This window comes from Solanum lycopersicum, chromosome 5 (genome assembly GCF_036512215.1).
Source record: "Solanum lycopersicum chromosome 5, SLM_r2.1".
Lineage (NCBI taxonomy): Eukaryota > Viridiplantae > Streptophyta > Magnoliopsida > Solanales > Solanaceae > Solanum > Solanum lycopersicum.
The window spans coordinates 24,236,853-24,308,941 of record NC_090804.1 but is presented as its reverse complement, the minus strand read 5'-3'; the positions used below and the strand labels follow the sequence as shown (position 1 = coordinate 24,308,941).

Genomic DNA, 72,089 nt, shown 5'->3' with positions numbered 1-72,089 from the left:
ACTTAGTTAACATGTTATTAAGCTTTTTAGGCACAAGTAAGGCTCTATAAACCTAAACTCATCTTAGGGGTCTTGATAGATTTGGTGAAGGATGTCCAAGATAAGGTGAAGAGTATTCAAGCTAAGCTTCTAGCATCCCAGAGCAGACAAAATAAGTGTGTGGATCATAAGGTAAAACACATGGCATTTCAAACCGATGAGAATGTTATTCTTAAGGTGTCACCTAAGAGAGGGGTCATGAGATTTATCAAGAAAGTTAAGTTAAGTCCCCGATACATCGATCCTCTTGAGGTTATTGATTATGTAAGTTCAATGACATATAGATTGTATTTACCTCCTAATCTATCGGGTGTTCATCTGCTATTTCATGTATCCATGTTGAAGAGGTATCATGGTGATGGAGATTATGTCATTAAGTGAGACTCAATTGTATTAGACAAAGACCTCCAATATGAGGAAGAACCGATTGCAATTCATCATCGTGATGTGCATATGTTGAGGAACAAGTTATTAAGTCAGTGAAAGTCTAATTGAAGAATCCTCTAGTTGTGAAAGATCTTTGTGTGTCGTTGGTTAGAGTTGTGTTGTGAAATGAGGGTCTTAGAATTATTAAAATAGCTCACAATTTCAAGCAAACCGTTTTACCTCTGGGTTTTGTCATTTCAGTGGGATCGTTGTAGCGAGATGAGGGCCGATATGGCAGACCAGCCGCAACTTAAAGTCGTAAATAAACCCCTAAATGACTTTATTATGCGCCTTTTGATTTTTAGAGATAAATAACAAACCCCATGTGACTCTTGATAGTTTTTCACCATTCATGAGGCTAAAGGTAAGTTTTTAAATCCCCGAATCCGTTTTTCAATTGGTAGAACGTAATAGATTGGATAATTATAAATGGGGGAGGGTTTTGAATTGGAACCATGGTGGGAAAAGACCTAATTTGGATAATTGGGATCATGGGTTTGATTTAAGGTTTATAAAATTGTTAGTAATCCAGGTAATTATTGATTTTATTTCCCATATTATATTGATTGTTTGTAGACCAAGAACAAGCAGAACGAATTCGAAAAGGAAAGTATCAATTTTCTTAGGGGTTCAATCTTGTTGCGAGGTAGGTGATGGTTGTGATTATATGATTGTGTGATGTATGTTTGTTCTTGCCTCATTATGATACATGTATGTATATGAATATTTCACTATTGATCAAAATTGTTGTATATGATATAAATGAATGATGAATGTCATGAATCATGACTTAACTTTATAAACTTGAGAAAAATACTTGTGGTTGTGATTATGGTGTGTTGAATAGATCGGTTTCCACGTTCCATCATAACCAATTGGCATCGATTGCCACCTTTCAGCATGAATATAGGATCGATTGACATGTCCCGGCGTAAATATTGGATCGAATACCACGTTTCGGTATGCTAAAAGTTTGGGTTTGGGTTCCATGACAGGACCAATGATGTAATATAATTGTGTATCTTGAGAAATGTGAAATTGTACCTTGACTATAAATATTATTAATATTGTATATGTTCGATATATACATGTGGTTACATTATGATATTGTCTTAAGTATATTGCACTTAGTTGGATAGCCGCGTGATCTTACCACTACATTGTGGATGTGTACTGATACTGCACTTGCTTTTATTTTGTTGAGTTCAACGCATCTTCAGGAGGCTTTTGGTAAACCTCATCTAGAGGATTAATGATCTTGTTTGAATTTGAGGGTGAGATTTTTATTCTTGACTGCCATGAGTCTCCTTTCGTCTATGTTTACATTTCATACTTAGACTTTTCTAGTAGTTAATTAGTTCAGTAGTTTGGTGTTGCATCCATTTATGTTTATACTTGTTGAACTTTAGATATTTTGGTACATTGTCTTTCAGGTTCTAGGTGAATTGTTAGTTTACTTGTTAGACTTCTGTTGGAGTATATGGGAACTTAATTTCTTTCCTTCACATTTAACTTGATTTTGTAACTTAAATGCCTTAGTATTTTGATTTGAGTTGGTTAGCTAATTAGTATTAACAATTTTCCATTGGAGGGTTAGTGTAGGTGTCAATCACGATAGTCTGGGTCATGACACGAACGAAATTAGAATTGCAATATGTGAACTTTTAGCATCTCATTTGTGACTAGCGGTTGTCGAATGAGTCCCTTATGATGAACATTAAACTGTAGCTAGAAAATGTGGAGAATTGTTTGATATTGGTACAATGTCTTGTGTGATGAGATTACTTTGAAGATTGTGTGTGATGGCACCTAGAATTTTCCTTGTTGGTCTAGTTGATTGAATGATGCAAACACTTGAAATGATATAAGCAAGAAATTTGACGAGGTAGTTGTAACTACCGGGTTCCCTCATTATTGAAAAGCCAACAGGAAAAGAATTGGGGCTAGAAAACTTTTTGGTAGTAACTTGGAATTCCTTGCCTAGTCCAGATTTAGACGAAATCTCAGTTAGTGAGGTCTAGGGAAATCTAGTAAGGACTGATAAATCTAAATATGAATTTTATTACATGAATGGATAGCTAAGACGATAAGGAAACTGTACAACTTTATGAAATTGAATTTGGGCGAGTAGAACTCCAAAAATGATCTTTCCGTAAATGAGTAACATTTTGTCTCTGTGCAAGCCGCCAGAGCAAGATTGGGTCTGCTGTAGCGGGACAGACGCGACTTAAAGTCATAAATAAACCCCCAAAACCTTATTATTCTCTACTTTTTGACTTTTAGAGCTAAGGAACGAACCTAGGGGTTTTCTTGATGGTTTTCCACCATTCTTGAAGCTAAAAGTAAGATTTTAACTCCCCGAATCCATTTTTCAATCCGTAGAGCCTATAATTTTTTTGGTTTATTATCGATGGAGAAAGGTTTTGATTTAAAAATTATGGTGAAAAAAGCCCTAATCTGGGTATAAGGGACCAAAGGTTTGGTCTAGGGTTATTGAGTTTGTTATAATCAGGATAATTCGACATTAGTTTGTTGATTCTTGCGTATATTAATTTTTTGTAGACCTTGAACAAGCAGAAAGAATCCGGAAAGGGGAGATTCAAGGGCCTTCGGTGATTCAAGTTTGGGTTAAAGGTAGGTGATTGTTGTGATTTCATATATGTGATATATGTTTGTTTTGCTTCATTATGATGCATGTATGTATGTGAATGTTGCATTATTGATCACAATAATTGTAAATGAGCATGAACGAATAAATATATGTCATGAATCACTTCTTTTTATATGATTGTGAATATACAATGTTATTGTGATTGTGATTGTGATGTGTTGAATGGATCGCATTGCTACGTTCCAACATAAATAACTTGGATTGAATTGTCATGCTTCGACATAAATATTGGATAAAATTTCCATGTTTCGGTATAAACATGGGATCGGGTACCATGTTTCGGTGCACTAGCAGTTTGGGTTTGGGTTCCACGAGAGGACCATTGAATTGCGTTCCATGAGAGGACCATTGACTTGTTATATATTGACTTATTGTTATGAACATGAACATGGACTATGACTTATGACTTCTTAAAGAGTTTTACTTATTGTGAGTGAGGTATGTGACTTCATTCATGTATTGCACAAGTGGACTTTAAGAGTGGTTGTGGTGTAGTTCTCTTATGATATTGTATATGTTCAATGTATGCATGTTTATAATGTTGCTTTGAATTCTATATGCTTCACTTAATGGATAGTCACACAAGCCTACTAGTATATGATGGTTGTGTACTGATATTGCACTTGCTCTTATTTTTGTTGAGTACAGGGATAGACCTTAGTTATGTGATTAGTGAGCATGACTAGATTGAAAGGTGATCCAGTTCTTTCAATATTCCAGGGATCTCTCTTGTTTGAATCCACTCGCTTCGGACTTAAATTATTTGTTTAAGGTAGTTGTTTAGTTTCGGGGTTGTATCCCTTGTTCTTAGACTTTCCATTAGTAGAGTTTTGGTACATTGACTTTCAAGTTCTAGGGGTATTTCCGCATTTTTTATTAGTTTTTAGATTTTTGTCAAACCATTAGAGTTTATGGGGACTCTATATTTATTATATTATCATTTAAACCTATTTCTGAATCTGTAAGTGCCTAGTTTTTTGTTAAATTACTTAGTTGGGCTGTAATAATGGTTCTCCCACCGGAGGATTAGTGTAGGTGTTACTCACACGGTCTGTTCATGACATGAACCAACTTGAAAATATACCTTTTTTGTGGCCAACCTTGTGAGATGTGTGAACCTTGGTTGGCACATTTTGAGCCTTACCCTTTTCTTAGAAGAAATTTGAGAAATTGTGACCTCTCTTTGTCCATTCACCCATAACTTTCATGAAGTATTGTTTGTTTGAAGAGTCAACTTAGGCCAAAAGCCTATGTTGCAGGTGTGGTGAAAAGAGAAAGGAAAGTCAAGAAGTGTGAGAAATCCTCATTTGTGTGATTGATTTGAAAAGATGGAACCCATCCATATAAAAAATTGAAAAAAAAAGAAATGAAAAGACCGAAAAAGTTAATGAAATAAAGTCACGAAAATTGCAAAAGAAACGGGGTATCCGGTGGTTCATATGAAATTAAATAATGGGGTGGATTATGAGCATGTTTGAAATGATTAAGAAAAAGGAGTAAAGTGATGTTCAAACCATACTTCGTGAAGGTCGAAGCCACTAATCCTAAATGACCATAACTTTACACTCACCCCCGTTACAAGACGTAAAAGACATTTGTGATCTTGAGTGAGCTAAAACGAATGTTGATAGAAAAATAAGGGCAAACCTATGGATGAAGTCATGCATGTTTTCATCGTGAGTGTAGGAGTTGTATGTGATTCAAGGCTTTAAATTGTTTAGCTTTTTTGTGTGAATATAGAATCATCTTTGTTGTGAGGGCCTTTGAGTACCTTTGTTGAGCTTGAACTTGCATTTAAAGAAAGTATTGTGAAGTTGAGTATCTTTGATAATGGTGAGTCACAATTTGAATCTTTGAGTGCACAATTGCTCATTGTTTAAGTAATTTGAACCTTGTTTTGTGAATTTATGTCGTGTGTTATACAACACTATTTGTATACATCCTCATTGAACTATTGATCTTGAATTTTAGTTGAGGACAAGCAAAAGTTTAAGTTGGGGTTGTTGATAAGTCTGAGATTTGGACTCATTTAGGGCTTTGTTTTGATAGTTTTAGTCTCCACAAATGTCTAATTTATGCTATTAAAGCCTTGATTTTCAAGTATGTGGATTACGGAGAAAAGAATTGACACTCGTAGGCAAAAAGGAACAAAACAAGCTAAAAAGTGAAGAAAGGTGAGCTTGGTGATCGCCTAGACCACTCGGCAAGTCGTTGAGTGGCTCTTCAGTCATCCTAAAGTTCCAATGTGCCAGCCTTGAGGGAAGAAACCGAGTCAGCGAGAAAATACGTAGTCAGTGAATCGTTGATCAGTTCCGTGATGTTAAGATCGATCGAGGAAGCTGAGAACAAATGCATAATAGCGATAAAAGAGGGTAAACGGCGGTACGCTGAACAACTCGATGACCCCGACTTACCTCTCCTAATGCCTTTCGTCTCTAATTTTTAGAAAACTATAAATTGGATTTTAAATGTAATTATGAGGAGTTCTCTCCCAGATATTACAGTTACCATTCTATACTAAGTATTCTCTTGATTTTTGAGTTTGAATTGTATAATTTTGGAGTATTTGGAAAATGGGTCTTTGAATTTCATTGTTCAAAATCATTGTAAAGGCTTGGAGACTCCTACCCAGATCATGGCTAATACATTTGATAATCGTTTATCTATTTCTATGATGTGTGGTTGAAACCCCAATTTTTGGGGTGTGATCATGTATTTATTTGTCTAATTATCGTATGAGTATTGTTGTTTGATGATGAAATTGTTGTTTTAATGTGGATTTAATCATAAGTTGAGTTTAATTTATGAATTGTAGTTGCAAATGCATTTCTAATTTTGAGTTCTTAGATTGCTTGAGAAATAGGTTTTGGAACCAAAGCTTTTGATTAATGATTTAAGGGTATTGGGTTAATATGAGTTCCTCGAGAGAGAGTGAATCTTAAATTCAATCCTATCCATCTAGCTCGAGAGAGTGGATGTATTCAGGTTGTGGGCTAAATATCTTGTTAAGCTTGTTGATGTTCGAAGCAAATCACTTGAGCCATAATAGTAGTTCAAAGGGGTGGGCTAAACACCGAAAAACCAAAACACCAAACTGAACAAAAAAGTTTTGGTATTTTGGTTTTCGGTTTGGTATCAGTGTACGTTTTTGTATTTTTGGTATTTTGGTTAAATTTTTTATACTTAATTTTTTGTTTTTCGGTATTTCGGTTTAAACTAAAATGTATTACATTATAATATATATTTATATTATATTAATTATTTATGTTAAATATTTTTTTTAAACAGAAAAAAACTAAAAAGTAAAAGACGACTTTATATTTTTTTAACTTTTATACTTTTACTTTATACTTTATAGAAACCCCCACACCTAGTGACCTAGACGACTAGACCTAGACACCCTAATCCCCTATCGAAAAGAGTGAAGAAAGACCAAAATATGAAAATGATTCATCTTCAGTCTTCATTATTCCATAGTTCCATTAGACCATTCTTCCTTTCAAGTTTTTCTTATTTCATTTTTTTCCGTTTTTCATCAATTTTCCAGCCATTTTCCGGCGAACAGCACAGCTGCACAGGCGGCAACGAACTTTCGAGCAGGTAGCGAGCGGCAACAACCAATCTACATCAGGTTTGTTTTTCTTCTTTCATTTTTTTAAGTTAATAAGTTTCAAATGAATTTCTTCTTTCATTTATTTTTCTTTCTGATTTTTGCTTTTGTTACTACTTAGTGTGTGAATTTATTGAAATAAATTTTTTATATATAGATGGCTGAACAAAATCAATTAATATGGGTGTGGCTGATCAAAGTCGGATAAGTATGGCTGATTCTACGGATAATACACCTATTAATAGCAATGATGCGTCAATTGGCACAGAAAGAACAAAAAAAGAAATGGATCCTAGATCTCCTATTTGGAAATACTTTGAAAAGATTCTTGAAAATGGTGTATTAGTTAAAGCAAAGTGTACATTGTAAACAATATTATGCTGCCAATACAACTAGAAATGGAACAAGTGGTCTAAAAAAACATTTGACTTATCGGTGTAAAGTGTATAACCCCCCGACTGTTGCACCTGGTATTCAAAAATTGTTAAATAATTCAAAGTAACAGTTTAGAGACTTGGAAATTTGAGCAAGAGGTATGTAGAAGAGTTTTAGTTGAGATGATAATTTTGGATGAACTACCTTTTAGTTTTGTTGAAAAAGAAGGTTTTAAGAAGTTTATTAGTAAAGTCCAACATTTGTTTCATATTCCTTCTCGTAGAACCATAACAAGGGATTGTTATGAAGTTTATGGTGAATTGAGAATAAATTTTGAAGCAATCTTTAAGAGAGATACAACCAACAATTTGTCTCACAACAAACACACGGACTTTGGTGCAAAGACTCAATTATATGTGTTTGACTGCTTACTTTATTGATAGGGATTGGGTTCTTTATAAAATAATATTGAATTTTTTTCCTATCACTAGTCATAAAGGTGAGAATTTGATTGAGTATATTAGTAATTGTTTACTTGATTGGAAGTTGGACAATATCTTTACTGTTACGGTTGATAATGCCTCTTCAAATGATGTGCTGGTTTAAGAGTTGTCAAAAAAATAATATGTGGGGAACTAATATGATGGAAGGTAAGAATCTTCATGTAAATGTATGACTTATATACTTAATCTAATTGTGCTAGATGGTTTGAAAGGAATTGGTCCTTCTATCAAACGGGTGAGATAAATGGTGAAATATGTTAGATCATCTACTTTAAGGACAAGAAACTTCTTGAAATGTGTTGAAATGCAAAAGATAGAATGTGATAAGATGTTGTCTTTAGATGTGCCTACTAGGTGGAATTCCACCTATTTTATGTTGGACACAACAGAAAAGTTTGAGAAGTCTTTTGAGAGGTTTGATCTTTATTATGGTAATTTTTATTCTTTTCTTGCTACTGATGTTTGTGAAGATGGAAGTATTACAGGTTCAATTCAATATGAAGATTGGGCTAATGTGAGGAATGTCACAAAGTTTCTTGAAAAAATTTATGAGCTCACTTTGAAAGTTTCAGGCTCACTGTATTTTGCTTGTAATGTTCATTTTGAGGATATATGTGAATTTCATGCTTATTTAAAATTATATGTCACGAGCCGAATTCTAGAATACGAATCGCAATCGACGTCGTTGACCTCTCAGAGGTCGCAGACAAGCCTCTTCTTGCATTCGTCACATTCATACAATTAATTTAATGGGAAATTTAAAAAAAATTCTTTATAGTTGAAGTATACATAGATTTAATATAAACATGTATTTGTCAGGAGGTTTATTGCTCATATATCTACCATCAAGTTATAGAAACATACAACTTGAAAGAAATAGGATACCATGTCATAAGTAATACTTGCCAAAACGGCACTATTACAAGCTTCTAAATAAAATAGGAAAGAAACACTAGTGGAACATACTCCATAGTTCAAACCTACTACTACGCAAGAAATGTAAAGGCAGGAATCCTCGGATGCATGAGGACCTACCAAGTCCGGATGAAATCTCTGAGTCCGAACAACTGCAATTATACCTTCAGTGTCCACCTAAGCCTTCACCTAAAATTGTAATATTGTATGGAATTAGTACACACTTGTACTAAGTATGGGTATATGCAGCAACACATAACGGTAATGTATGAACAAAAAAAGCTCTTCCTAATCAACATGCTTCCTTAGGAGGTCAAGTCTCTTGACTTGCCTAATTCGTCATAGAAAGGTCATACCATGAATATGTCACACATCATACACATATAGGTTGACATAACATACATTATATGTTTCATATATTATACATTTCATATCCACGAGACCTTGGAATCATGGACGTAGCATTAAGACATCTAAAGTGAGGGCCCAACATATGGGACCTCAACCCGAGGGCCTCCTTTAGCAAACAAAGAATCTGCTTCATTCATTCGTTCGTACTCCATATTATTCATTCCATTCATTCATAGGCTGATGTAAACACCAACTATACCTAGGATTAATTTTACGACTCTCATTGGGATCATGAAGTGTAATGACAAAGAATGACCTAATGTCATTACTTGAATCTGGTTTCACCTCTTGATTGTCTTGCACAAACACCTTCGGTATTGTTCATTTCATTATCTTTAATACTTTGAGGAACTTCAACCTTAACCGACATAGATCATGTCAGCATCATGAAATTCGGTGTCTCCCCCACATCGAAAAGAGGTGGAGTCACTGGCCAAAGTGTAACCAAAAACATGCTAGCTTTAGGGGTTCGAACCAAGCTAGTCCCTTTGTTGGAAACATAGTTCAAAGACGACTTAGGGAGACCCATACCCACCTTGGTGGACAGTCTCATCTCATGAGATTTATGTGAACCTCCGCCCTTCCCGAAAGAATGCATCACCACTCATAGCTAGCCTATCGGTGCTTAGTTTTAAGTTCCTAATTACATTCAACTCATACATCATCGAAGCTTGCTTCTTATCATGAGGTAGTCATAGCTCATTAGATTATTTCTCATCTCTTCTTTACGTATTAATTGTGAATTGTCCTTACACATACATATAGAATGTGATTGAGACTTGTCTCTTAATATTCAACACTCTCTTAGGTGAGTACTTTTAGTGACCTTTACTTACGCTTGGTTGAGACTTGTCTCACCATTCATCTTAGCCTCTAATCATGTTGTCACCATTTTCATTAGCATCATAGTTTAACATAATTACTCACCTCATCACGTGAATGTTCATTTCTTCATCTTGCCCTTAACTTACATCATATGTCATGCTCATGGCCTTTAGTGTACTTTACACTCATGGTAGTACCTCTTTTGGGTAACTCATATCTAGTTAAGTGTTTCATGATCATCTAAGTGTATATTGTGCAAGACTTATGCATCTTGTACATTCGGCCAAGGGGACCCAAGTTCGATCCCTAGTGGCTGCATTTTATTTCATATATGTAAGACTTATGAGCCTCACAATTTCGGTCAAGAGAACTCGTGTTCGAATCCCTTAGGCAGCATTTTATTTTTAATTATTTAGAGTATTAGGTATCTTCATATAATCGGCCAAGATAATCCGGGATCGAATCCCAGTGGCCTCAATTTTATTATTTTATTTTGGTGTGAGATTTATGTGTCTCACACCCTTGGCCGAGTATCCGGGTTCCAATCCCCTTTCTCACACTATTTTTTTTCTTTTGATTTAAGGCTTCTTCTCTTAGTGTTAGGACCTTAAGGTCTCGAGTTCCACCCTCATGGCAGCATCTATTTCTCTTCATTTTTACTAGTGATTAGCCGAAACTATATTCAATTAGCATATGCCTTTAATTCATTTTCTTGCATTTAGACTAGGTGTTTAGCTTATAGTTTTACATATACTTTTAACCAATTCGTTAAGGACTTTACTTTCATTTTCTTGTTCATGAAAAACACGATTTCTTTTTGCATTTTGAACACACAACATTACATAAACACATAATTCACAATTTTTTCAAGTAAACTATAACAATACAATTACAGAAAAACAGCATGCTTTGTGCACATATGACATTCAATATCCGGACGTACATAACAAATCATAAACAGTCCGAGAACACACATTGCACACAATCACAATCATTCCTAAAATCATCTACCGGAAGTCATACCAACACATGTATCAATCGTTCATAGTATCTAATAACAGGGACATGCAATGGGGACAACCTTAGTTTTTATATTGGAATTGAACTGAGCCTTAGGGGACTCTAGGGAAAGGGACCAAGAGAGAAGAAAACCCATAGCGTTTACAGCCTTGACAACCATCAACAACCACACATCCTAACCCACACACAAATCTTTCTTCCGAGCTTTTATTCTTATTCCCAAGTGAGGTTCTTTGCGTTATTTCTTAAAACACTTAGGCGTACGAATTTTTCTTTTTATTTTTTGATGGATGCGTCCGAGAATTCCTTAGAACAATAAGTTTACTTTTGTTTTCTATTTTTGAATTGTAAGGTAAATCTGAAATTTTTTTAGGAGTATATAAAGAATTAAGAGTGTACATGAAGTACACTCCTAGTGGGAGTCATGCGCCCCCTTTTGTGGGAATTGTTGTTGACTTATTCAACACAATTTAAATGCTAAAAATCAGATTATAATCCATATACTAAGTTATTATAATGCCCCTCCTTATTTTGTCTAATTTAAATCATTTAATTTGTGCCCTCTAATGCATCCAACTCGGCTCAAACCCGAGTGTGGAGATCCGGTCAAACTCGAATTTGACCACCGATATTTGACCCAGTTTGACTAATTAAAAACCTTATTTAATTATTTATCATCCTAGGATAATTACTATACTACCCCTAGCCCAAAAATTACCTGTATACCCATGAAACCCTTAAAACCTAGGACTAACCCTCTAAGTCCGATTAAGACTCATCTGGGTGAATCCTAGTATTCGGGTACCCAACATGGATGGAACCAACCCTGCCTAGCTCAACTAACTCACCAAGTTGGTTGGCTTGGCTGGGGCATAGGTCCAGGGGTCTGGTTACACGCACATCAAGCCATGTGAACCCAGTCTAACCTAGGCATTCTAGGTACGTTTAGGCCTTACTTAGCATAGTCGTTTTCGGGTTGTCACATTATGTATGGTAAGTGATGATCTTTATTTTAGTAAATTGGCTTCGGCAATGAAAGAAAAGTTCATGAAATATTGGGGTACTCCTAAAAAATGAACAAAATGATTTTTATTGCTTCTGTTTTGGATCCTCGCAATAAATTTATGTATGTTAGTTTTGTTCTTAGAGAATTACTTGGAGAAGAATGGGAAATGAAGTGAATAAGAAAGTAGAGGCTTACTTGAGGGAATTTTTTGCGATATATGTAAGTAAGTATGGAAAAGGTTCTCATAATCAACCATCTTCATTTGACTCATCTAATTCTTCTGCTTGTGGTCTTTCTCCAAATGTGTCCAAAAATTCTTTGAGAACTAAGTTGCACATGAAGAAACAAAAGCAATATTCTGGAAGTTTACGTGTTAAATCTGAGTTGGATAAATATCTTCTTGAAGACCAAGAGCCTGAATCTGGAGATTTTGATATTTTGATTTGGTGGAAAGTTAATTCTCCTAGATTTCATATACTTCCACAGTTGACTCGAGATGTATTGACTAATTCTATGTCGAGGTGACATCAGACTGTGCATTTAGCACCGGTGGTCGTATTCTTGTATGACATGTTTATTTTTCTTTTTTATTGAGTTGCCAAATAGTGAAAGAAACTCTTCCATTGTTGATCCATGATTGACTTGCAAGCGGTGAGTTCAATACGTCATTTATTTAATCATATCATTTTTTAATCTTAAAAGTAGTATTCTAACATTTGATTTTATCTTAAAAGGTCAAAGAGTCAAGAAAATGAAGAAAGACGTAAAATACTAAGTTTTATTAGTATTTTTGTTGGCACATGACACTTAAAAGTTGAAAGTGGTCTCATGGAAGAAAGTCAAGAAAACTCATTGTTGTTTGTTATTATTGATATTTGAATTGAAAGTGATCTCATGGAAGAAGGCAAGAAGTTTTAAATACATTATTTGTTGCTCATTATTGTTTATTATGTTGCACTAGAAAGTTGAAACTTGAAGGTGGTCTCAACTCTAACGGAAGAGATTATTGTTACTTGTTAGATTGTTATTATGTTGTATTTGTGAAGACATTAACTACAATGCACTTTTGTTTTAGTGACATTGTTAATTAAAAATTTGGGTGTTTTAGTGACACTGTGAATTTAAAATTTGTGGTGTTAATGCCTAATGGCATATTGGCAATTGATATTTGGTAGTAATGCACTTCTTTGATGTAATTACAATGCACTTCTTTGATGCAATTATTTTTAGCTCATTAAGCTGAAAAATCAAACAAAAAAATTGTAAATTTTAAAATTTTAAAAAGCCCACTAAGCAGGCCCATAAAAAATGAAATAAAAAAATGAACCAAAATAACAAAAACCAAATCGAACCGAAATATTTTAGTTTGGTATTTGATACACATTTTACAAGAACAGAAAACCAAAATAATCAAAAAAAAAACAAAACCGAACCGAAATACAGAATTTCCACCCCTAGTAGTTCAAGCGAAAACTATTGCACTTAACCAGCCTACCCACAATGTTTCAGCAAATCATCGTTTGATTTCAATTACTCATATAGCATAATAAGCCTATAATTTATCACATCCCAAGAACTCCTCTCCATATTGTTATTTTACCCTGTTTTCATTGTTGTTCAATTGTTCATTGCAAAACCAAACCCCTCGTTGACATTAGTTGTCACCCTTTTAGATTTAATTGTATGTTTTCGATAATTTGTATGCCTATAAATGTTTAGAACACATTTGTACTTCTTAATTGAATTTTATACATGTACCACTCCCTGTGCGTTTGAACCCAACTCTTCGTTCGATTTTATAATGATTACTGACCGTTTGCACCAAGAATTGAAAGAGGCGTGCTTGAAACGTTAATTAGGAAACATCTATGACAATCACATAGATCTCTTTTCAAGTGTTTACATTGAGTTTTTTTCGTGAAAGAAGTGGTATTTTCATTAGAAGTTATGTAGACAAACCATTACAGGTGGACTTAACTACAAAGCATCGAACACGACCTAGTTGTGCAAGAGTAAAGATGGATGTGGATTTATTGGGTGATCCCCCCTCCAAAAAAAAAAATCAATGTTGGTATGAGGAAAAAATCAATAGAGATGCTTGAAAATGGATCGGTAGTAAATAAGATTATATGTCGAAATACTGCAAGATTTGTAGAATTCAAGGACATAATAAAGTAGAGTGTTATGTTATTAATCAAAAATAATATTCGAAGAAAGAGACGGGGTAAGAAGAAACTTAAAGAGAGAAAATGGGAGGAAAAACAAAGGAGTGTATGACACCATGACAGAGGAACAACAACAAAGGAAGGGACGGGGGATGGCAAAGAGAAGAATCACAAGGGGAGGAGCCTGGACAAAACATGGAAGAGGAAAAGTAGAAAAAGTATGGAACAAAAAAATTAATCAACATGAATGATAGGGGATTAATACATAAAACAAATTTGGGGCGCTAGATGGCCAGGAAGATGGTGTAGAAATATAAGATGCATAGTTACAAATGGGCAAGGTGGAATACAAAAAAAATGGATAGAGAAAATCTTTATCGGTAAGAATACAACACTAATTAGAGGATCAAAGAACAAAGGAGGGGGGGGGGGAAGCATAAATGGTAACAATATAAAACAAGAAGTCCTCATCAATGCCAGTTGAGATGGAGCTCATAGATAAGGATAAGAGAATGAGTGTTGAAATACAATTGATAGAGATGCTAGTGGCGGCAATATAGAGGTAAAAGGATGGGATAAGGAGAATGAAATAGAATCAAATGAAAAAGAGGAGGAGGCATGCTCCAAGAAAGGAAAAATAGAAGAAACACAGAACAAAAAAAATGCCATATTTAGAGAGATCACAAAGAAAGAGAAGCAATGAAAAAAGGACATGGATAAGATTGAAGAAATAGAGGAAAATATCGACAAAGTATCGAGAGATGGTGATTTTTTGCCAAGGAAATTCATCGAAAGTGGAGGCAAAAGAAGTAAATCATGTCAACCTTCACTTTCGTTACAAGTGAAAACAAGGAGTAGCAATGAAAGACCACACGTGTTTATCAATGATTGGGAAAACCATATTTTGGAACATTAGTTTTGTTTGGTCTCAAAAAGCTTTTGATAGACTAATGGAACTAAATAGGACGCACAAATACAATTACATATCTCTTATGGAACCTTTCCAAGGCCCACAAGAACTAGAACACTACAAAAGGGAATTGGAAATGGGGAATACATATTGCAATTATACAACAAAAAAATGTAGATCTTTTGGGAAGAAGAATGGATCGGTGAGGTGATAAGAGACAATGGACAACAACTAACAATGAATCTAAGGAAAGTAGTATAAAATGCTTGTATTTCAGATGTAATGCCCTCGAAAGATTAGAATTATGGGAAGAGCTGGAGTTTATAGATATAGAAAATAATAATCCATGGCGTGTGGGGGTAACTTTAACGTAATTCAAAATGCTGAAGAGAAGCAAGTGGGCTTGGATTTTACTCCTTATGAGGTGATAAAGTTTGTCCTAAACAATTGTGCATCAATAGAACTGAAAACTTGTGGCAATAGGTTTACATGGCGGAAGGGAAGAATTGAAGGGGAGTATATTTTCAATCGGGTTGGATAGATTGCAACACTGATGGGTCAAGTAGAGGCAACCAGAGGAAAGTACATACAACTTTTGTATGAGGAATGATCAGGGGAATTTAGTAAATCCATAGGCACAAAGAATAGGAGTAGGAGATATCATGGAGGCTTAAACTAGGACTATACTAAAAACGCTATAACACTGCCAAAAAGCCAATATGACTAATGTGATTGTAGAAACAAATTACTAAGCTTAGAAAAATGATTAGGAGGGAATGAAGAGTACAGTGACAACACACATAAGAGATAGAGGAAATTCAGAAACTAGTAGAGGCATTACATGCAAGAATTAAACATGTTTTCAGGGAAGCTAATCAATTAGCAAATAAGTTGGCAAATGAGGCATATGAAAAGCATGAGATAACACAATAACACAGTTTTCAACAGTTACAACAGATTTAAAAAAGATTTAAAACACGAACAAATCAGAGATATCAACATTGAGGATTAAAACAAGAAAGGCTAGAAGTCTTCAACAACAATATGAGCAAGCATAATTACAAAGGAACAACCATTGACAGATCTCACAATTATGGTATATACATAAAATCCTTTTGCCATTACTAGGCATGCATCACTGTGAGCACTAAGCTCTCTAGTCTAAACTATAACTATGTTAGCTTATAAAAAGTCTCTTTAGCAAAAAGCGAGGGCCCAAAAGTAAGATTGAGTTTCATAGATCAGTGTTGAGAAAGAACTCTACTAGGAAAAAGAACATGAATATTTTGGTATCTCTACTGCCACTTTAGCTTAAGAAGAGGCAATTAGAGGTATGACAACAAAAAAGGAAAAGCGGAGAAGGAAAAGCGTCACTTACAGGTAGTTGCGAGCTCAATCAACAAACAAGACACCTCTATCAGAACCACCATGGTATATATTCACCGTTCCACATGATAATATCTCTACAATAGAAATAGAAAGTTAGAGTTCAAAGCTAGTAAGAAAGAAGATCACGATATAAAAGGAGACAACCTCTGCGAGCTAAGAAAAATAGTTATCAAGACATTCAAGAGGAAAGTGTTAATGATCCATATCAAAAGGAAGAGGAATGTAGAATTAGAAAGAACTCCAAGCGGAGACATAAAAAAATATATAAAGGAGATCAATCTGGTAACCCTATTTTTTATGGTGTTGCTTGTAAAAGTACGTGAGATATTTTAGTGGATTGAGTCATTCTATTTTTGTTGTTTGTTTCAATTTCTAGGCTTTGTTGCCTATTTTTTACAAACTTATGACATGGAATAAAAAGCTAGTAGCTCCAGTATTGGAAGCGTCTCATTGATAAATTACATATCTCCATGTTTCTTTTATATATAGATGGTTGTGTTTACAATTTTTTTTGAAAATTGGTAATTTTTTTGTGTATACAAATTTCTAATACGTATAATTTTAAAAAGATACTCTAGTCAACAACAACAGTAACTAACTATATTAATATAATTCATTAAATGGTACAAATAATCTCTTCATGATGAGCATGAATCATTTTTATAAAATTTAAAAAGATGAATTTTTTACTTTTACAAAATTTAAATTTATAAGTCAAGTTTTACTTTTTTTTTTGGGATAATGCACAAATACCCCCTCAACCTATGCCCAAAATTTCAGAGACACACTTATACTATACTAAGGTTCTATTACCCCCTGAAGTTATTTTATTAATAATTTTCTATCCCTTTTTGCCCTACGCGGCACTATCTTGTGGGCCCAACGCTGATTGACCTTTTTTTCAAGCTAGTGCCACGTTGGCCGAAAAGGGGGTAGAAAATTAATTATAAAATAAGTTCAAGGGGAAATAGGACCTTAGTATAGTATAAGTGTGTCTCTGGGATTTCGGGCGTAGGTTGAGGGGGTACTTGTGCATTTTCCTTTTTTTTTCAAAATAATATTTTTAGATAATTTAAACTTTAAAATTATCATCCAAAACAGCATGTTAGGGCAAACTAAGAATTATATAAGTGGAGAGGAATATATTAAACACAAAAATAATCAAGGTTTCAACATGTGAAAATGTCACAAATAGTCCTTGAACTATTGTAGTAGGTCTAAAATAGCCCTTAAATATATCTTACCGAATATAGTCCTTTGACTATTCCAAGTTTTACCAGATTTGGTCCCTTAACTTTATACATATCGATTTAGTTCTTTAAGTATTAGAAAACATCAAGTTTGATCTCTGTTTATATTTTTAATACAAATGTCATAAATTATATTAACGGAATCCATGCCTCCATGAAATTAAATTCTTATCCCATATATTTAGCCGTTTCTCTCTCTCCGCTACTTTTTCTTCAAATTATTCTTATGAAAAAAAATTAACCTTAACGATTTAAAATAAAATTTACGAGAAAATCAAGACTTCTATCCTCTTTCCTCATTAATTTTATTTTGCATCGTTGAGGTTAAAGTTATTTTTCCAAAATTAATTTGAAGAAAAAATTGTGAGGAGAGAGAATAAACTGAAAATAGGTTAAGAATTTAATATCACTTCCATTAATATAAATCTAAATTATTTATATAAAAAATATATATTGACCAAATCTGATATATTTTTAAATAGCTAAAGAACTAAAAAGGATAATTGTATAGAATGACAAACTAATAATATAAAATAAATATAATAGCTACCCTTTGATTTATTTGTGTTCCAGAGCAAACTGTTTGTCAATCCCTGTCTCCATCATATTATCACTCACATTTTTCTCTCTCGCTTTATAAATTGTGTTTCTTATTGTATAAAACGAGAGAAAATTGTATAAACGCATGCAAATACATATATGTTCGTCTGATACACTTATAATTGTACAATACAAAATTTTCCCTGCCCAAGTCTCTTTTGCCTTTCTCGTTTTATACAAATTCAAATTGTATATAATTTCTCTCTTTCTCATTTCATACAATTCGATTCAATTGTATATTCTCTGCACAAGTCTCTTTTTGTTTTTCTCTCTTTCTCGTTTTTATACAAATTCAAATTGTATATAATTTTCTTTCTCGTTTTATGTAATTTAATTATGATTTTCTTGCTTTCTCGTTTTATACAATTCAATTTGTATATAATTTCTCGATTTCTCATTTTATAAAATTCGCTTCAATTGTATATATATAAAAAATTATATATATATATAAGTTCGGTATAAATCATAATTATACAAAATTTAATATAACATATAAATATAAATTTTATATTTGCTATATGTGAAAGTTGTTTCAACTAAAATGATAAGCGGTGAGTGTATTGTCAAGAGATAAAACATAATAAAGTTTTGAAGAGTTAAATTAAGTGCTACATCTACTCCAATAGTCGGGGAATATTTATGACATTTTCTAGATTCAACATAATAAAAGAACTTAAAACTCAATTCACAATTCATAAAATCCTAAACCTTTTCTTCTTCCCCAGGTAGAGAAGAGAAGAGAGAGAGAGAGAGAGTGAAAATGGCAGCGTTGTTGAGGAAGCTAGCCAAGGCTGCACCCATAGCATTTCGAGGCGATTCCAAGTCAAATTTTGCTGATCCTCGCTTCCCCTTTGGAGCTATTGCAGCCGTTGCTGGATGCGTCTCTTATTATTACTGCCATTCTTCTGCGAATTTGGTATACTTCAATTCTATGTTTCATTTCTCATTTTAACGTTTTGTAATCTGAGCTTCTATTTTCAGCTTAAATGTAATATGTGTTTATTTTTATGGAAGATTCAGGACTGTTTTTGTTGTGGGTTTCTACCGATTTTATTTATGTCCAATTGTTGTGTCAGATCTTTTCCTGTTTTCTCTGACTTTTATCTTCGTGATGATTTGATACTTCTGTTGATTTTTTGTGATTGGCAGACTATCTTCTCTTGTCACTATTAACACAATGTATGATGTATAGATTAGATGTGTGTCACATGTTCGAACCCTGCAACTCACAAAAAGCTAGTATTTAAGTGGAGAAGGGTAGAAGAACGGATTCATTTTACATCGAGTTTCAAACTGTGCTCCAACAGGTCCTCGGGATTTCTTTGCTATGAAAAAATATTACTACTTGATAGAGTACATTGACAAGACACTAAGCTTCACTTTTCAAAGTTGAAAGATGTGACTCATATGGATAATGTCTATGTTGCTCAGAATCTACCCTTAAGAACTGAGATGGGAGTTGAAATCCCATCAAAAATCTTCTATTTGTTTCTTTTTAAAGAGAACAAACATTACAGCTAGGGAACATTTCCTCAGCCTCTGTTGTAATTGTTTTGTTTTCTGGAATAATAATAGTAGATTCTTGTCTCCGATCCAAGTGATTACTCTAATGTATCTGCCATTACATTGTAGTTTTGGTACACTGTGTACAAATAAGCTTGGATCTTCCTCCTTTCCTGAATAAATTCCCTGAACCGCGGGAAGCCTGAAGCATATCTGTTTCCATATCCATCTGATATTTTCCTCATCAACTTTAGTTCTTTTTGTGAATATGCTACCTCGCTCGAACCATAGGAACCATAGGTCACTATCTTCACTTTTATATATTAACTCGAAAGATTTGCCTCCTGAATGAAAAAGAGCCCCCCCCCCCCCCCCAACACACACACACATCTGAACATTTTTTTTTTAAATGGTAACTTTGTCTATTCCACAAAAGTCAGTACACTGATCAGTATTTACAACATGTACTTCGAATTCTACTATCTTTAGCTAAACTGAGTCTAGTACATCAATTAAGGAGATTGTATCATTTGAGTATAATTGATTACACCAAAAACGTAGTAGCATAAGACAATTTAGTGTGACTTTTGGCATACTACTCTCAACACTATCGGAAGCTCTAGAGTTCCTTTCATTCCATATTGTCCACTATATGCTAGCTGGGACAATTCTCCATCTGTCTCTATTCTTGGATTGCTTTCCTGCTTCCTCCCAACTCTGAATTGCTTCTGTGATCTTGGCAGGCATGGTCCATGACATCAAGGCTCAGGAATAACCTTCATAGTTGACTTGTCATCTTGCAGTGTAGAAAGAGATGGTTAACTGTCTCAGCAGTTTCCCCACAAAAGAAACATCTAGAACATAATGGTCTCTCCCTTTTCTTTAAGTTGTCTTGAGTCAGTACAGCCTCCTTGGCTAACAACCAAACAAAACATGCCACTTTGAGTGGAATTTTTGACTTCCAGATTCCTCTCCATGGCCAGTGACTTTGAGGCTGATTGGTGTGGTTCAACCAGTTGTATGCACAACCCACCTTAAAGGCTGCCATTTCGATTACCTTTCCACCACAAAATGTCCTGACCTCCTTCCAGTCCATTAAATTGCCCAATGTTGTTGAAAAAATCTGCTACCCTTTGAATCTCCCAATCATTTAATTGTCTTCTAAAGATGAAGTTCCACCCTTGAGGAGTCCAGTGATCTACTATAGTCTTCTGTTGGTGAGACACCAGAGAGTATATATCAGGATACAAGGCCTCTAGCCTACCTGCCTCATGCCAAGCATCTTTCCAGAATTCTGTTTTCTCTCCATTCCTCACTTTCATCTGTGTGTTAGCCTTAAACTCGGAGCACAGAGATCTAATGGATCTCCATACACTAACCCCATATTATGTAGTCACTTCTTTGGTGATCAGAAGGACTACCAGAGTCAGACTGCTAATTCAAAAGCAACTTTTGTGTGTTGCTTTGAAACTAGTGCCTGTGAGCATTTTCCCTTGTTTGTGTTTCTTTTCGCCTTAATTGATTTGGAAATGAAAGTTAAATCATTAGATTCTCCTAGTTTTACGCCTTAAGATTATTTGTTTCTCATTTTCTTTCGGGAGTAGATGTTGAACCATCATGTTATTGCTCGTTAGATACTGGATGTTTTTTCTTTATGATTTTTATTTCTGTGACTTCAGAGTGCCTACATAAATTGTTCTACTGTATATTTCATTCATTAGAAAGCTGAAAATTTTCCAATATACAGGTGTACTTGGAGCAAATCAGTGAAGATTCGGGTAAAAAAGTTGGTTAGTTTTTATATTCATGCCTCTCTGAAGCTTATGCTTTTGTCAAGAGATTCATAGAGTTGGTTGGAGCACCAACTCAATCAAAACTCTCTTTCTGTTTAAGCCAACAGTTTTGATTTTGATTTAGGGTCTGTGATATAAGTTTTTTGTTGATGCAGTTATGTGGGAAGTTGAAAATGCGGGCTTTCATTTTCATAGACTTCGATTTATGAATTATAAGTCCTATCATTTGAAATGAGTTAATGAAGGAAAACGAGAGATAAGATATAAGAAATTCTTTGCATGTAACAGGTTGAAGGAATGACTTGTATATACTTTTGTCTGAGAATTTGCATGGTTTCTCTGCTTATAAGCTAATTTATTGATATATTTGAGTTTTTCTATTTTATGAATCTGTGTATATTCCTTCTCTCGTTTAGACTTCTCTTTGACTTCATGCTTTTTGATGTCAAGTTTAAGTGCTTCAGTAACATTAGGACACTGGAAGATTTGTTTAACTGTGACATTGTTAAAGTTAAAACAAGGAACTAACTCAATTTTGCTGTTGCCTCCTTCGTTTTCAGCTCTAAATCCTGATAAATGGATTGAATTTAAGCTGCAAGATCGAGCTCCAGTTAGCCACAATAGTCATCTATTCAGGTAATTTTTTTCTTTCTTTGTTAGTTTATAATTATGGCTTTGACGCTTTAGTAGTGACACTACTCATTCAATAAGGACCCTCCCTGTGAACTAAACCTGGTCTGTTTGGTTTGAAAATTCTGTTGGCAATTTGAGTTTATTCTACCACTTTTACTATTGGATCAGTGATCTTACACCAATTACCTCATAGTAAATAGAACTTTCTAGCCCATTTGTATCTACCGAAGGTGGTTAAATGTGTGGATTCAACTTTTGGGAATAGAATTCATAAGGTAATTCTGCCTCTGATGTTCTGGTACATATAACTCAATGAAATGATATTTTAGATTGGCTCTGGGTTGCTGACTTTAATAAACTAGATCCTAACTCATAGAAATGCATGGTAACTAGGGTGGATATATATTTTTGCTAAGTTGCAAGGACTCTTCAATTTTGATGCCGCACCTGTATCGGATTCTCCAATTTGAAGAGCCTAAGCAACATAGTATATATGGCAATGGGTGTAGCCAGTACTAGTAATCATATAAACATCATTAAAACCGGTGTTGCTTATATATGAAATAAAATAAAATTGTCAATTTTAAAAATTGATATCTGTATGTCCTATGTTGAGCAGGAAAAATAATATAAGCGATGGAAATTGTCTTTCTATAATTTTTATTAAGCATAGAGGGCTTTAAATAGCCAACTTAAATACAAAAAATCTGCATATTTTAAAATTCAAAAACCTAAAATATCTCAACTGATCTTATCTAACTAATTTGAATGAATTTAAACAAAGACGACCCCTACAACTGAACTACTTATTATTATGGTAAATCAAGAGTAACAGAAGCAATTTTCAACACTCCTTTGCTTTATTTGCTGCAATTTGAAAAAACTGTTTCTCTTCAATTTCTACTTTGGCTGTTGATGATGAATTCTTTTTGACTGCTTTTGAACTTGCACACTTTTCTTAACATGACTCTTTCTTCTTTTTTCTTTTGGTTTTGTTCACAAAAATCCTCAATAACCTTATCTTGTTTGAAAGTTTTTCTGAAAGTGTTTTAATCTGGACAATTATATGATTCGCAAAAAATTGTTGGAAGAATTTTTTTTCCATCACAATATCCTATAAATCGTTTGTCGGGATTTGATTTCAATTTTGGTGACCAAATTTGATAGTTCTCATCAATGAAAATTAACGAGGCTTTCAAAAAGAGATGACTGCTTGGCATGTTTGAGAAATAAGTTAAAAGTTAATAATTGTTAAATAGGTTAAAAACTGGTATTGGTTAAAAATAGTTTGAATATGGTTCTGTAGATGAATTCATAGATGTGGTAAGACTAATGAGACTCTTGATACTGCTGTTGTTTTTTTAAAGATGCTGGAGCAGCAAAAATGATGTGACTGAAATTATCTTTGTAGAATCTTATTAAGCATAGAGGGCTTTAAATAGCCAATTTAAGACAAAAAATCTGCATATTTTAAAATTCAAAACCTAAAATATCTCAACGGATCTTTTCTAACTGAATTTGAATTTAAACAATGACGACTCCTACAACTAAACTATTTATTACTCTGGCTAATCAGCAGTAACAAGCAATTTTTAACATCCTATTCAACTTATCTAGTTAAACCCTTTTCAAAAGAAGTTCTCAGATGTCTTTTTGTGATTCTGATATATGGATTTCGGGCCTGTTTGGATTGGCTTTTGGCTTATGACTTATAAGCCAAAAGCCATAAGTTAGGGTTTCTAACTATATGGCTTTTGGCTTATTTTTGTTATCGTGACTTTAAAATAAGTGCTTATAAGCACTTTTTAACTTTACCCTAACACTTCAAAACCGCTTAAAAGCTATTTTGGCTTAAAAGCACCTAAAATAAGTCAATCCAAATGGGCACTTACATTTCTCCCACTAGTATTTTGATCCTCTATGACCAGAAGATTCTTTTGACGAAACAACTTGAAATGGCAAGCTAGATTGTAACAAGACTACAGAAAAAGATGGAAAAAAATCTTTAACATGAAGAACACCACAATTATGATAGTGTGAAGCAATGTTTAAGCTTCTTTGCAATAAATGCTTATGTTGTTCAAGTGGCATATAACATGGCCATACTGTTTTGCTCATGCTTCTTCCTTCGACTAACAAATTACGTACGATGTGAAATATTGCGGAGAGTGGAGGTATTTTCTTAAAGGGAGGTAAAATAAATGTCCAATTTAATTAGTCAAAGTGTACATGAGCTCTTTATGCATTAGGTTGTGATTCAAGAAAGTTTAAAGAGAAGCAACAAAATGAACAAATATCTGGTGACATTTAAGCTAGCTTATTGACATTCATAAAAGATATACTTATAGCAGAATATGATAAAATCTAAAATAATTGGACGACATATGAATTTCTTCAACAACTCAAATTTATCTTTCTCATTTTAATAATTACCTTAGATAAGTCCTACTTCCTCTGTTACAACTCTTAATCCTAATACCTTGCTGGAAATAACTTCAATGGTAAAAGGCTTATAGATTCATCAACACTACGGTATCTTCCGTCTATTATAATTCCATCTCTAACTTTTGAACTATGAGCGGAGAGCAAATGCAGTGATGCTCTTATGTTCGTTGCTATATGAGAGTATTTGCGGAGTTGGAATAGATATCTGATCAATATAGACCAACTTGATTTGAACAATTTGACAAAAAATCAGATTCCAAAGTGGAAATTATATTTGATGACTACGATTCAATAGTAGACAATTTAGCCCATTGGTGATAGAGTTGGTCCTGGCAGCTTCTTCTATATATTTAAGTGAACCCTCATTCTTTAACCGTATGACTTTCAATCTGATCTTTGTTTAAATCATTTTGCGACTGAAATATAATCTTGTAATAACTGAAGCACTTTGTTTTGATGGGTTCAAGGGCTCTTATATTGCTCTCATGTTCCAGTTGTCCACCTATCACAAAAGAAATACAGAGATGAAATGATAGAGAGCAAGAGTTTGGCGTAACTAAATATAGGATTATAAGCATATCAAGAATTAATTCCCTCCTGTTGCCTTCATTCACTACTACTTTGAGATATGCTTTTTAGTGGGTTTGATCTTTTTGTCTATAAATATAACTGTTAGTATTCCATTTGAATATCCCAAAGCAAACAACTAAATGAATGTAGATTCTAATTCAAAGAGTACTAAATGTTTGCAAGAAAACAAAATATTAAGGGGTTGTTTGGTACAAAATGAATAACACATGGATTAGTAATGCAGGAATTAAATAATACATGGATTAGTAGTGCAGGGATTAGTAAAGTAGGGTTTATTTTTATCAAGTGTTTGGTTCATTGTTTACAATCCCAACTTGTGATTGTATTCAAATTTTTTAAGAATCTCCTTTCCAATTATACCCTTAAATTATTATGTTATTGTGTCAAAGTAGATAATTATCGGTAAATATTTTTTTATGGCATTCTAACTAGCTACGAGAAGAATAATTTTGTTGTCATGTTTCCAATTTTCTACTTGAATTATTTGAGGATAAGTATTTTCATCTTAATAAATTGATCACTCATAAAATGTCAATTTTAAATTTAAAAAAGATAAATTAACTACTTTTAAAATTGTAAAGATGGTCAACAACGGTAAAATTGAATAAACCATCTACATTTACACATAAAAATTGCAAGTTATAGTTTTAATATGTATGCATTTCTTTAAATTGTTCAAAATACGAATAATTAGTGATATATTTGTCTTTTAATTAGTAAATATTAAATAACTCACATTTCAAATTTGTATTGAGTTGAATTAGATATAGATATATTTAGTAATAAATAACTCTCTCTAAATAATTTGTGACCTAATTTGTTTGAATAAATTTACTAGTACAAATATAAAACATAAAATTAAGAAAATGAAGAAAAAAAATTAAAAAAATTTGAGGGATATTTGTCTTTATATGATTTATCCCATGGTATTTATCCTATGTATTACTAATACCTCCAAATGGAAGGTATTAGTTATGCTTCCTATAAGACCATGTAGGATGTACAACTAATCCATGGATTAGTTATACATAGGCTCAAATTCCTACCAAATATAGTATTAAATTATACCATATACATGTATTATTTCTTTTAATGCAGCCTAACAAACGACCCCTAAGTAGTTATTTTTATAATTAATGTATTAGTGAAAAATACATAGCAACATTATGAGAAAATTAATATTCATCATGTGTTGATGGAATAATGTATATATGATGAAAGGTTATTAAGGTCACTTAACATTTTGAGGGCAATGTGGTCAACTTTAATATTCCTTTCTAGTCTTTTTTTGGATTTATGGGAGGGGGATTACTATAACTAATATTTAGACCATGCTAGTGTTTTTGTTAGAAAAATAAAGCCTCTACTTTGGTTTCCGTTGCTTGTCTCTGCTGCTTTTTTGAGATAATTGGATTTCTATGTAATTTTGCTTTCATTTTCATTTGTTGTGTTAGTCACTAAATAGATCATTTTGGACTTTTATGTTAAAATTGGGTAGACTTTGGACTGCAGTTATTAACAAAGTTCTCCTGTATCCAAATCTTAGATGGTAGTTAGACTTAAGCCTCCAAAGTTGAGTCTGTTATTTGGTTATATTACTGAGAATCCCCTTTAAGTATTGTAATTTTCAGGTATACAGCGAGCAGTCAATGACTCAATACTGCATTGTTTGATTACGATATTGATCTACTCTTTCTTTCCTCCAATATTTTAGGTTTTCATTTGATCCTTCTTCAAAGTTAGGTCTTGATATTGCATCTTGCATTCTTACGAGGTAAGTTCCAATATATTTAAATATCATTTCCATCGTGTGCTTGTAACTTAAGAAAGTTTGGAAGCTGTGTTACAAGAATTATGGGAATATAGGCTTCATCAAAAGAATTATGAGAATATGGTTTCTTACTCTGACATTCTATCATACTGATACACTTTTTCATTTAGGGCACCAATGGGAGAAAATGCTGAAGGAAAACCAAAATATGCCATTCGGCCGTAAGTTTCACTTTTATAATTTCTCTTTCTTAGCCTTTTCCCTTTTCATGTTTAGTTCTTGTTAGTATCTTGTGAATATGGTTAGGATCTTGTAATAGTATACATCAGTTAGGATCATTTAGATTGTTGCTCTTCCGGTAATTATGATGTAATCAGAACATGTGGACGTCAACACACAAGTGTATGGCCTTGTGGTAAATGAAATGAGTTGAGCACCATGAGTTTTTAGCTTTAGGTTCAAATCCCTGCAGAGACGAAACACTTGGTGATCTCTTCCCATTTGTGCTAGCATTGGTGGATAGAGTAAACTGGTTCTTGTTGCTGGTGGTAGGTGGTAGGTATCCCGTGGAATTGATCGAGGTGCGCCGCAAGCTGGCCCCGACACAACAGTATTAGGAAAAAAGAACACATGGACGACACTATTTAAACCGTAATCATTTTTGAGGGAAAAATCAAGCAGTTTATCCTAACATTTTCTCTTCTTTTCACAGTTCTACTATTTTATCCATTTGAATGCTAATTAAGTTCTTTTCAGCTGTATGAACTTAAAGCCTTCTTTACTTCCTTACATTGATGTAGATAATAACTCTAATTACCAAAATTTATCTTTTCTCTAATAAAAAGTGAAAAGGGTTACATCTTTGATTGGGAGAGGACGTAACTCTTTTCAGATGATATGCTTTCCACTTAGTCTTTCTATGGCAATAGTGTCTAGACTAGCTTGCCTGCACCTACACTATTTCACTGATTATCTACTACCTTATACCCATAGAAGTACTGGGTGACTTTACCACCAAGGGTTTGAATCTTGGTCTTCCATGGTCAATTCCTTTTTTATTGACTACTAAGCCACCACCCTTGTGTACTATGATATCAAGTTAATTAAAAGAAACATCCATAAGCTTTTCTCCTATTCCATTATCCCCTCTTTTGTGTACCTATTTTCTATTTTAATCTGTGTCAAGAGAGTTCATCTCTTCTCTTGAATGGGCAAAATCTTCTCTTGAATGTCCCTTCATATTTTTGGAATACTACAAGATGCTCTAAATTGAGCAAGTATGTTCCTGTTTTCAGTTACACTCCTATATCTGATCCAGAAGCCAAGGGATACTTTGATTTGTTAATTAAGGTATGCTTTGAGTTTTTCTACTTAGTTTACCTCACTGTTGATCTAACTCGCCAAAACATGCTCATTAACTTGCTTTTCTTGTACAATGTTTCTTGGAAACTATGTAATTATTGTAGGTTTATCCAGAAGGGAAAATGAGCCAGCATTTTGCAAAACTGAAGCCGGGGGATATACTTCAAGTAAAAGGGTCTGTGATACAACTTAGTACATTCTAGCAGAGATCTTTCTTTTGTTACTTTATCGTTTTTTCTAGTTTACGAGTCAATAATGGCGTTCAATTTGTGCAGGCCCATTGAGAAATTGCGTTACAGTTCAAACATGAAGAAACATATAGGCATGGTAAGAGCTTGCATCTAAGTGTTCTCTGTGACACTGCTATTTAAAAAGAGTACAATATGATCATGTTGAAACTCTTGATTCATGGTAAAATTAGGAATTATCTTCTTTCTTCAGTCTGGTGGTAAGATTAGGAAGTTATGTAGATATAACTCACTTTGCTGGGATGAATTTTGTGCAAGCAGAGTACTTGGCAGATTTAGAGCTTTCAATTGGATAAGACTCATTTCTGCTGTTTCCTCCCCTTCATTATGCTTGTTAACAAAGGCAAAACACCAAAGAAAACACTGTACTTAATAAAAGTTGAAAGCGTTGGAAGGCATTTACTTAATAAAAGTTGAAAGCGTTGGAAGGCATATTATTCATGTTCATATTCTGCCCAACTTTGAATAAATGGCATCATTTAGGCCACATTCATTAAAAATGATGTCATCAAAACATAGAACTCATGCTTATTACAAGAGATGTGAAACTTGTGAAGAAGAGGAATTGATCTTCCATACAAACAGAAAAACGTAACTGTGAGTATAAAACCCAAAAAATAAAAAAGAAACAGAAGATTTAATATTGGTTAGATGGTATTAATTTATGTGCTTGGTGCAACTTCGGTACATGTACACCAAGTTAATCTGCTCATAGTTGTTAACTGGTGATGTTACTTTATTAGGGGACTCAAATGGATGAATTGGGCTAAATTTGGCTGGGTCAAATGGTCTTAAGTAAATAAATGGGCTGGTCAATAACCCGCCCTAAGGTTACTTGGGTATAAATGGACCGAACGATGGGTCTTAATCCATTGCGCTGAACACTCACCAAGATATAATTTCTTTGTTTGTTTTCTTTGTATTTGCTTAATATATCCCCCCCCCCCCCCCCCCCCCCTTTCTATATTATGGCTTTATATAACATATGAAACAAAAGAAAAGTCTATAAAATGTTAGCAGAGATTCCTCATCGGTTGATTAAGGCTACATATCTGCCCTATTTTTGGATGAGCTGAATTGAGCGGGTCACAATGGGCTAAGCTAAAAAAACTAGTGGGTCATTAACCCGCCAAAAGTTGGGCAGGTTGTCTAGATCATGTCTTTAATGGCTAATACTTTTATCACTATACCTTATCAACAAATTGAGCTGTTGATGAGAATTCAGAAAAAAACAATTCCTGTTGATAGTAACCTTTTATTTTTGTCGACAACGGGGGTGCCTGTATGAACCTATTCTAAAGAACTATTTGTTAAGTCTAGTTATACGCTGCTTGTCGTTAGCAGAAGTCAACATTACCTGTGAATCATCATGTTTGACGACTTGACAATATCCAGAAATCTGGGATCTCTGCTTGATAAAGCTTGTGTTATGAATATGAGCATTAGGTTCTTTTGATTGAAATATGTAGGTGTTATTTAGCTTTATCAGGTTTAACTAGGTTACCTAGTACAGTTTACTTACAATTCTCAGTAGACATTTCTATCAGATATCGATTAGGGCTGAATCGTGTGCTGTGCATCTATTCATGTGTATCTGGTCTTAAATATAATAGAACTCAAACTCATTCTTCCAATGACAGATTGCGGGGGGCAGTGGCATCACTCCTATGCTCCAGGTGATAGAGGCCATTCTTAAGAATCCTGATGATAATACTCAGGTATTGATTTGATCCAATATTTTTGTGCTGTCATCCACAACCACAAGTCAGTATCATAGGGTTATGCATCACTTTGGAACTTACCAAGTGAACCAACTGGATTGGAAGTCTTTCAGTTTCTGTTGGTTTTTTCACTTTCAAGATTTTGCTTTTTCGGGTTCTAATTCGAAAAGAACTTTAGCTTTACAAAAACATTCCTATTTATATATTCTAAATAATTATTAAATCTGCCATTTAAGTATTGTAATTAAGTAGTGAAGGTGGGGCAGTTAATTTCTACAAATTTTAGGCAAATAAAGTTTGTAATATGAAGCAACCAATTATGTCCAAAGAAGTCAAACTGAAAAGCAATTGATTCTATATCGGTTCAGTAATCTATTGAGTGAACTTATTAAATTGAACTTGATTAATTCAAATCCAACCTAACTGACCAAATCTAACTTAACTGACCAAATTCCACCCAGTAGCAAGATGTAATTTCCTGGCAGCATTTGCCCCTGATGTGTCTTAGCTAGTTTTCCCTTAATAACATGTAAACGAACACTCATGGGCCTTTTTTTACTTTTCAGGTCTCATTGGTTTATGCTAATTTGTCACCTGATGACATACTGCTAAAGAAGAAACTTGATGTACTTGCAGCCACCCATCCGAATCTCAAGGTAGTTGGAAAGTTTAATACAAAATATTGTTCTTCGGCCCTCTCTTTCCTGATTAAACCAACATGTGCTCTATGGAATATCCAGGTGTTTTACACTGTAGACAATCCAACCAATGATTGGAGAGGCGGCATAGGTTACGTATCAAAGAACATGATTGTGAAAGGATTACCTCGGCCTGGTGATGATACACTTATTCTTGTAAGTTTTCTGAAAGAGGTGAAATTGTCAGTGCCTCCAAGGCCAAGCTGTTCAATTTCTTGTATGACATATTCATGCTTAGTCATTTGTTTTTTGCTATCTGGTCAAGGACTACGTACTGACTGATCAAGTTTTTTTCTTCAACATTGAGAACACAATTGATTGCACCCAAAATGGCTACTTAGGACTTGAAAGCTTTCTTCTAATCATCAACTATGTTTCTTGGACTATCCCAAAATTCTTGCCGCATCTGCGTCGGATTCTCCAAAATGCAGTATTTTGGAGTATCTGACATACCCCGGTTGACATATAGATCACCATGAACTTGGAGTGCATTAAAGGAGCATTGAATGAAGCTTTCAAAAGTCATTAACATGCTTAAATGGATATCTACAATGAGTAGACCAAATTAAGAAAATAAATATGCACAAAGGAGTAAAGAGGGTTGCCGAAGGAGAAGACGACAACCACACAAGAGCCTTGACTTTTGGCATCATCTTCTTGAATTCTATTTATGTCTAGGTTTGGCTTTTGGGGGGGGGGGGGGGGAATATGGGTAATTTCTGTAGACCCCAATGTAACCCTTACTATAAATAGCCTTCTGGTTTTAGTTCATTAGCTTTTGGGATGATTTTGTTGATGAAGATCCTGTATGAGTTATGGAGACAGGCTTTGGAGTCTTTAAGGGTTCAGGTTGAGTTGAACAAGACAGAGTATTTGGAGTGTAAATTCTGTAGTTTGACGCATGAGGCAGACGTGGAAGTGATACTTGATACACAAATCCTCTCCAAGAGAGATTTTAGTATCTGGGCTCCTTGATCCAAGGAAATGGGGAGATCAATGATGATGTCATAGATCATATTGGTGCGACATGGATGAAAAAAAGGCTTGCATCCAACATCTTGTGTGACAAGAGAGTACCATCAAAACTTATAGGTGAGTCCTAAAGAGTGGTGGTTGGATCGGCTTTGTTGTATGGGGCGGATCTACTGGCGGATATCCTCCTAATCCTACCGCTCCTAGTTAAGCACAAGTGTATCAAACTTTAGACCTATGAAATGGCAATTCAACCTAAGGGAGACGAAATGTTGAACTCATACTTGAATTATTTGAAGAATTCAAGAGAGGTTCCATAGTAAACATAAGAATTCTCATATTTCACAAAATTTTCATCAACATCTTCCATAGACTAATTAGCTTAGACCTTAAGAAAATTATATATGCTAACGGTTATATTTGGTTGTACAGATATGACTCAAAGCTAAAACAAGACCCACTAGATGAATTCAAGAAGATGGTGTGATCAACCAAGATTCTTGTTTGAAAGCCCTCGCTCCTTTTGCCGTGTTATTGTACTTCATTGTACATCTTCAATCTCCCAAGTCCTTGTCTCATTGTAAATATCTATTTAAACATGTTATGGACCTTGAAATCATCTTTTACTTGGGTTTGATGCACTTGAATCGAGGGTCTTTCAGAAACAACCTCTCTACCTATACGAGATAGTGGTGAGGTCTGCATACACTCCACCCTCCCTAGACACCATTTAGTGGGATTTCACCGGGTACGTTGTATGGACATTGAAGTATAGTCCCATGCTCCTTTAAACATTATAAGTTCTTGATGGCTTTTAGAGAAAATCGAGCACCAACAATCTCATGAGAAACATTGTAGACATAAAGCATATTCATCGGTTCAATGTGCATAGAGTTGTACCAAAGGTAATGAATGCGGAAGGAAGGCATTTTAGAAAAATTGACTCGGAAAATATATGTTTTAAATTGACAATAGCTAAAATGTGCGAGAAAACTAGCATAGTTGTGAATAGGCCCGTGTGTCGAGCCTAAGCGTAGCCCAACCGAGCTTCTTACAATACCAAGTCGATCCGAGCTCAACCGAGCTTCTTAAATCACCGAGTCGAGCTGAGCTCAGTCAAGCTTTGTCAAAGTATAGCCAAGCTCAAGCCCTAGTTGACTCTATTGTGTAGTTACTTGTAGTGTGCTATGCTGTTGAAGTAATTAAATTCATAATTAAATTTTTTTTATTAAAAGAAATATATTCTACTGAAAGATTTAGGGCAAGACACAGGATTTCAGCTGGCACTTCTCATTTGTCTATGCTCCAAATAACAAAGAGGAAAGGGACGAGGTATGGTGGGAGCTGGGAGGAAGGAGCCTATTTAATGGCCCTTGGGGATTGTTGGGGATTTTAATGTTGTGAGGTTCCTTTCTGAGAAGAACTGTAACAGATTCACCAATGCTATGGAGGATTTTTCAGATTATATTGAGGATATGGAATTAGAAGACCCACCACTCAGATGTGGCAACTTTACTTGGAGAAAAGGGGATCGGCATGTCACAACGACAAGATTGGATAGGTTCCTATTTCAGAAGAATGAAAGATATCTTTCAACCGAAATACACCATTGGTGTAAGTGCTATCTATGAAATGTTAACCTTCTTTTTTTTTTAAAAAAAATGAAGAAATATAATATTGCTAGTTTAAATTTATAAATGCATTCAGGTGTCATTAAATTATTTACATTATTAATTTAAATTAGAACTCAAATTCAAATGAGGTTAACTTAAAATTGAACATAGAATATAGCTTAAGGCAGAAAAAAAGAAGCAACAATTTTAATTCAGAAAAAATTGTATGATATTAAGTCTCATTGATTTTAATTCCTATTCTTTTTACACTTTGCACCACCCATATAGTAGTGTGTTATATAACAATATGCATAAAAAGTTTGATTACATCAAATTAATTAATGAAGTACAAGATTATAAATTTATTAAATTACTAATAATTGTTAAATTGACGTATTGCTAATTTCTTTAAGCTTAATGGATGATATTTTATTTAAAAATAATCATTACATGACTGGAGCAAGCCAACTGAGTTGAATCTAGCCTAGCTTGATCAGAGCGAACTTTTGACCAAACCGAGCCAAGTCGAGTCAAATTTTGATGGAAGCTGAGATGAGCCAAACCCCATGTTGGCTCAACTTGTTGCCAAGCCTAGCAATGAATGTGAAATAGAGGAACATCGACTAATACCATTTGGCATGATTGCACCTCAACAGGGCTAAACTTACAGAAGAGATGGAGATGAGTAAGAAGGGATTTGGAAAAGAAGAATGAAGAGAAAATAGATATTTCATTCATTTTGTCGTACTCCCAGTGATACTAATTACAGATTATATAGAACATAGAATTCTATGGAAAGGACTCGTGCAATTAACATTCTGACATCAGTAATATCTAACAACTAAAACAGGGTGCTGATGCAAAGAAGAAACGAAGGTTGAACTAAACTGTTTGTTCAAAACTAATTTGGTGGCCTGATTGTCACTATAGAAATCATATGCAACACTCGAGGTACTCCAGTATAAGTGGTAACTTGAATAATCGTAGCTGGTCGTTTGTTTAGTATTGTAGTATTTTGCTGTTCATGACAATTGTGGGGTGGGGGTGGGGGTACTGTTATTGAATAGTTGGTGTTGTTGAGTAACTGGGTTAGGACAAACAATACGTGGTACACAACAAGAATGATGCAGTGCAAGAACGATTACTGATTTTCTGAATTTGTTATGAAATGACTCGAGATTTATTATGGGAATCATTGGAACTTTCTGTTGGTCTCCCAGGTATGTGGTCCTCCTGGGATGATAAGACATTTATCTGGGGAAAAGCCAAATCCTCGTGAGCAAGGCGAGGTATTTTATTCCATAGAGCGAAAAGAATTTAATTTTCTATTTGTTAGTATTCTGTGGTTGCCTCTAATGATATTTATGCTTCCTTTGTCACAGCTAACTGGACTACTCAAGGATGTGGGCTTTACAGAGAACATGGTTTACAAATTTTAACTCTGTGTTCCCTTACCTTTCATTGAATAAAAGGCTTGTTTTGAAGAAGCACAGTACTAAAACATAAAGCAAGGGTTTGGATGAGTATTCATGAAGTTTTCCGTATGTCGTTGTATAGATTATGTGAAATGAGAATTGATTTGGAACCGTCTAGAAAATACTCATTCTTGGGAAAAAATGAAAAACTTGATATCTTGCTTGACCTATTAGTACTAAATTTTGCGGAGGTAAGTTTCTCTTTTATTTCATTTTCCTGTCCTTTTTATATTGCACATGTGGACAGAAAAGCAACATGGAACCGTTTTATGTTCCAACAAAACGTCATATTGATCTTGTATGATCATATTGTGCTCTTTCATTCTTTTTTTTTTTTGGGGGTTTGATAAGCTGCTGAAAAGGAACTAATAATCCTTCATGTTTATGGTTTGTTCTCAATCTTTTTTTTTTGTTCGATTTCACATGGAACAATACCAAATTTTCTTTTCTGCAATGCCATTTATTTTCATTAGATTAATTTAGTTTGAAAAATAAACAAAGATTTTGATTAAGTTATGATGATGTTTGGATTGAACAAGCGAAGGAGCAATCTTCTTTTCTTGTTTCTACCTTAACATAGAGGAAGGTGGCTAAACATTCTATACACTAACACGTGGATAAAATCAATATTTGAAAAATGGGGATATTAAATGAACCTTGCAAACGTGAGGGACTATAAGTGCGAGTTTGGTGCCTAGAGAGTGTAATTTTCAAGATATTGCACTAAAAGGGGGCATGCCCCTAAAATATTACATTGGACAATAGGTTTTTCACCCTATGTTGTGGGAACTGCAAAATTTAGTTTATTCACGTTACTTTCGTCCGTTTCTTTAGTTCACTTGAAATTAAAATAAAATTTAAGGGGTTAACCAAATTCGATATTATTTTTTTTGTACTCCCAAAATATTGGGCTGAACAGCAAGGCTTTTGTTTTTGATAAAATAATAATAATTGAGGAATTGGCACATGCATGTAATTCTTTGATTGGATTAACATGTTTTAGCCAAATAATTATTTTGTAAATAAAAGTCAAAGAATTGGCATTTAATAGTCATACGTGTAAATAATTTTTTATTAAAACTCTCTCAGCGCACATTAAGTCATTTCACTAAGGTGCGTACTAGAAGTGAAGCTACGTAGCCACCGTTGTTGGAATGGCTTGAGGACGACCAAAGATGACAAGAGGTGAAGCTAGGATTATGAGTTTAGGCATTTTAAATTTCATTTATAATTATTAATTAATTTTGTTTGAGATTTATAAAATAATATATATATATAGGGTTTATGAAAAAGTTATTGGGTATATTCGAATTCATGAACCTCACCTAAATCCGACTCTGGCCGTGAAAAGATGACAACTGCAAAGACACCCATTGCCCAACAACCAAGTACATGCGGACTGTACCTAGGAGTGTGAACGGACTGAAATGACAATCACACCTCTACCACAGGAGGAGGTGACAACTGACAAAGGTTGAAGGAAAACACCCTACGACTCACGTGACCGGATGGTTGAAGCAGTGGTTGCTATAACTATCAAGATACCCCTCAAAGCTATCCGCATAATTCAGTTAGACAACTCAACTAAGGTTTGTACCTATTGAATACTTAAATTGTTTGAGTTATGTACCTATTAAACACAAAATGTCGATATGACAAAAAAATATATTTTGCACTTACTTGAAGCGCCTGAAAAGACTCAAAATAGTATTTTTAAAATTATTTTTTTTTTACATTTTTTCTTCTTTTATTGACACTTGACATTATAATTAACTTTAAGATATTTTTCTTCATTCATTTACACTTTTTTTAAAAAAGAAAAGCACCTCACCTCCTACCCATTGTTTTATTTGGAAAAAAAAATACTAGTTTATTAGTTTTAGACTAAAATGATTTAGAGTCGCCACTTAATTTTTAAAAAAAATCAAGAATTTTTTTTTTCAAAAGATTAAACAGTAAATAAATTGAAAACTTTAAGTGGTTCATATTAATGTTCTAGGAAGGACTTCAAAGCACCTAGAACATTTGCTAACATACAATTATCTATAATTAACTTATTTGACTAAAATAGTTTAAACATATTTTGGAGAATAAACAATTTTAAAAGTTTAAAATAATCTCAAGGGGAAAATGAAAAATAAGATACTACTTACGTTAGTTATCTTTTTGCAAATATATTTTCAAAATCAAGTGAAAAGAATGCTTGCTTAATATTTTAGAAAATCAAATTGGAATGGCTTATTAGGACAATTGAATTGTAACAACCTTAATACTAATTAAACAGATAAGCATGCGAATAATGCAAGTCTGGTTTTCTGTTCGTCTGAATTAGTATTTGGGTCGAATCTTGTTTTAGGTTTATGGCCCATTTGAGCTACTTGCACCTGTTCTAGAAATCTGATTTTTATTGGGTCTAAGGCCAAATTCTTCCACCTGTCCTAAGAAATAAAAAAAATAGTAACAATTAAAATAACAAAGGTTTAGGGCCCGTTTGGATGGGCTTATTAAAAGCAGTTTTAAAAAAGTACTTTTGAAAGTGCTGAAACTTATTTTTAAAATAAGCAGTTATGCGTTTGGATAAAAGTGCTGAAGTTAAAAAAAAAGTTGTTGATGTGTTTGGCAAATAAGTGCTGATAAACAGCTTTTTAAATCAAAATGTCTGAAATACCCTTAAAAGCTGTTAACATAATAAAAGTTAATTAATTTATATTTTACAGCCATAAATAATTATATATTGCTATCATTCACATATTTCTTTCTCATCACAAATTATTTATAAGAGGAATATAAACTTATTATAGATTTTAAAGATATATAATTTGAATAGATTAAAGAACGATTTAAGATTTTATTTTAGTTTCATCCATAGGTAATAATAATTGTCTATCATTCACATATTTCTTTATTATCACAAATTATTTATAAGAGGAATATAAATTTTTATTTAAGTTATATGTGCAACTTATTTTACGTTTTAATAATATATAATTTGAATAGATCACTTGAAAGATTTAAGATTTATTTTATTTTCATTCATTAGTAATAGTAATTGTCTATCATCCACACGTGAAAAGGGAAAAATAGAAGAAAGAGATGTTAGGATTATGTGGGTAATTTGGAGATTGTATAAAAATATTAAGGGCAAAAAGGTAAAAATGTGGTCAACTTAAAACAGCTTATAAGCTGGGGAAAAAAAAGCACCCCTACCCCAGCTTTTAACTTTTGTCTTAAAATAAGTTTTTTTTTTAACTTAAAATAAGTTGTTTTGAGTATTTCCAAACATCTAAATAAGTCAAAACCAGCTTTTAAGTCAGTTTGACCAGCTTTTAAGCTGAGCCAAACAGGCTCTAAAGCAAGAACCTGCCAAATGAATTCAGAATATTTAGAATTCTTTAAAAATGAGATTAATATTCTCTTACAAAAGGGTTTAATAAAAGACCCTCAAAATCACCATAGTTTTGTACTGCTTTTTATGTTAATAAACAAGCAGAACAAGAAAGAGGGTACCTAGTCTTGTAATAAATTATAAATCTTTAAATAAAGTTTTAAAATGGATTAGATACTCATTCCCAATAAAAAAGATCTCTTAGATAGACTTCATAAAGTCATCATATTTTCAAAATTCGATTTAAAATCAGGATACTGGCAAGTCCAAATCACTGAAAAGGATAAATATAAAACAACCTTTAACGTCCCAATAGGACAATATGAGTGGAATATCATGCCTTTTGGATTAAAAAACGCTCCCTCAGAATTTCAAAAAATTATGAATGATATTTTAAATCCGTTTAGCAATTTTATCATTGTGTATATAGATGATATTCTAGTGTTTTCAAAGACTCTGGAAATGCATTTTAAACATCTGGATTTATTCAAGAAAATTATTATCCAAAATGGATTAGTTATATCTAAACCAAAAGGGCATATTTTTCAAACAAATGTAAGATTCTTGGGTCATAATATTGAAAAAGAAAAAATTAATCCTATCCAAAGAAGTATTGAGTTTGCTTCAAAATTTCCTAATATTATTACTGATAAAGTGCAACTTCAACAACTTTTGGGTAGCTTAAATTATATTTCTCTTTTTATAAAGGGTTTAGCCAAAGAAACAACAATATTATATGATAGAATAAAAAAGAATCCTAAAGCTTTGACTGAGGACCATACCAAAGCAGTCCAACATATCAAAACAAAGGTTAATAACCTACCATGTCTCACTTTAGCCAATCCTAATTTGAAAAAAATAGTTTAGAAAGATGCTTCTAATATTGTCTATAGGGGAATTTTAAAGCAAATCTCTCATGTCGACCAGAAGGAATATCTTGTACAATTTTATTCAGGAAAATTGAATAATAGTCAAAAAAAAATTATGCTACGATAACTAAAGAAATTTTAGCTATAGTAAAAAGTGTTTTACAAGGAGACTTAGAGCCTGTTTGGCTCAGCTTAAAAGCTGGTCAAATTGACTTAAAAGTTGGTTTTTGACTTATTTAGCTGTTTGGCAATACTCAAAACAGCTTATTTTAAGTTAAAAAAAACTTATTTTAAGCCAAAAGTTAAAAGCTGGGGTAGGGGTGCTTTTTTTTTTTTTTAGCTTATAAGCTGTTTTAAGTTGACCACATTTTTATCTTTTTGTGCTTAATATTTTTATACAATCTCCAAATTACCCATATAACTCTAACATTTCTTTCTTCCATTTTTCCCTTTTCACGTTTGACATAACAACTTCAGCACTTTTATCCAAACGCATAACTGCTTATTTTAAAAATAAGTTTCAGCACTTTTAAAAGTACTTTTTTAAAGCTGCTTTTATTAAGCCCATCCAAACGGACCCTTATATAATCAAAAGTTTATTATAAAAAATGATTGCCAAACAGCTAGATTTATTTTTGGCAAAGATGTAAAACACGATGTTTCTAAACAAATGTTTGCAAGATGGCAAGCTTTATTAGCCCCATTTGATTTTGAAATACATTATAAAAAGGAGCAGATAATAGTCTCCCTAACTTTCTTACTAGAGAATATTTAACTCAATAAACTCTTTTACAGGATAATGCGGCCATCCTGGAATTCTTCCTCTAATAAAGGAAGAAGACGAGGACGAGGACGAGGGAGATACATATGGGCAGTAATAATGTTCTGTCTCAACTAGGAAATCAAAGGCTAATAGCCGCAAATATTGCAGGTACATCTATTGGAATATCAGGAATTGATGCTGTTGTGCGGAATTTGATATAATACGAGAAAATATAAACGCGAAAAACAAGACAACAGATTTACGTGGTTCACCAATAAATTGGCTACGTCCACGGGAAGAGGGGGACAATTTTATCATGGAGAGGCAAAAACAGAATTACAGAATAGAGTTTACCATAGCGTCTATATATAGTGCTAAGCTACGCCCTAACAGGCTTGGGCCCAAAATACATAATTGACAGATAATTAAGGGCCCAATTCAAGGCATTCAACAAATCTCCACCTTGACTTAAATTCTCCAAACAGATTCTTCAGACGCACTATGATAGTGCCAGGCCTCTCCCTCTTCCTCAGAATTGCCCCGCAGGGCAATTAACAGCTTCTGATGTTGAGCAAGTCCAAACAGTGTTGAAACTTGCTCTGTGGAACCGGCTTTGTGAACATATCAGCAGGATTATCAGCAGTTCCTACTTTCTTCACCTTGATTCTCTTCTCACTTCTCAGAAAATGATACCTCACGTCAATATGCTTGGTTCTCTCATGATGGACTTGATCCTTGGCTAGACAAATTGCGCTCAAACTGTCACAATACACCGTAGAATGATCATGATGCAGACCAAGATCACTAACCAGCCCTTTCAGCCAAATCCCTTCTTTTGCAGCCTCTGTCAAGGCCATGTACTCCGCTTCCGTAGTAGATAAAGTCACTGTAGGTTGCAAAGTTGCCTTCAAACTGACGACAGATCCTCCAAGGGTAAACACATAGCCAGTCATCGATCTTCTTGTGTCAACATCTCCAGCATAGTCAGAATCAGAATAGCCAGTAACAAAGCACTGAGTATCACCTCCATAAATGAGACCAACGTCAGATGTACCTCTAAGGTACCGGAAAATTCTCTTCACAGCCTGCCAATGTTTTTTCCCTGGTTGTCCCATGAATCTGCTCACTACACTGACTGCATGTGCTAAATTTGGCTGTACAGACCATAGCATACATCAAACTTCCTACGGCACTGGCATAAGGGACTCGTGACATATACTCCTTCTCTTCTTCTGACTGTGGAGCGAACATGGCAGTGAGATGGATATTGGCAGCACTGGGGGTATCAATAGGCTTAGATGAAGACATGCCAAACCTCGCCAAGACCTTCTGAATGTAGCTTCTCTGTGACAAGAAAAGTTTCCTTCTCTCTCTGTCTCTAATGATCTCCATCCCTAGAATCTTCCGAGCGGCTCCCAGATCCTTCATCTCAAACTCAGCACTAAGTAAACCCTTCAGCTTCTGAATGTCATACTTCTTCTTTGCAGCTATCAGCATATCATTTATATAAAGCACCAGATAGATGAATGAATCATCCTTGAGCCTATTGTAGTAGACACAACAATCATATGAGCTCCGAGTATAGCCCAACTTCACCATATAGCTGTCAAACCTTTTGTACCACTGCCTTGGAGACTGCTTAAGTCCATATAAGGACTTCTTCAACTTGCAGACGTGATTTTCCTTCCCTGGAACTTGGAAACCATCCGGCTGAGTCATGTATATCTCTTCCTCCAACTCTCCATGTAGAAACGCTGTCTTCACATCAAGTTTTTCAAGCTCCAGATTCTGATGTGTAACTATCGCTAGTAACACTCGGATGGAAGTATGTCTGACCACTGGTGAGAAGATCTCATTGTAGTCCACTCCCTCTCTTTGGTTGAAACCTCTTGCAACAACCCTGGCTTTATACTTGACTCCTTCTGCTGGTGATATCCCTTCCTTCTTCTTGAAAACCTATTTGCAAGTAATAATCTTTCTCCCCGAAGGCTGTATGACCAAATCCTATGTCTGATTCTTGTGTAGGGACTCCATCTCATCTCCCATAGCAGCAAACCATTTTTCAGAATCAGGACTTAAAATGGCTTCTTTGTAAGTAGACGGCTCAGATGTATCTACCTCTTCAGCAACCTGCAGTGCATAACCCACCATGTCCTCAAAACCATACCTCGTAGGTGGCCGAACTCCAACCCTCCTTGGCCGATCTTGAGCTATACTCTGATGGATATCTGATGGCATAGATTCTGGAATATCAGTTTTTGTCTGTGGCTCTTGATCCTCCTCTTCAGGTTCTTTCAAATCGCTCTCGTTCTGAATGACTTGAAACTCCACCTGTTTATCAAGACTCCCAGTTTCTGACGTAGTTGTAGGCTTCACAATGGTTCCAAGCAGAGAACTTTCATCAAAGACAACGTTCCTGCTCATAATAACCCTCTTTTCTGCTGGAGACCATATTCTGAAACCTTTCACTCCATCTCCGTAGCCCACAAATACTCCCTTTTTAGCTCTTGGTTCTAACTTACCTTCACTGACGTGATAGTAAGCCGTACAACCAAAAGCTTTCAGATTTGAATAATCAGCAGCTTTTTCTGACCACATCTCCATAGGTGTCTTGCACTGTATGCCTGTATATGGTCCGCGGTTAATCAAGTAGCAAGCTGTACTAACCGCTTCTGCCCAAAATCTTCTATCTAGCCCAGCATTAGAGAGCATGCACCTTGCTCTCTCCATAAGTGTTTGATTCATCTGCTCAGCTACACCGTTCTGCTGTGGTGTATTTCTGACTGTACGATGTCGAGCAATCCCTTCATCCTTACAGAATTGATCAAATTCAGACCAGCAGAATTCCAGCCCATTATCAGTTCGCAACCTCTTGATCTTCTTTCCTGTTTGATTTTCCATCAAAATTTTCCACTCCTTGAACTTCTGGAAAGCTTCACTTTTATGCTTCATCATGTACACCCAAGTCATCCTTGAGTAGTCATCAATAATGGACACAAAAAATCTGCAGCCTCCCAAAGACTCAACACGGCATGGACCCCAACAATCAGAATGGATATAATCAAGTGTGCCTTTTGTTCTATGAATGGCCTTTGGAAACTTGTTGCGATGTAGTTTTCCAAAAACACAATGTTCACAAAACTCTAGGCTCTTAACCTTATGACTAGCAAGAAGATCCTCCTTTGACAGAATTTGCATCTCTCTTTCACCCATATGACCAAGTCTCATGTGCCATAACTTAGTCATATCCTTCTGGTGAACTTCTGACGATGCAACATGGGCTGAACCTGTAACCGTGGAACCTTGTAGAAACTACAAAGTACCACGCATGACACCTTTCAGAATCAGATTTGAACCCTTCCAGACCCGCAAGACTCCATCTTTTCCCGACCAGCTGAATCCCTTGCTGTCCAAAAGACTGAGAGATATCAGATTTTTCGTCATCAATGGAACGTGCCTGACCTCGTTCAATGTGCAGAAGCTACCGTCATGTGTCCTTATCTTGATCGATCCTGTCCCAACCACCTTGCAGACAGAACTGTTGGCCATCGAGATGCTGCCTCCGTCTACCTACTCATAAGTCGTGAACCACTCTCTCCTAGGACAGATGTGATAGGATGCCCCAGAATCGAGAACCCACACATCTGAATGATGAGTGTGCTCATCCGCAACTAGGGCAATGTCTTCTTCAGAATTGGTGTCTTCTTCAGCAACAACAGCAGAAACTGATTGTTTTTCCGATTGCTTCTTCTTCTTTGGACAATCAAATTTCTAACATCATCCGGCTTTTCACCCTTCGACATCGGCTTATTTTTCTTTCCGGCGTTTTTCCTTCCCTTTCCGCTACTGGTGAACAGACCGGAAGGCTGTATGTCCGTACTTGTGCCGTTAGCCTTATGCCGTAATTCCCTGCTATGAAGGGCCGATCTGACTTCTTCCAGCGACACAGTATCTTTCCCAACAATGAACGATTGAACAAAATTCTCAAACGACATTGGGAGAGATACTAACAGAATCAGGGCAGCATCTTCATCCTCGATCTTCATATCGATATTACGCAATTCTAATAACAAAGTATTCTATTGCTCTAAATGTTCCCTGAGTTGTGTACCTTCAGCCATTCGTAAACCGAATAGACGTTGTTTCAGAAGCAGCTTGTTGGTTAGAGATTTTGTCATGTACAAACTCTCCAGCTTCAACCACAGACCAGCAGCAGTCTCTTCATCCGAGACCTCTGTGATGACGTCATCCGCGAGACACAGCATGATCGTCGAGTGCGCCTTTTCCTCCAGAATCGCCATCTCAGGAGTAACGACGACGTTCTTGTCTTTCGACAACGGCGCCCAGAAGCCTTGCTGTTTCAACAAAGCCCGCATCTTGATCTGCCATAAGCTGAAACTGTTCCTCCCTGTGAATTTGTCGATTTTCACGTTCAAAGTAGACATCTCGAATTCTCCAAGAACATCGATTAACCGAGAGACTCTGATACCAATTTATTGTGTGGAATTTGATATAATACGAGAAAATATAAACGCAAAAAACAAGACAACAGATTTACGTGGTTCACCAATAAATTGGCTACATCCACGGGAAGAGGGGGAGTAGTTTTATTATGGAGAGGCAAAAACAGAATTACAGAATAGGGTTTGCCATAGCGTCTGTATATAGTGCTAAGCTACGTCCTAACAGGCTTGGGCCCAAAATACAGAATTGACAGATAATTAAGGGCCCAATTCAAGACATTCAACAGATGCTAATCACCCAATGTACAAAGAATTTATGAATTTTATACAATCCAAACAACAAACACAACCATCATATTCAGAAATAGTCAATGAAGAAGCTATGAAAAATGTAGAAATATATGATAAGAATGCAATAGATGAAATAATATTCATCTTAGAACCAAGGGATTTACAATGGAAAGATGATCCTTGACAAATAATGACAAGGTATTTTGATACAACATCATATGTTGTACCTACTTATAAATACAGAATGCATTATGAGACTGTACTCTCATCAATAGGGTCTGCTGAATTCCAGCACTTTTACCTAGCAAATACTTAAAAAGTTTATAACTTTTCAAAGATTATAATAAAAAAGATTGTCATACCAGAAGAATGGGGAACGAGCACTATAAGGGAACGAGAATACACTCTCCCAGAACAAAAAACCATGGTTAAATTTAATTACTGGGATTATATTGAAAGATTTAATAAAGCTTTATTATGCAAAAATGCTAACGGAAAGCATTCGTGGTTTCTAAAAAATTGTTCTAATTATTTCAAATAACATATACCAAATTGGTTTGGTAAGTGGTGGACTTTATATGGTCCTACATTATTCTCCCTGAAGAATACAAAAAACTATATGCTGAATGGGTAATGTCTCACCCAACATTATACAACTTCAACAACAAGATATATATTTCAAAGGAATATCATTAATGTACTTCTTTATAGAATTCTCAATCACATGGATAATGAAATGAACAATAGAGGTCCAAACAGATGGACAGGGATTTCCATGTTTGAAGCAAAAATTTCATACAAAATTTTGGAGTAAGTTACTCCACAAGGATGTGAAAGAAAGCTTCATGGAAGATAAATAATAGAATCAATAAATATTTCAATAGAGGTTAATAAAAATCAGACCGAAGTACTATATGGGAAGGAAGAAATTAGTCCTTTCAAACAAATATCTAGAAAGTTACAGATGAAAAAAGGAGTTATATCTAAATCTAAACTTCTTGCTTCATACATGGAAGAAGTTAAAAAATATTTAATAAAACATTTGGGAAGAAATTTCACAGATGATATGTCAGTAGCCACATCTAATGAAGATGAAGACAATTGCTTAGCAGGAGAATCTCAAAGTATGAATAGTACTGAAGAAATGAACATAGAAGCATTTCTGCAACAATTTCAAAATCAAATAGAAGAATTTTCTAGTTCAAAATAGTCCAAAGACAAGAGAACAACAATGGATTAAAAGTTGGAATAAGTTTTTAATAATTTCAAACTTTTATAAAGTAATGGGACCCTATGTCGGTTCAATAATGTAATATGATGAAAGCACTTATGTCATAGATTTGAACATTTTCTTAGATCCTTGTCTATAAAAGGATCCTTTTTCTATTTTCTAAAGCAGACACGAAGCCACACATCTTTTGTATTCCTCTCTCTACTCTTGTAAATTTCTACATTTAAGTTAAATAAAATTTCAGTTGTTCTTGTTATCTACTTTTGCAGATCTACTTAAGGTATTATTATTATTATTATTCTTATTTCAAAATTATTTTTATTCTTGTCTAGCCTAAATGATAGGCTAAACACTTAGTGACAAATTAATATCAACCTAAACTATTGATTAAATGGAACTTGGACTGTTCCGATATTTCTATGGTCGAAACAGTGTAGTTGGAGAGTGGGAAGATCTTGGCTTAGTCTAGAGTTCCTGTTAAGGGCCCATGTTAAGCCATGTGTGAGGCGTTGTTTGGGCTATGTTGGAACCATAAAAGATCCTTCCATCCACGGACTATCTAATTTGTAAACGAACCGATAGTTACATAGAAGCGATCCCGTCGTATTGGTTCCATATGTCGAGGTCTTTATGGCCGTGCAGACTACCGCGTAAACATTAATATATGACAGTACACTAAATATTAATCAGGCTCCACAACCTAACAGTTTTTTGGTCCCAGATCTTTGTCTTGTAGAAAAAAATAGTAAAGCTAATTGAATCAACTTGTAGAAACTTACTATGGGCTAGAGGCACTGAAATGTCAAAGAAAGCTTTATTAGCTTGGTATAGAGTTTGCCATTCTAAGTATGGTGGTGGTATAGACATTCTTCATATCTCTACTTAGAATAAGACACCAATAAACAAACTCGTATGGAACATTTCCAATAAAAAGACAAAGCTTTGGATAAATGGATCTATAGCTACTATGGAGGGAGGAGGAACTTAATGTAGGACCTTTCAAGGCAAGCAGCCTTGTCTGCACAAAAGATTCTCAAAGCAACAAATATTTAAGTAGAGAAGGGCATGTTGTAACAGATTCCCACCACATGTCATACTTCTCGAACAAAGAATTCTATAACAAGTTGAGAGGCAGTACCAGAAGTTTCATAGAGATAGGTAACTTGTAATAGTATGGGTTTTCTCAGGTATGTGTTCATGCTGCACACAAGAGACTTACTACTCGTGATAGATTGCATAAATGGGAAAAGAAAAATGACACCATTGCATACTTATTCTTTGAATGTCATGTATGAAAGATGTTGGTGCAATGAATGAACATCAATAGAGACCTTATGCAATCAAATGAAAAACTGTTACAATAAAAAAGGAAGAACTTTAAGTCTAGAAGGTGTAAACAGTAGAAAATCGCAACTATTAATTGCTACAAGAAATCTGAAAGTGAAGAAGAAGGCTTAAGTTTTCTTGAGTTAAATTATTTTTTCTTACATGATGTTTCATTACATATGGTGTATTTATAGATAAAGTGTGATAATCACAACCACATGATAAGCAAAATATCTCACACAATACTATGTACCTATGTGGCTCACTAACCACCACTCAATTGAAATCAAGACTAACATATCTACTACAAAATATCTCCAATCTAGGAGTTTCTAGACATTACTTTTCTAACACATCTAATATAAAATATCTCCAATCTAGGAGTTTCTAGATAAATCTTAATTTTCTAACACTCCTCCTTAAGATTTTTATTTGAAACTCCTTGCATCAACCTTTGAAACTCAAACTTCTTAGTCGAAAGAGCCTTGGTCAGAATATCGGCCTGCTGATCTTCACTGATGCAATGCACCAACTTAACTTCACCATTCTTCTCGGCATCTCTTAAAGCATGAAACCTTATGTTGATATGCTTTGTTCTTCCATGCTGCCCCAGATTTTCAGCCATCGCAATGGCTGATTTATTGTCCACGTAGATCACTGTTAGTTCTTTTGTCAACAAATTCAATTCCAACAAGATCTTTCTTAACCAGATTGCTTGATGTGTAGCAGATGCAGCAGCCACATACTCTGCTTCTGCTGAAGGTTGTTCTACAATATCTTGCTTCTTTGTGCTCCAAGAAAAAATGCCTGAACCAAACGAAAAACAATAACCAGAAGTGCTTTTGTAATCATCCAAACATCCACCCCAATCACTATCTAAATAGCCAATAAGATATCCATTCTCCACATTTTTTCTATACCAGATTCCATAATTAATCGTCCATCAAATATACCTTAACACCCTTTTAGCGGCTCCAAAATGCTTAGTGTTGGGACTTTGCATATATCGAGATAGCAAACTGACAGTGAACATTATGTCGGGCCTAGAAGCTGCTAGATACAATAGACTTCCAATTAGACTTCTATAAACTTTTGGATCTGCCCTCTCTTTGCCATCATCCTTCATTAATTTTTCATTCACAACTAGTGGAGTTGGAACAACTTTGCACTTGTCAAGCATGAAACTTTTTAACAGATTCAAGGCATACCTCTTTCGGGACAAGAAAATTCCTTCACAAGATTGAGTTATCTCCATTCCCAAGAAAAACTTCATTTCTCCTAGATCGGTCTTCTAAAAAACTTTTAGCATTTCATTTTTAACTTCTTGAACCGCAAGAGGATTTTCACATGTAATCATCAAATCATCGACATAAACTGGTATCATAATCAACAGTCCATCTTTTTGCCTTTTGAAGTACAAAGTAGGCTCATTTAGGCTTCTGTTAATGCCTTGAGACAGAAAATGAGAATCCAGCCTACTATACCAAGCTCTTGGGGCTTGTTTAAGACCATAGAGAGCCCTTTTAAGCTTTTACACCTTGTCTTCTTCACTTGCAACTGTAAAACCTTTAGGTTGTTCACATATATGTATTTCTCAATCAATCCGTTGAGAAATGCATATTTTACATCCAAATGGAAGATTTTCCACTTGTATTGTGCTGCGAGAGCGAGTAGAAACCTTACCGTCTCATGCCTCGCAACAGGAGCAAACGTTTCTCCAAAATTCACTCCAGGCTGCTGAGAGTAACCTTTAACTACAAGTCTAGCTTTATGCTTGAAGATGGAGCCATCTGGATTGTACTTTGTTCGATAGACCCATTTGACACCGATTACATTCTTCTCTTCTGGCTTATCAACCAACTCCCAAGTATCATTTTTATTAATCATGGAATCCTCCTCCATTGCTGAAATCCACACTTTGTGGTTTGCTGCTTCTTCAAATGAGGATGGTTCAACAAGAGCAAAATTGCATTGCTCATAAACTTCTGGTAGTGATTTGGTCTTCAAAACAGGAGAGTCTGTAGTCAATTCAACATTTGAATTGTTTTTTGTTCCAGCAATAGGAGTAGAGAAAGTATCACCATGTGCCTTCTGCACGCGCTATCTACATACCATTTACATTGGTCAATATGTAATGTGTGCGAGCCCATGAAAACCTCCTTCTCTGATTTTCCAACCTGGTGATCATCAGCGAAATTCACTCGATGCGAAGACTGGACACTTTGATTTTGATTTTGCCTACAATACTTCCAATGTGACCATACTTCTTACAATATCTACATTGAATTGGAGGCCTCTTTGAATTCTGCCAACAATTCTTCTCTAAGTGGTTTGTCTTCTTACAGATGCCACAAGGTGGAAATTTTCCTTTTATCGACAAATCACCTTGATTTTCACCAGATTTTACCTCTCCAAATTTATCCAACCAAACTATTCTGCTTTCCTTTTGATGCTTGAATTTATGCCTTGATTGAAAGGCGTATTCTACTATCCGTTCACTTCTCATAGTGATTCGTTGCTCTTGTACTTGCAATTTGAAGATTAGCTCGGCTATTGTAAGAGTAGTCAAGTCACATGACTCTTCAATAGCTGAGATTTTTTATTCAAACTTGTCTGGAAGACTGACCAAGATGTTCTCTACAACATTCTGATCTGGAAAGGTTTCTCCAAGTATTCTTATCTAGTTCACATTCTCCATCAGCTTTGAAGAGTATTCTTTCACACTGTCTGAGTCTTTCATCTTCAAAATCTCAAACTCTCTCTTTAATGCTAAGAGTCTAACAGACTTTACTCTATTGTTGCCTTCAAACTCCTCCTTTAACTTATCCCAAGCCTCTTTGGTTGTTTCACAAGTCATAATCCTCGTAAACATCACGTCTGTAAGACCTGAATGTATGCAAGTGAGAGCTCGTGGAGATCTAGTCACCAACTCATCATACTTCTTAAATTCATTGACTGTTGCATTCACTGTCAATGGCTGGACAACAGGTTTTCCAAGCTCAACAACTTTTCATAAGATGAGAGCCTTGAGATAAGCCTTCATTTTGATGGCTCATATGTGATAATTCTCTCCGGTAAAAGTCGGAGGACCTATGGATGGTTGATATTCAGGTGCCATGTAATTTTTCAGCAAGTTACAATAAAAAAGGATGAACTTCAAGTCTAGAAGGTGTAAACAGTAGGAAATCGCAACCGTAAATTGCAACAAGAAATCTGAAAGTGAAGAAGAAGGCTTGGGTTTTCTTGAGTTAAATTATTTTTTCTTACATGATGTTTCATTGCATATGGTGTATTTATAGATAAAGTGTGATAATCACAACCACATAATAAGCAAAATATCATACACAAAACTTGATACCTATGTGGCTCACTAACCACCACTCATTTTAAATCAAGACTAAATATCTACTAGAAAGTGTCTCCAAGCTAGGAATTTCTAGATATTTTTACTTTTCTGACATATCTAATACAAAATATCTTCAATCTAGGAGTTTCTAGACAAATCTTAATTTTCTAACAAAAACTCACATCACATGGACAGAGAAATGTGCAACAGGAAGAAAGCTAAGAGACTCTAGGTGCATAATGAAGTTAGCAGGAGCAAAATACCACATTTAGAGAGAGAGGAACATGCGTATCTTCCAGAAAAAGATTCAACAACCAAAGATCTTTATTAAAAAATGATCATTCAAGAGATCCATTTTAAGGCACAAAGCGAGACTAGAGTAGCAACTTGGCTAGTAAATCTTAATGTGTAATAATGAAGCAATGAGAATACATTAGCTATCTTGGTTTAGTAGCTTGAACTGACTATTGGGTATCATGTTCACCTCGTGTACATTTCTCACTTTGGTATGATACAACTATTTAGCAAAAAAAAAAAGTCATATGTTTATTCTACACAAAAATAGGTAGAATTGATACATATATACAATTTTTTTGATTGAATTGACATTTTTAGCCAAATAAGTATTTAGCAAAAGGCCTAAAAGATTAAGCATTAATAGTCATATGTGTATTCTGCACAAAAATAGGAGAAGGGATTCCTATTCACACTCATCTATCTTCAAATTATTTTTGTCAAAAATAGTAAAAAAAATATTTAATATCATCTCTCTTTTCAACTTCCAAACATTTTTCCTTAAAACTAGTAAAAAGTTATTTATAATTATTTCTCCCCTTGAATTTAGTAAAAGATATTTTATCATGGCTATGCTTTCTTTTAAAGGTATTCCTATGAGTCTACTATCTATAAAGGAAATCTTTCACATATAACCACTTAAAAATAGTCTAATTACACTTTTTATATATAGTTTGATAATTACAATTCGTAGCTACATGTTATATGGAGGAGAGAGGCGAGCGAGATTGGGAGAGAGAAGAGAGAGGAGAGAGAGGTGGAAATGGTGGGAGAAAGGCGAATTGTGTATGTATACTGGTTAGATAATTGTATATATTATATATGTATTTGTACATATGGCAAGAGAGATTGGGAGAGGAAGGAGAGAGGTGATTGAGACTGGGAGAGGGAGGAGAGTGGTGAGCGAGATCGAGAGAGGGAAGAGAGAGGAGAGAGAGAGGGAAGAGAGCCGGAGAGAGGTGAATTTTATATGTATATAATTGTATATTATACATATGCATTAGTATATATGGCGAGAGAGATTGGGAGAGGGAGGAGTGAGGCGACCGAGATTGAGAGAGGGAGGAGATAGGCGAGCGAGATAGGGCAAACATAGGGAGAGAGGTGAATTGTATATGTATATAAGTTTAATAATTGTATATTATAAATATGTATTTGTATATCCTAACGATTTATGCATATACATACGTGACTAATTATACAAACTCGGAGTAATTAATGTATAATGTTAGTAGCCATTGATAATTATAGCAGACTATAGCTATGGTGAGTAATTAAATAGCATAAGTTTGCTTAGCCGCGCAATTTCCCATCTATAAATTAGTTTCTCTAACTGTTTGCTAGATGTTATGGTGAGAAATCCAATTCATATTCACTTAACAAGTTTATATACGTTTGTTTGCATTGGTATTCATTGATTTGTATTCATCCAATAAATTTATATACGTTCGTATTTGATACATTCATTTGTATTTATTAATAAATTTGGTATACATTTGTTTGTAGTTGGTATCTTTCTAATTTTACATAGGTATTCATTGGTCCGTACTCATCTACAAATGTATATGCATTTGTTACATCGAAATTTGTATCCATTGATCTATATTCACCTAACAAATTTGTACACATTTATTTGAATAGAGATGGGTATTCATTGGTATACATTGATCTATATATATTCATTTAATAAATATGTATACATTTATTTCCATTACTATTTTGAGATACAATCAACAAAATTAATTAACAATCAATATAGTATATACATCGGTTTGTATTCATTAACAAACCAATACAAATTAATATTAATTATCAAATTCAATGAATGAAATTCAATATTTTACAAAATTATCAAACATATGTACTTAATTATTGAAAAAACTTTAATATCAGAAATCACACATTTTTTTTGGATGGGGGACGTTGCAAGATTATATGTAGAAGAGAAATTGGAAGAGGGAACAATAAATAAACATATAGTCATATGCATTTGCATACACAGTGAAATAAGGAGTGAAAGAGAAATTGTAGGGGAGAAAAAGACATGTATGTTGTGAAACTATAGAAACAAGAAAGAAGAATAAAGTACAGAGAAGATAGAAGATTTTTTATTATATTTAGAAATTCACAAATTCCTTACAATGAAGGAAAATCCATTTATTTATAGGGGAAACCTAACTTTGTTCCCAAGTAGGATTCTAACCATCTACTAAAATGACTTCACATAATAAGACATTCATTCTAATACAAATATGTTTATAACACTCCCCATTGAATGTCGATAGATTATGTGTCTCGTTAAACCTTACTAGATAAAATCAGTAGGAAAAAATCTAGTAAAGGAAAAAAAAGTACACATCTAATAATATGCATTATGGATGCCTCATTAAAAACCTTACAAGGAAAACTCAATGGGACAAAACCTTGTGAGGAAAAAAGAGTACATCACTTATTAACTACCCATAATGAGAACATCAAGCCACAGACTTGAATCTTCGTTCTTCAAGCTTGTGCACCATATTCTTGAAAGTTGTAGTTGGTAGAGACTTGGTGAATAAATCAATTATAGTATTACTTGAACAAACATGTTGCATGTTGATATCATCATTCTTGGGAGCTCATGAGTGTAGAAAAACTTTGACGAAATGTGCATCCTTTTATCTCCTCATATGAATCTTCCATTCAGGATCAAAGATTTCTGCAAGTTCCTTACTTCAACTTCTTTAAGCAAACAATTTATTGCCTTTTGAAAACTCTTCAACAGTTTCAATTCTAGTCATCAACTTGCATAGAAATATTTGTATATAATTTATACATTTTGAATCTATTTAATCCTTATGATGATTAGAAATAAGTTTTCCAAAAACTTGTATATGCTTTAGATTTTGAAACCCATCAAATATCTTCATATCAGTTTTATCAAGTGATAACATTCAATATTTGATGTATGATAGTTTCTAGTGCCTAGATTGCAAGTCAAATAAGTTTTATGCTTACCAAGATGCACTATTCCACTTTTCACTTGATAATTATTTCTACACCGGCATGCTTTAATAGATGTAGAATTCATATCCTCATATTCTTTTACAATATTGCACGCTATTGCATCTAGATATCATCAACAATATATTATTTTGTATTGATTCACAATACGACATAACTTATTGAGATCTGATCACTTCATTATTTTTAGGTATGTACCCCTCTCATGAGGTTTCATGAAGTGTTATATCGTAAGCTCTTCAACAACACATTGTCTCCTTATTATGATCATTTCGATTCTTTGGTCCCCCCCCCCCCCTTTCTCAAGAATTGTTTTACTCATATTCGATTAGTCTATCATGCTTCATGCATCTCGTAGACTCTATCCTTAAGGGACATTTAATAGGAGTACTTAAGGGGGAGATTAGAAGCAAAACAAGAGTTGTAAGTACTTAACATCATAGGATTTCACAAATCAACCATCTAATATAGAGATAATCAAATGAAAGAAGCAGTTCATAATTGCATTGAACGTATCTTGCCAAAACGGCATCAATACAAAGTCTAAAATGAAATGGGAAATGAAACACTAGTGGAACATGCTCCACTAGCTAAAGCTTACATGTAAGCTAGATAATAAGGTAGACATCCTCGAGAGCATGAGGTCTTACCAAGTCCGGATGTAAACTCCATGTCCGGATAGCTGCAACGTCGTACCGTAAAATCTAACGTCCACTTGTGCCTGCACCTAAAAGTAGATATTGTATGAGATTAGTACACACTTGTACTAAGTATGGGTATATGCAAGCACACACCAAGGACCTGCATGAGTAAGAATAGCTTTTTCCTAACAACATGATTTATGAAAAGTCAAGTCAGTAAACTTGCCAAATTTGAATTAGGAAAGTTAGTGGACTTGCGAAATTTGGATTAGGAAAGTCATGCTATGAGAGTAACATGCATCATAATATGTATCATATTTCACACAACACATAACGTATTACGCATAGCACATAACATATTGCATATAACACATAACATCTTTCATATCATTCGTTCATATGCCATGAAACTTTGGAATCATGGACTTGACATCAAGACTTCCCAAAAATGAGGGATCAACTAGAGAGCCTTCTTTAGCAAACACAGAGTCTGCTTTATTCATTTATACGTACTTCACTTTATACATTCATAAGCTAGTGTAAACACCAACTATACCTGGGATGTAGTTTAAGACTTTCGTCAGGTTCGCTGTGCAATGATCAAGAATGACCTAGTGTCATTACTTAAGTCTAGATGACCTCCTGATTATCCTATCATAACACCTTTGGTATCATTCATTTCATTATGTGCATCATTTGATGCCGGCCTCATTCATTCATGGGAAACTTTAACTTTAACCAACATAGATCATGTGAGTATCATGAAATCCAGTGTCTGCCCCACACCGTAAAGAGGTGGAATCACCGGCCAAAGTAACCCAAAACATGCTAGTGTATATAGGGTATTGAACCCTACTAGATTCCTATATTTGCAGTATTGATTTAAAGACTAGGAGATATAAGGAGACCCATACCGGGCATTGCTGGACAGTCTCATCTTATGCGAGTTACGTGAACCTCCGCCTTCCCGAAGGAAGGCATCACCAATAATAGCTAGCCTATCGATGCTCAGTATAAAGTTTCATTACATTCAACTCATACATCATGGAAGTTGACTTCTAGTATGAGGACATCATAGCTCATTAGATGATTTCTCATATCATCATTAATATTAAGTATGCATTAACTTCAATACTTTCATTAGAGTGTTTATAGAGACTGGTCTCTTTATTAACTTTACACTCTCATAGGTGAGTACATTTTGGTAATATTTACTTAGGCTCATTTGAGATTGTTCTCATCTTTCACATTATCCTCTTATCATATTGTTACCTCATTCATTAACTTTTGCACATATGCTTTTCATAATTACTCACCCCTTTATGTGAATGTTCATTTCATCGTATGCCAATGCACTTGGCTATTTAGTGTGTTTCACACCCTTACTTGACTCTTCTAGGGTTTATCATTTCGTTACATACATCTTAGGTTCACTTACTTTAAACGTATGCTAGACTTATGGGTTTATACATACAAGCCATGAGACTTCATTCATAGTTCGTTTAAGTGGTTCATATCTTCCTAAGATTATGTGGTACAAGACTTATGCATCTTGTAAGTGTGCCAAGATCTCGATTTTGATCTATGTAGGCAACATTATTTTTGAACATTTATTCACATATAACTTATGTATCAATACGGAATTTGGGCAAGGGAACCCGATTTTGAATCCCTTGGACAACACTTATATTTATTTTGGTTTGATCCACACGGCTTGGGGACCCAAGATCGGGCCGCAACACCTTCATTTTATTTTTTCTTAATTTCTCTCTTCATTTTTCGTTCATTGGGACTGAGAGGATGTGGGATCGAACCCCTATAACATCATTTCCTTTTATTTTATTTTCTTTAATTTCTCTCCTTCTTGGCCGAGAGGGTGTGAGTTCGAACTCCCACAGCCCCACTTTAATTTTTCTCCATAAATTCCCTTCATTCTACCTAGAGGTCATGAGTTCGATTCCCACATGCCTCAACCTTTTATTTTTCTTTTAACTTTTCCTTAAATTTGACTGTGAGGTGGTGGGTTCGAATCCCACTCCTCTCATTTCTCATTTTCTTTTATTTTGTACTTCATTTTGGGTCGAGGTCACTGGTTTGAATTCCCCTTTCCACATTCTTTTTAACTTACATTATTTCTATGACTTTTAACATGGTGAGGTCACGGGTTCGATCCTCAGTGACCTCATTTATTTTAATTTATTAATTCATAACATACTAAACCACTTAGCTTGACCGAAACTCATCAACATATAGCTGGAAATTATGTACGTTTTCAGCATCCTTTTCATCAACATTACACGCTAGTTCTTAGGGTAATTCTTGGATCATGTAGTACATCTTTGGGTGCATTTAGTGGATTCATTTAGATAATAGTTTCCACTCAAATCAGTCACCTTATACTTCATATGAACATCAGATTTATAAAAGTTTGTGCACGTGAAATACAACCATAAAATAAATCATTTTCATGCTTCAATCCGTGTTCAAAGTCACGGCTACACATTGCACACACATAAACACATATTTTCGAAAAACATAGGTTATCATTCATACGATTCCAAACACGCATTCATGAACATATTCATCACGAAAATACATTACATGCCTAATATCTACCAGCAGACATACCTACCTACAACCATCGATAAGAGCTAGTGACAGGGACATGCAACGGGGAAACAATCGTAGTTTTTGGATTAGAATCGACTGAATCCTAGGGGTCCGTTGGGAAAGGGACCAAGAGTAAGAAAACTCATACCTTTTATGTAGTTCAAACCTTGACTTTCTGCCCAACACCTTCTCCAAAAATCACGTCCAAATCCCCTCAACTTTAACACCAAATCGACGGAATAATCCTCCCTTTTGCCTAACGTTTTTTATTAGCTTATTTTTCTTATATTTTTGTGTAAGTTCTTCAAGTGTGAAGAACTTTAGTAATTTTTCTGCTTTAGTAATTTTTCTTTGCATAGAAACATGAAAAATAAAAGAATGATCGTGAAGGTGAGATATTGACGTGAGAGAGTGAAACGTGAAAGGTAGTTTAGGCTTAGGTAAGGACTTAGTCAAACTAGGACTCTTTCAACCCTTTAAAAATCTGATTTTCCTTTTTATTAAATCAGCTAATAAATATTAATTAATTAAGTTAATTTACAATTTAAATGAAAACAATTTAAATCATTGCTTCCACCTAGGTTCGAACGTGGGTGAAGCAAGACTTCACTCAAAGGCCAATTTTCGACCTTTTCTCCCCATAATTCCCTTCCACTTTATCACTTAAATAATTAATTACATATTTAGGATAATTATGATACTACCCTTATCCTGGAAAAAGACCATTTTACCCCTAGACCCTCCAAACTTAAGATTTTCCCTTTTTAAGTCTAGTAAAGACTCATCCGGGTAAATCTTCATATTCAGAAGTCCTATATGGTTGAACCCAACCTTTTCTAGATCAACTAACTCTCCAAGTTAGTTTGCTTGGCTATCGCAAGGGTTCAAAGGTTTGATTCTACGCGCATCAATCCGTGTGAATCCGGTCTAATGGTAGGCATTCTAGACACATTAAGCATTACTTAGCATATCCATTTTTAGGGTTGTTACAAACGGGCCCAAATTCACATACTATTCAAAATTTAAGGATTTAGTCCCAACATTAGTTGATTCAATCAACTTATCATGAAAACAAGAAACAAAAGAATTCTTGAAGAATATTCTAGTTCGTCAATGTATGTCTATTACTTAGTAAACACATCTTTGGGATGATCGAATCATTCATGTCAACGAATAATATTACTAGTATTTGTAAACTCCAAGTTTACTATGTTATGTGCATTTTGATTTAATAAATTTCTTCTTTACTATAATATGAGAAAATTTCAATTTTACTACTCCGAGAGTAATTTTTAGATTTATTTGTTCTCAATTTCTCTACCTTTTCTGAAGGTGAATCGTGATCCCATCACAGTAAAATCAAATCTGTATCAAAGAACTTTATTTTTCACTATCACATTCACTTTAATTGAGTTTTTTCAATCCCAATTGATAGACATTAATCATTAAATGCTTGAGATAAAAACTCTACATTATTATCAAGGCGAATGAACTTAGTCTGATAAAAAAATTGTGTTAGTAATCATATTATTTGTGCCAACAATTTTACAAACACCAAGTTGCTAGATGACAACAGTCACATATGAGACCATATAGAAGGATCATCTATTAAGACCATGAAAAATCTAAACAACCCACTAAATGGGTGAATATGAGACATATATCCTCATGTATACGTTCCTAAAACGTAAGTGACTTAATCTCAACTTTTGTTTGTGATAGTTTCACAATTAGCTTCCTTGCTAACTAGCAGTACAAGAAAATTTATCATTTAAAAGAATATTTAAATTCTTAACTGGATGTCCAATTGTAGTTTTCTATAATTAATCTCATCATTATAGATCCATGATGTCCCAAACGATCATGTCGAACTAGTAAAGTATGAAAATTAGTAAACTTCTTATTTACTATTAAAAGTGTCTCAATCGCACTAATTGTTATTCAATAAAAATCAAAAGATATAGTATGAAACTTTCTTCAACATATGTCTGCCTAGAGACATTCTTGATGATATATACCACATCTACAATCAAATGTTACAATCTTTTTCACATCTAGCGTTGTGGCTTACGCCTCATTCACTTTAAAGAATGGATCTATATTTTTAGCATTTATCAAAAGTTCTCATTCTTCATGAATGGAACACAAGCATGTGAGCATATCAAATTATGATAACTTTAGTATCTCATTCCATATTCATGTGCATTATTCAATCACTTGCCTTTTTTAAGACATAATATGCACGACTACCACATTCATTTTAGGGAATGGAGCTGTTTCAATTGAATAAGGTTTTATGACTAAATTTCATTTAAAAACTATATTTTTTTCTTTAGTCATAATTATATCATCAATATAGTGCACGAGACTCAAACTCAACGTCTTATCCATATAAAAGGACTTAAAGCCACAAATCATGAGACTTGAACTCAACATCTTTAATTTATCACGGTACAGCAAGGCTTAAACCTGATATCTTACCTTTTTAGTGCGATTAGACATGAATCAGTTATCTTACCCTCTTTTTGTGATTGAATGTGAATCTATCGTCTTACCCTCAACTTATAAATTAATAAGTCAAAATACATAAAATTCAGCCTCTGAGTTGAAGGTAAAATTAGCACATCTTTAAAAAGTATTTCTGTAAGCCTTATAACAGTCAGAAAGGAATTAAAGAACATGCAATTTGATGAGAAAGAATAATTGCATAAACCATGTGTACGTTTTCCTTTATGTGCACACAAAAAGAATTTCACAAAATACAAAGTATACTTACCAAACCCATTACTGAAAGTTTCTGCATTTTTACACACCCTATATGTTTATGTCTTAAAGCCTGTACTGAACAAGATCAAAGCTCGATCATTGGCTCGTGTTGATAACGTGTTATGAAACTATATAAACAAGAAGAAGAATACAGTTGGGAGAAGACAAAAGACTTCTTATCATATTTATAGATTCTCAAATCTTCTTTACAATGAAAGAAAGGAAACCTAACTTTGTCCCAAGTAGGATTTCTAACCATATCATAAAAAGACTCAACATAATTAGAAATTCACTATAATACAAAAATGTTTATAACAATATAGGAATTTTAGATAGAGAAAAGGGAGACAAAAAAACCCAAAAGAAAAGCTTTTAATTCGGTTGAAAAATAAAAAGAATAGAAAAAAAGGATTAATAAAGAAATAAATTGTCCTTTTCAAGGAAAAAGGAGAAATCAAAGGAAGTTACGCGAAAAAATAGAGAAAGAAGGAAAAAGTAGTTTTACTTTTCAATAATGTAAAAACTAAACTATGATATTAAATGACAAAATCTTTACAAAAATATCCTTTTTAGCCTCATGTTGCAAACATTTCTCTCTATATATAGGGCAACTTTCACATATAGTAAATAAAAAATTTATATTTGTATGCTATAGCAAAGTTTGCATAATTGCGCTCCATAACAAATATAGAAACTGTATAATTCGCTATACATATATAGTTGAAGCAAATTGTATAAAAAGAAGTGTATAAAATAAGAAAGAGAAAGACACTTGGGCAGAGAACTGTATAAAAACGAAGTGTATAAAACGAATTGTATTATTATAAGTGCATAGAACAATTATATACAATTTAAATTTGTATAAAATGAGAAAGAGAGAAAGACAAAAGAGACTTGACAAGGAATATACAATTGAATCGAATTGTATAAAACGAGAAAAAGAGAAATTAGATACAATTTGAAAATTGTATAAAACGAGAAAGAGAGACAGGCAAAAGAAACTGGCAGGGAGTATTTTTATTGTATAATTATAAGTGTATAGGATGAAAATATATGTAATTGCATGTGTATATACAATTTTCTCACGCTTTATACAAACAGAAACACAATTTATACATTTCGCTTCTTTTTTATAAGTGAAGAAAGGCGAGGGTGGCGAGCGAGATTTGGGTGAGTGGCGAGTGAGATATAGAAGAGAGGAGAGAGGGGAACAAAAATATATGTATTTATACAATTTTCTCTGCTTTATACAATTAGAAATAATTTTTATACACTTGTGTTTGTATAAAAAGTGAGGAAGCGAGCGAGAGATTGGAGAAGAGTAGCGAGCGAGATATTTGGGAGAGAGGCGCCTGCCAATTTTTTGCAAACGTTTGCTACAGAGCACAATTAAATCAAACCCTAGCTACTCCATTTATTTTAGGTTATTAGTTTGCTATTATATACAATTTTTCCATTTATTTTTAAATAATTAAATCTAAATATTATTAAAATCATTTAACTTGCTCATACATTAAACTCAATCCACTAATCAAAATAAAACCAAGCTTAATTCGTCAACTGTAAGGGTGTTTTTAAGCTTGTCAGTGGTTTTGAGACGAAATAAATAATCTGCGCCAAGTTTGGAGGTATTTTTTTTATACTATCTCTTTTAAAATTAAAACAAATTAAATACTTTATTTGAATAAAACATAAATATTGAACTTGAATTATTAACTGAAGATTACCATTTTTTTCTATATTAATTTTTTTTATTACAATTTGAATTAGAATTTAATTAGACAGTTCTAAAACTTTCCATTACACTTACTCAATATCTGATTAACAGAAAGCTAATAAAATAAACAAAATTATATTTAGTAAAATCTATATCTATATCTATATATAAAAAGATAAACAAATGTATTGTGTGTTAGCATCTATGTTTATATATAATAAGAGAGACAAAATTTTCCTGTTTCAACACCACAAAAATCGTTCAAACTTTTGATTTTTTAAAATTCAAATTATTATATATCTTTTATGTCTAATAATAGAATACAAAAACTATCACGTGTTTCATAAAAGTATATTTATCATTGAAATTAAAATTAATCAAAAATAGGATACTGAAGTTATTTGCATTTTTTATTAAAAATATATTTATCATTGAAATTAAAATTAATCAAAAATAGGATACTGTAGTTATTAGCATTTTTTTATTGCTATTTTTTCTTAAATTATTTTCTATCATTCTAAAAAATTATAAAAATCTCTCTTTAATTTCCACAATTTCTCTCACTTTTTTCAAATACATCCCTTTCTTTCACGCCTAAAATCACGCCTTGGTATCACAAATTATCTCAATCTCTTTATTTTTGAATTTCAAATATTTTCTCTTTCCAATTTATGATTGCAAGTTATTGAAGAGACAGTTCATCTTCACCAATTTTTTTCTTTCCACTTCATTAAGTATCGTTAATTATCTGCAACATGATTTTATTAATAAAACAGTGTATGTAGAGATTCAAGAGAAGGATTTGAAATTTGAGTTGTTAGAAATTGTTATTTGAAAGAGATTGATATCAATTTGATATGTATAATCTGGGGAACTGACATTTATTTTTATATTCAATTTATTTTTAATATCAATAAGCTAATTTTATAATATATCAAATGGGATGTATTCAAATGACAACAATTTTACGGGATTTTTTTTGTAATTTAAAAAGGAGTAGGGATCATATGTAACTTGTTTCTTACCATGCAAACCATACTCAAAATCTGTTTCAAGAATGACTTGCTTGTAACCCAAATCTCATGCCAACATAAAGTCACCGTAGATCTTTTTCTTTGCCTTTCTAGATATTGCGTATAAAGAAAAAGATAGTCAGTCCGCAGGGCCTATTCCCTATTTGATTCTCTAGGCTAGTGGTCCCTTTTTGTCTGGTCATGAATAGTGAGCGGGACCTCATGTTCGCCGTGTATCCAGATTTGCATGGAATTACATCAATATATTACTTAGACTAGCTGGTAGCTAGCTACCTCAATTCACACCAAGCTTTTTTTGTTGGACATGAAAACAACTCCAAAAAGATTACCTTGGGGTTAGACCACTCTACAGAACCCCTTTTGACGGCTCCTAAATTTTTTACATTTTTTTCCTATCCATTTTTATACCAGATTACTTTTTCTTATTGGCACAATTGCATTTGTAGAAATTTTTTATTTCTTTTCCGAAGCACAAAGATTACAATTATTTTACGATCAAACATGTGGTCAATTTAACAAACTTGGAACATGGTAGGGTTTTGCTCTGATTTCTTACCTTAATTGAGATTTTTTATAAAAAAAAAAAGACAAAATATTATCATAAATATTTTTACTTTCCCGGAAAGAAAAATATAAGATTGTTCCATATTTGATTTTTATTCTTTTTTCATAAGAAAAGTTTGGAGAACTATAGATTAAAGATGAGTATTTTCATAAAGAACACAAGAACATCCCGAATGTAGTTGTTTAGAGAGTTTTGTTTGTGGAGAATTTTTCTCTCTGCAATTTTAATATTTTTCTTTATATTCATTTTTAATATAAATATTTGTCATCTAATTTATCAATCATGTAATTTACAAACTATAAGCTTGACGCCCTAATCACTTTTGAACCAACAGAACACTATCAAAAATGAGCCAAATTTACTCCATTCTGCAATTTGGTAACTAGATTTTCAGTTCAAATAATATACTATATTATATACAAGTCAATTCTTAAAAAATGGAATGACAAATTATAGTTAATTAACTATATGTTGCTTAGTATAAAAGGAATCATCCAAGACCATAATTGGTGAATTATAAATTGAGTGGTATCATCTTCATTTCCTTCAAATTACCTCTTCTGGAAATTGAATGATTTTATTGCATATGCAAAAATCACTGCAAACAGCAGGCTAAAGCTAACAACCATAAAACCAGCAACCCCAATGAAATCATGCCTGTATCCAAATACATTCTTCACCAAAAGGTTTGCTGGAAGTGACTGAATTCCATCGGATAGTTTCACCAGTCTTACATCATCACCATACTGGGACGCGACAAGCCCGTATAAAGTCCAAGCTACAGGATTTGCCCAGTAGTACCATCTCCACCATATTGGGATCCTCTGTTTCAAAATTTGTAATTAGAAACAAAAAGTTTACAGTCACATAAGAATGTGAGATACAAAATTTGTGTGACGATAAATCATTTTAGTATGGGTAACATAGACCTGTCATTCTTTGTAGAACTGACTAAAAAGGAAAGTAAGTCATATAAATTGAGACAAATGGAGTACTTCATTACCTTATGAGGTATCATGAAACCACTGAAAAGGTTCCAAATCATGTAAAAAGGAGCAGAAACAACGGCAGCCACGTTGTGATTGGGTGTGATTGCAGTAGTCATCATACCGTAAAAGGTGAAGTACAACATAGTGAAGTACATAAACAACAGGTACCATAAAAATTTCGATGCAGTCCATTCAAAAGCTGCCATTGAATAGAATATAATGCTGTAGATTATTGCTTGTGAAAACACATACGGAAACTCAATAGCAACCTGTATAGTAAAGTGGAACACTGTTAAGAATACCTAAGAAAAAAAAACAAGTTTTTAACTACTTATAAAGGAAACACAAATACGGGGAAACCTGAGCAAATGCAAATGGTAAAGCTGAGTACATCCCTGCAGCTCTCTCTCGGTATGAGACAAATCTTTCAACGGAAATAACTGGTTGGACAGCAGTGCCATTTGTAACTCCAACGAACAACACTGCAACATACATGGATCCCATTGCATTGAATAAATCCTGCTGTGAATCCCTGTTGAGAGTAACATATCGATAGTGATGACCAATATGTGATGATGACAAAGGAGTGTAAGTACAAAACATGTTCAGGTTACGATAAATGTAGAAAGAAACCTTTTTGATCCGAATCTCCAACAAATTGTCCCAAGCATCAAAGATATGATGAGCGTATAGAAGAAGCGAACAGCAGTATATTGTGGATTGCGCCAATATGAGAGATTTTGCTTCCAAAGGCAAGCTAGGAACTGACTGAAATAGGACTGACAATACTTAGCAGGGAAATTCAAATCTTTTGAATCGCCACATGACCTGCTTAGCCTTTCAACCAAAACTTGATTATATCTGGATACACAAGAAAAGAAGTAAAGAGTTAGGGAAAAGAGCATAGAGTAAGTTAGAGATGAGAAAATTGTTCGTACTGAAAAAGGTTTGATCTTTGGTAAATTTCTGCAAAATCAACACCAAGTCGAGTTTCTTCTACTGACGAAGTAACCTCCAACATCCATGTAGCTGGATTATATCCAGGTCTTATTCTGGGTACTCCTTCAATTGCCTACACGACAAGTGTAATATATACCTACTTTTAGATGATCATATGTCAAGAAATAGCAAAATGCACACGATGGAAACAAAAAGTTTGTAAGTATATGACCTCAAAATACTCTATCAACTTGCAAGATTTAGGACCAAGAGGTCCTGCATAAATGAGCTCTCCTCCACGCTTCATAAACAAAAGCTGCCATTACAATAGAAATCAATAGTCAAATAATGAGAAGCAAGCAACAATACATTTGTCTATTATATTCTGTACAACGGACTGATACTCCTTGATTTTATCGTATTATGAGAATAAGCAGTTAAGCATTATATATTCAATCTGTCATTTTGTACTTCTCTATGCTGTCTAAGCTTCCAACAAGAATATTGTTAATAATGTCGTGAACTTTTTCTCGTATATTTTGGAAACTCATAATCTCTATTGGCTTAGGAACCTTTGTGCTCATAGATTTGGGAAAGGAATATGTTGTCCATTTAGGATTAGGAGAACCTTTTCCATATAGGTTTGAGACTACTTGAGATCTCTATATAGGGGGTATAGTTGGGGATTCTAAAGCATTGTAAAGGACACAATGTAGTCTTAGAGGCTTGAGACATTATAAACCTTTTTTTTTTGTAGTGAAAAACTCTCTGCTTTTGCTTAGAGGATTAGGCCTAGCCGAACCTCATTAAATCCATCTGTTATTTTTCTTCTATATTTTCTTTGTTTGTGATTGTGTGCTAGTTAATCCACGATATTTCCGCAACACTTGCTTCTTGTCTTCATGCTGGTTCTATCCCTCTTTGGCTGTTTCTTCCTGTAGATGAACTCCTCGACTGCATTATGTTGTAATGAGCACCTACATTTTCTATGCTTCTTTGTCCTCTTCAGCGTACTGGTTTCAAGTCCTCTTCAGTTACCTCTTTTATTGGTCGTAATGACAAACTTATACCACCTTTTTCTTTTCTAAAGCTGTGGCCGATCTTCGGTACTTATTGAACACCTTTTCCTAATTTTTTTTTCAGTAACACATCACCATACTTATAATCACAACAGCAGCCCAAGACTCCTAATTTCTCTCAGTACCATCTAGCAGATACTTTTTTCCAGAACTTATTCAAAACTTCTTGTTAAACTTACTTCAGACAGAGAAATAAGTTCTCATGGCTAATTCAGCGCAATGGTGTATGTGCTGATGATTCAGTCCTTGACGTCCACATGTTGAAAGTCTATATTTGGGCCAAGGTCTCTTTGTTTGGCCTCTCCACATGGAAAGGCTTCTAAGTTTCAAGCAGCAGTGAAACCACACCATAATAAGAAATGATAAACTTGGCACACATGGTCCATCTAAAAGCGAGTCCTAAGGGTGACTCTCCCTATGTATTTGACTCATGTGATAAACTTGGCACTCTCGGTTCATTGAGAAATAAAAATCAAAATTCACCAGCTTCCTATGATTTCTCTATTTGTAAATTAAGCAAAAGTAATACTCTTCCTTTTCCTAATTTTGGTAGCTGTGTTACAAAGTGTTTTAATGTCAATCATAGTGGTGTTTGGGGAATTTCACCAATTATTTCTCATGTTCATTTCTAGTACATTGTGACATTCATAGGCGGTCATAATCGGTTTACATGGGTGTATTTTCTCCGTTCCAAATCTAAAGTATTTTCCATATTCAAGACATTTTTGGCTAACTCTGGGACTCAATTTTCTACCTGAATCAATTCCATTTTCTTTTCTTTCCATAGGATCTTTTATTGAGACCAAATCGTTTCTTCTTCCAAAAGAGTTTCCCCCCTCCCGAAATATTAAGATCTGATTCAGGTGAATAATATATGTCTCATGAACTCAATAATTTCTTGATTGATAAAGTAATCATCTTGCAATGCTCATGCCCATATACGCCAGAACAAAAATAGGGTTGTTGAGTGTAAAAATTGACATTAATCCAGCATTCTTTCTATTTAATGGAGAGAACTTCAAATTTAGAAGACATTCATTCAGCAAAAATTGACATTGTTGGGTGCCCTGTCACGGCCCTCAGGCAGCTTGTGCAGCGCAAAACCAATATGTTTGGACAGCTGTTCTAAAAGAGAAAAAGAAGAAAAGAGATCCATTTAGAATAGCAAAGAAATACCTCATCAAATGATTCAAAAATGTCAATGCTGGGCTGGTGGATTGTGCAAACAATTGTTCGGCCGGTGTTCACAATATTACGTACAGTCCTCATTACAATAGCTGCAGCTCTTGCATCCAATCCAGATGTAGGTTCATCCATGAACACAATAGAAGGGTTAGCTACTAGTTCAACAGCAATTGTTAGCCGTTTCCTTTGTTCTGTTGACAGTCCATCAACTCCAGGCAAACCAACCAAAGCTCCTCTTAGTGGACTCAGCTCCACAAGCTCCATTACCTCGTCAACAAATGCCTGAAACCGATGTCCTCCTTATAAGTTATTTGAGTCCAATATAGAAAATATCAAAAATTATCCGAGGTGTTACCTTTTGTGTCTCTACGTCAACCTCTGATGGCAAACGTAGCCAAGCAGAAAACAGTAGTGATTCAAGAATGGTCAAGCAAGGTGAGTGGATGTCATTTTGCTCACAGTAGCCAGATATTCTAGCAAACGTTTCTTGCTTCTTTGGGTAACCCGATATATGGATGCTCCCTTCTATAGTACCACCAGTTTTTCTACCGGCTAATACATCCATGAGGGTGGTTTTTCCAGCACCACTAACTCCCACCAGTGCAGTGAGAACCCCAGGCCTGAATGCTCCAGTGATGTTAACCAACAACTGCAACCGGTCTTCTGCCATGCCTTGTTGTTTCAGTTCCTGAAGTAACATTGGGATTGGATTTTTTTTATAGTGGAAATGCCATAAAGTGCGGCCCAAGATCCATGATATTTGTGTTCTTCAGAGATAAAAAGATGCTCAGATAAATTTGGAAAGAAGAGGTTGAGGAATATACCAGAGGTATATCGACATAGTAGTTGATATCCTTGAAAGTCATGGAAAGTGGCTGAAAAGGTAGAACGAGGCCTCTATTCTTGAAACTTTGTCCTGAATAGTATTAAGTAGAAATCTCATTATTCATACCGAAAAGTCTGAGTTGAAATTCAAATCTCGTAAAATGCAACACGCCCTAACTAATCAGCAATCTTCTTACTAGTCAGCGAGCCAGAATGCTTTAAATACTCTTGTAGCTGAATGACAGTAGGTTCATCTTTCTTAGTCCTGCCTCTATCTTGAAGATCTTCCTTAGAAACCACAGCTTGATGCTTGACAAGAGCTGAAGAGAAGTAAAATGAGGAAAAAAAAAATACAAAATTGGTTTTTGTTGTTACATAGCAACATGCCACTATATGTCCAGTTTTTTCTTTTTTCATTTGATGATTCAAACTATGTGAGAATCACATATAGGATCAGAGTCTTACGGTCGAGGTAGGCCAGGAAGAATGTGAATAACATGTTGAATAGAATCGTATATCCAAGCAAAGCACCGAAACCAATCCAGTACCAACAGCTCTGGGGGAATAAACTGCGTGACTTCAATAAAGCTTCACCTAGTCGCAAATCAGAGTTCTTGTTTTCTCTCTGCATGCATAAGAGAAAACTTGTTAAGTTGTTTTCTTATTTAATACAAGGAAACAGTGGATATGATGTTAAAGGACATGTATTGGATGATAGCCAAACAGTTGAAATGACAATAACTCACTAAAAAAAAGGGTGGTGTAATGGTTTTCCATGTTCATCAAAACATTACAGCTCAGTTCTTCTATAGAACACATAGAATTCATTCTTCGATGCAATCATTTCATTTCATAATCTTTGTTTTGTCTACTTTTACAATATGTAAAATGAAATTTGCAGATACTAGTAAGAATTCATTTCAAAAGTTAGCTCCAAGTTTACCTCAAGTACAGTACATATTCTTGCCTTTTTTACAGTTATGTCAAGAAAACTAAATAACTTAAGCAAATTTAAGACCAATTTAAAATACTTGGCATCATAAAAGAAGACCTTGTCCCATGCATGCCCAAGAAATTCATTAACCGAAGCTGCATCTTGAGCATACATCAGGGGAGAAATCCAAAAGCCCCAGATCCACCAACTTGGTATTCTATCTGTCAGAACAGAAAATATGAAATGAATCATCAACTTATCGTGGATCTTAGCAAGATAAAAGCAATATGAGTATTCAGTTTCACCTCTTGAAATAATATATCCCCCAAGAGCCATGACAATCAACATAGCAAAAGATCCAAAAGTGTTTGCAACAATCATATTGCGACCCAAGGCTCCCATTAGACGAAAAAGTGCAAGAGACATTTGATGCAGAAAAAAGAAAAGCAAAAATTGTTTAAAGAATCTGCAGAGTTAAGGAAAAAAATAAAATCAGAGAACAACAGGTAAGATAGTGGGTATAGAATTCAGATAAAGATAAAATGTGAATCCGAAAGTCTATACTTACCGTGCAACACTTGGATCGAATCCAACAACATAATATGTCACTGCTACCCATAAACCAGATTCAACCAGGGAAGTTGGAACGCTCAATACCCAAGAAGGAAGTGTATAGACCCAGCATGGATAGAAATGCAAGTCTCTATGCTTGTAAATGACCGGAAGCTTGACAATAAGCATGGAGACCTCCGTGAAACCATTGAACAGAATAATAACCATGGAAAAATACAGTTGCCCAAGATATAGGCCTCCATCATCAATTGTATTGTGATGCAGAGTTGTGCGGAAGAAAACACTCATGGTGATCAAAGAAACCAAGAAGAGCTGAAAACCAACATAGAGAACGTAAGAACACGAATGTGCTTTTGAAAATGTAATTCAGAAGCCTCCAAAAGTTATATATATATATATATATATATATGTATATATATATATATATATATGTATATATATATATATGTATATATATATATATATGTATATATATATGTATATATATATATATATATGATAATCCTGTTTTAGTTCTTTTGGTGTAATTCTTCAAAACACTCATGCTGGATCTACCTGAAAAAATTTGAAAATATAAATAAACGAATTCCTTTTCATGAGCAGAAGTTGCCAGTCAAAGCCAGTTTTAAGAAGTTGCGTTTTTTTCGCTCCATATTTAGAAGTTGACAAGGCTGCAGGATGATTGTAGCGTTTATCGAAAGGAATAGTTAGCTCTTCAGATAAATTCTTCCCAGTGCGGTATGATCGAAAAGCTTCAGCAAACTTGGTCACTGGTATGTAATGATACGGGCGATGAGAAACAGCCCAGTACTGTTCTTGGTCCTTCATAGAGACAACCTGTATGAGAAAAAAAAAACATTTAACTAAGAAGCTAAGACGCCATCAAATTTATTCACAATCCAGAGCTACACACTTACTTCCTGAAGGAAGTCTGCGACATTCTTCCTCTCGGGACAATGAAATCCCATATATTCAAAAAAGTTAAGGACATCTTCACGAGGTCCTTGATACACAATCTGGCCTTCAGACAAAAGAATAATGTCATCGAATAGATCATACGTCTCTGGAGCAGGTTGAAGAAGAGAAATAACAGTAGTTCCATCGAGTGCATGCGTTGAATGTCTAAGATATTTAATAATTTTGTATGTTGTGGAACTATCAAGCCCTGTTGAGATTTCATCCATGAAGAGCACTCTTGATGGACCCACCAACAACTCACCTATAACAACCATCAAATATATTGGTATGCTTAGAACTATTGATCATTTCATAATCCAAATGAAAAAAAAAAAATAATCCATGCACCAGTGGTGAGCCGTTTTTTCTGGCCTCCAGAGATCCCCTTGAGCATTTCATCCCCGACCAAGGTGTCCGCACAATTGTCTAAACCTAGAATCTTTGTTAGATAAACGTTAGTAAGCAGATGAAATTAAAAATTACTCGACACAACATCCACATATTATGCACTTGTACCATGAATTTGTTGCACTTCTTGCAGAAATGCCAATAGCATAATCATGATTCTATGACGCTTGTAACAACAAGAAATAGAAACGCATACCAAGCATATATTACATTAAATTAGTACGCATTGCATCATCACACTACAAAAGAAAAATAGGAGTTTAGCAACAAGAACAGGAAGAGAGAGTGATCCACATTGATGTTTGATATACAAACAAGTATGCAGAGTTGGAATTATAGATGAATCACATCTCTTTCTCTGTTAAAATTTTTTTTAGTTATTGCAGTAATTATCTTAGCATAATAAGTTTTTTAGTTTTAGGATGAATTTTTCACATTTTTTAATTTCAAAATTTCTATTACACTTTTCTAGTTTGTTGAGATATTTGTAAATGACTGGAATCTCATCGTTTCAGCCTCAAATTCATATAAAAGCCAACACTTAGCTCATGAGGATATATCTCATATCTTCGACCTATCACTGACCTACATTGTAGCTAATCAATCCTAATTTGGGAGGAAAGAGCCACCACTCAACTTGAAGAGCGAAGATTGTGTGAGCTTAAATGTGCAAACCTTAAAGATCTTTCTTCAACTCTTGGTTTTGCTTAATTGTTCATAGTTGTAGTGTCTGATTTTCAGATTTGGACATTGTGGTTTTGATTCTAGTTTTGTGCTTTTGCAATTAATTGAATACTGTCTTGTTTATGATATGAGTCTTTGATTCTTTAATTGATCTCATGTTTTAATTGTCTTCCAAGGGAGTATCCGACCCAAGGACTTGTATTTATCTTGATCTTGCTTAGGGAAGAGGATTAAGAGTAGGAAAGATTGATTAGCACGATTTGAGGATTGAC

The 72,089-nt window shown here is 34.2% G+C and overlaps 2 protein-coding genes and 1 long non-coding RNA gene across 5 annotated transcripts in view; 1 reads left to right on the top strand and 2 right to left on the bottom strand.

The window, feature by feature from the left end:
- Positions 1 to 18,713: 18,713 nt before the first annotated feature.
- On the top strand, positions 18,714 to 35,152 carry LOC101244772 (NADH-cytochrome b5 reductase-like protein). Of its 3 annotated transcripts, XR_011221227.1 has the most exons (14): positions 18,749 to 19,031; positions 21,366 to 21,408; positions 21,972 to 22,047; positions 26,795 to 26,854; positions 27,022 to 27,072; positions 28,147 to 28,201; positions 28,318 to 28,388; positions 28,489 to 28,540; positions 30,102 to 30,179; positions 30,749 to 30,838; positions 30,923 to 31,036; positions 33,314 to 33,466; positions 34,686 to 34,754; positions 34,848 to 35,152. XR_011221227.1 is itself a non-coding variant. In XM_004239232.5 (13 exons), exons 1-13 carry the CDS (start codon positions 18,876 to 18,878, stop codon positions 34,902 to 34,904), a joined length of 972 nt encoding a protein of 323 aa, XP_004239280.2. In that variant the 5' UTR covers positions 18,714 to 18,875; the 3' UTR covers positions 34,905 to 35,152. The 3 variants fall into 3 exon arrangements, 2 of the variants coding, with proteins under 2 accessions (XP_004239280.2, XP_069154079.1); XM_004239232.5 differs by lacking the exon at positions 33,314 to 33,466 and having other exon boundaries at positions 18,714 to 19,031; XM_069297978.1 differs by lacking the exon at positions 33,314 to 33,466 and having other exon boundaries at positions 21,366 to 21,396.
- Positions 35,153 to 54,393: 19,241 nt separating this feature from the next.
- LOC112941485 (uncharacterized) lies at positions 54,394 to 60,161 on the bottom strand. Its single transcript, XR_003246746.2, has 2 exons — positions 59,939 to 60,161; positions 54,394 to 54,638 (listed from the first exon to the last, which is right to left on the bottom strand). It is a non-coding gene; the product is annotated as an uncharacterized lncRNA (long non-coding RNA).
- Positions 60,162 to 63,592: 3,431 nt separating this feature from the next.
- ABCG36 (ABC transporter G family member 36) overlaps positions 63,593 to 72,089 on the bottom strand; it is an 11,029-nt gene continuing 2,532 nt past the window's right edge. Inside the window, exons 8-24 of the mRNA XM_010322765.4 lie at positions 71,074 to 71,164; positions 70,686 to 70,987; positions 70,324 to 70,605; positions 69,764 to 70,080; positions 69,501 to 69,661; positions 69,313 to 69,416; positions 68,727 to 68,886; positions 68,459 to 68,581; positions 68,261 to 68,352; positions 67,792 to 68,124; positions 67,428 to 67,718; positions 65,405 to 65,488; positions 65,172 to 65,305; positions 64,867 to 65,094; positions 64,594 to 64,765; positions 64,248 to 64,502; positions 63,593 to 64,068 (exon numbers count right to left, since the gene is read on the bottom strand). Coding sequence (XP_010321067.2) covers positions 63,796 to 64,068; positions 64,248 to 64,502; positions 64,594 to 64,765; positions 64,867 to 65,094; positions 65,172 to 65,305; positions 65,405 to 65,488; positions 67,428 to 67,718; positions 67,792 to 68,124; positions 68,261 to 68,352; positions 68,459 to 68,581; positions 68,727 to 68,886; positions 69,313 to 69,416; positions 69,501 to 69,661; positions 69,764 to 70,080; positions 70,324 to 70,605; positions 70,686 to 70,987; positions 71,074 to 71,164 — 3,402 coding nt within the window. The 3' untranslated portion in view covers positions 63,593 to 63,795. The remainder of the gene's footprint in view (positions 64,069 to 64,247; positions 64,503 to 64,593; positions 64,766 to 64,866; positions 65,095 to 65,171; positions 65,306 to 65,404; positions 65,489 to 67,427; positions 67,719 to 67,791; positions 68,125 to 68,260; positions 68,353 to 68,458; positions 68,582 to 68,726; positions 68,887 to 69,312; positions 69,417 to 69,500; positions 69,662 to 69,763; positions 70,081 to 70,323; positions 70,606 to 70,685; positions 70,988 to 71,073; positions 71,165 to 72,089) is intronic.

Coding starts and splice junctions, on each gene's coding strand:
- LOC101244772 (XM_004239232.5), top strand. CDS start 18,876: ATGGCAGCGTTGTTGAGGAAGCTAGCCAAGGCTGCACCCATAGCATTT. Junction 21,409..21,971: donor AGATTCGGGTAAAAAAGTTG/GTTAGTTTTTAT, acceptor CTTCGTTTTCAG/CTCTAAATCCTGATAAATGG. Junction 26,855..27,021: donor GCATCTTGCATTCTTACGAG/GTAAGTTCCAAT, acceptor TTTTTCATTTAG/GGCACCAATGGGAGAAAATG.